Source organism: Mirounga leonina, unplaced genomic scaffold (genome assembly GCF_011800145.1).
Source record: "Mirounga leonina isolate KUSES-001 unplaced genomic scaffold, KU_Mleo_1.0 Mir_488, whole genome shotgun sequence".
Taxonomy (NCBI): domain Eukaryota; kingdom Metazoa; phylum Chordata; class Mammalia; order Carnivora; family Phocidae; genus Mirounga; species Mirounga leonina.
In genome coordinates this window covers 8,572,795-8,644,237 of record NW_023270777.1, presented here as the reverse complement: position 1 = coordinate 8,644,237, position 71,443 = coordinate 8,572,795, and the positions used below count along the sequence as shown (strand labels likewise).

Here is a 71,443-nt window from a genome sequence, read left to right as displayed (position 1 = left end):
AGATCAGTACTGTCTAGATCAGCACTGCTTATTTCTATCAGTTCCAACTGATTATTAGAGCCCTCACCGACCCCAACTGGACTCTGAGTGAATGACAAACAATCTTTTGGGTCAAGCCACTAAGATTTGGGATTTTATTTGCTATTTCATGAGAGTCCGTTCTATCTTCCTTAATACACTATTTGAGCCACTACTCAGCTGTGGGTGGTTGCTGCCATGAGGTTATATGGGCTTGGTGTTGCCAAGTGTCACAGTTTTTCAAGGCCAGCCTGAAATAGAGATTTTTCACGTGACTCCAGGTTGGAAATGTTGGCAGTGAGTTCAATTTGAAAACATCATGGCCCTATGGTGCGTAAACCAAATGTCAGTGGGGTAACTTCAGCCTATTGGTTGCTCATTTTCCGATCTCCAAGGTCTCTTCTAGTCTATGTGAGTATTTGACATAGATTGTCATGTGGCACAGTGGCATGCACGTAGATGTCTCAGAAACTTCAAGCTAAAATGTACGAGACCATGGCCAGTGGAGGGTAATCCAAAATGAAAGTATTTCTCCTTCTTGGCCCGCCCCCCCCCCATCTTTCCTTCCCTTTCCTTCCCTGCCAACTTTCAGGAAATGTGCCTTAGATGGGGTTTCCCAGAAGCCAACACTGAGATAGGGATTTGTGAGCAAGTGATTTACTAAGCAGATCCCCCCCAATGGCGGACTGGTAAAGGATGGAGATGCAGGGCAGTTGAGAGAAGCCAAGCAAAGACACCACCGTCTTGGGAAACATCCCATGGAGGACAGTATTATCTTCACCCTATAGAATACTGGAGGATAAGGTACACCTCAGAGTCGCCCCAACCCAAAGCAAGGGATCTGTGCTTTCATTCTCCTTAACCTGGCAGTCTGGTTAATGGTCAAGGTGGGTGTGGGAGGCAGGTATGTGAGCTCCCAGGCATCTCCGGCTCTCCATGCCTGCCGGTAGAGAATTCCAGAAGCCCAAGGACAGCCCTTCAAAAAGAGCTTGCAGGGGCACCTGGGTGGCTCAGTTGGTTAAGTGACTGCCTTCGGCTCAGGTCATGATCCTGGAGTCCCTGGATCGAGTCCCGCATCAGGCTCCCTGCTCGGCAGGGAGTCTGCTTCTCCCTCTGACCCTCCTCCCTCTCATGCTCTCTGTCTCTCATTCTCTCTGTCTCAAAAAAAAAAAAAAAATCTTCAAAAAGAGCTTGCAGGTACTGGCCATTGGAAACACAGTGATGGAGGCAGGTTGAGGAGCAGGTGCACAGAAATGATAAGACAGGATTTGATGGTATTTTGGCAGAGCACCAATATTGTCCACTTTAGGCATAAAAAAGATTCAGGGGGAAAAATTTAAAATTACACCATCGAGATGGTAACTGCGTGACTCTGGGCATCTCATTTAATTTCTCCAGGCCTCAGTTAGCTTGGGGCTGTATGGATGCTGTGAAGAATACAGAAATCATATGTCAGCCACTTAAAGCCTGGTGCATTTTGGTGCTCACTAAGTGTCCTTAGCATCTTCCCTCTGCATGCTCCTGGTACCCCTATCCAACGCTGCAAGACCCTCCCCCAGGAAGATGCTCCAAGGGACACTCCTTAATGCACTCTAGATTTTTTTCTGGGATTTATTTATGCTCCTGCTGTCTGCAGATTAAGAAAGTGGGGGTTGCTCTGAGGAAAATGACTGCTGAGAGTCAGGGTACATCATCTCCCTGGCCAGGGGTGCCTTTCCTGCAGCCCCTGGGGCAGACTCTGCCCAGCAGCTCCCACACTGGCATTCAGTGCAGGGCTGGTAATGCAGATTGGCATTGCTGTCAAGACCATGACTCACCGATGGTCACAGAACAATGTCCTTAGGATAACCGCATCTTCTGGCCAATGAGGTGCGAAAGGTTGAGAGTTATTATTTCATTATTCAGCGCCTCTCCCAAGTAAGAGTTATGTTCTTTACAAAAGTGGTCCAGTTATTTGACTTTCCATAGGCCTTGCATCGGGGGTTGAAGAACCGCCATCTGGCTTCATGTCCAAAGAAAAACTTTAATAGTTAAGCTCGTGTCACAAATGAGAGTTCATCGTTCTGGGCCAGGGGCTGTGCATATTGTAGGGCCAGCCTTGGCCCTCTTTGCAGAAATTCGACGAAAGCGTGGTCCACACGTGGGACCAGTGCCAGCTCACAAACTGTTACAGGGTGGTGGTGAGGTCAATACAGAATTGAGAGTAAGAATTTAGAAATTTTCATAGCAATTTTGTGTTGCATGGCATCCAAGTACACAATCAGTCGGCGTGTCCATCTTGCACGTCGGGTGGGGTCGTGCAGCTGACTGCAATGGATCAGAAATAAAGGAAAAACGAGCATGGTGCTTTGCCACAGTTAGTTTGAGCAGTCTTGCTCGACTCTGCATCTCAGAGCACCCCACAAATCCACAGGGCTCTTTACAGACCCGTGGCAGCCCCACAGAACAAGAAGACCCTCAGAAAATGCCAGCGAGTTTCCAGAGAGGCCAAGCGATCCCCACAGAGCCCCAGGAATCTGTTCAATCTCCCTGACCTTACCACTTTCCTCCCTCAGAGAATCAGATGAGCCCAGTATAAAGGTCAGTTTTCTAAGCCCCAGAGCACCATGATGGAGTGCAAGTCAATTGCTGGCATAGAGTCCTGCTCCTAAAGAATGTATTTGGCACCTAGCCCCAATTCTAGGATTGTTCGTGTATCAGCTAGCTTTTTATGTGTAACAAAGCACTCCAAAACTTAGTGGCTTGAAACAACAAATCATTGGTTTTCAGCAATGAGTGCTGGCTGGGTTTTGGGTGGCATCCCTTATGGTCTGAGCCAGGCTCAACTGCTGTCACTCCCACTTCCCACCCCAGGGTGGCTCACATTTCTGGGGCCTTAGCTGGGATGGCTGGGATGGCTGATCTCTCAGTATCCAGCAAGATTCCTTGGGCTTGTTCCGACGATGGGGGAATCGTCCTCGGCAGGAAGAGGGCAAGCCCCAAGGTGCAAGAACTCTTGAAGCTTCTGTGTCTGCTGAGAATGTCCCATTGGCCCCAACAGGTCACACGGCCAGGTCCAGATGCAAATAGTGGAGGAACAGGCTGCACCTTTTGATGGAGGAAATAGAAAAGCTACATTGTAAAGAGGCACGTCTAGGAGGATGGGAATCTTTTGAATTCTAATGGAGACAGAAGAGGCCAAGTGACGTTGCTTGCTTCTGGTCTATGGTAGTTGCTCAGTAAATCCCTGTTGAATGAATGTAGTTGCAAGGAGCTTTAGTTTCCCTCCACCTCATGTAATTGAGGTGAAGATGTTCAAAATATACTTCTCCCAGAGTCTGGTTCTGCCTGTGGATGGCCTTGGATGCCAAGAACACTGAGTCATCCTCTGTTTACTCTCTCATCATGGAAGAAGCCAGCAAAATCCAGTGACCTTAGTGAGAGGAACTATATGGCTTTTGTTTCCTTTATAGAAGGAACTGCTGGTGTAGACTGGGAGCTGGTGCTTCAGTTGTGCAGTTAAGACCACACTAGCTGGTTTCAGCTCTACCAGGTATTCACACATAGCCTTGTGGATAAGGATCGGTTGCCGAAATTGCTGGATAAACAGTGGGTCCGTCAGTCACCCAAGCGGGAATCCACCTAATGGTGTGCTGTGTGGGTGCAGGGCTCTCGTGGGCTGCCACCAGATGACATATAGAGCTCTGTACTAGGTTGTTCTTTTTCCATAGCTACATAGTGGAGCACTTCATGCCTTCAGCCTTGCGACAGGTGTTCTCTCCCAGCTTGAGAGTGAGAAGGGTCTTCCCATTGGTGGCCCACCACTGCAATCCACATCAACTCCTTGCACCCTAGCCTCTGTGGAAAACAAACACGAACCAACACACCCATAAAGCTGGTTATTTGAGGAAGCTGGAATGGCTTGTGTGATGATACCCCTGGGATGCTTCTGCTTCTCTGGAGGATTTTCTGCCCTTCTCTGCATGCGTGAATCCTAGGGCCATCGCTGGGTTTTGTGTGCGGGCTCTGGGATTCTTCTGTGTCTTATATTTCTCCATATGTATGTGGGGGTTCATTTGAGGGACTCTGGGACAGATCTAGGGGGAAATGATATGACCAGTAGAGGGGGTGACAGGTAACACACTTTATTAGGTGGTGCTTGGGTAGGGTTACATGAGAGGGGAGGTCCCTCTCAGCATGAGACTACCCAGTGGCTATGGTGGGTGGGCACAGAGGCTACCATCCAAAAGGAAGAGGGAGAAGGAAATCCTGGAAGACAGGAGAATCTAAAAGGGGGCTTACATGTGTAGGAGATATTGCTCATCAACACGGTGGGGAGCCTCTGGGTTGGATCTCTGAAGGGCCCTAGCAGCTTGGGGTCTTATAACCACAGGCCTCTATGGCCTCAATGGCTTGTAGATGCTCAGAGAGGTTTCATGGGGTATACAAAGCAGACAGGTTCGAAATGGATAAGAATCTGCTTATTGGGGCAATTTTTAAGATAATTTGATGTGTAAAAATTTGACTTAGACACCAGCAGGCTTTTGAGCTATACAGAGAAATTTGAGAAATACACAACCTAGGGACCAATACACAGAGGCCACCTTTGGGTCACTCATATAACACCGTAACGGTTTTCTGCGGTATTCTTCCAAAGACCACCCCCTGAATTGAAATACTGTGGTCTCTGCAGAAGGACAAAAAAACACATGACAAGGGAGGGGCTGAGTGGCCATTGGGAGTGACATGGCATGGCATGACCTCAGAGGACATCCACCCAATTCTTACTCAGGATCACAGCGATAAAGTTCTCAGTTGGCCTCCATGGATGTTTTCTCTTACATGCTTGGGGAAAGTTAGCTGGCCTGGAGTCCTTAGCTGAAGCCTCCTGTCATCAAATCTATCTCTTCATTTCCTGAAATGCCTATAGTCAATTTGAAGTAATGCCATTTCTTCTATTTGGGAAAGACTAGAACCATCAGAGCTGGAGACGTCATGTAGCCCAGTGTTTCAATAAAAGTGTTTCCAAGAGTGAGTTCCATGGAGCCTACGTCTTGGAGAGAATCTGGGAACAAAAATTCAACGGTCCAATAAATTTAAAAAATGCTTCATAATCTAGTCCCTGCCTAAGGGTTCTCAAGACTGAGTTGTGTATTCAATGAATCCAAGACTGTATAGGAGCGAGGCACAAGACTGTGTCAAGTAGACCACCCTCTGGGAAGCCTCTTGAAAATACCTTCCTTGGAAGGTGTCCTAATGGTTGAGGTCTCCCAATGGTTGAGGAGGTCACAAGCTAGTGAAATTCAGATGGTAATAGTATTTTGTTTGTATTATGGTTGCATACCATAATGGATGGATGATGCATGAGAGGGAGGGAGAGAGAGAGAAGACAGTGTGGTTGGAGATAGAGCATTGACAACCATGTAGGGCTTTCCCCTTGGTCAATGGACCATAAGCGGTGAGTGCACTTTTACTCCTCTGAACTACATCTGACCATGTTTTTGCTGTGAGTCATGGGGATCCTCAGATTCAAAGTCACATACCTAGACCAGTGGACTGCTGGCTCATTCATTGTCCCTCAAGATCAATGAGGGTCCAGGACACTTCTTCCTTTTTTGTGAGTCTCCTGATGTATTTAAATAAGTACAAAATAAAGTTATGAAACTCATGGTCCATGTAAGTGTTTACATTATACTATCAACATTGTAAGATGCACAACCTGCTCCCTTGTAAGATGCACAACTGAATTCAATACTGTCGTACTACCTCTGGGTCTGGATGTATGACTCCATTTGGAGACAGCACAAGAGATGAAGCAAGGCCTGGCCCGTGGCTCTCCTGACCCCTCCCTGGGGTAGGCCTAGAGCCCATTTCCTCCACTTAAGCCAGAAAGTCACAGATTCAGCTGATGAAGGCACAAGACTAAGACGATGGATTATTAGTCACGATTGGCTCTGTGATAAGTTCTGTTCTATGCAAATGTATTTTTCCCACTTGATGTTGAACTCGAAAGCACAGTGTTGCATTGCATTCTCAAACTTTGCAGGCTTTCAGATTTTGCTTTCATTTTTTTGTCACCATGGAACTTGAAATGTGTCTGAAAGTATGTATTTGTTGGAGTCTGGTGGTTGAGAACGCAGCGTCTTGCTTTCGGATTGTCAACATTTATATTTTGGCTCTACCATTCCAGCTGTGTGCCCATGACACTATTTAACCTCTTGGTGCTGTAGGGGTCAGAAATGTCCAGCCCTCCTGAGATTGTTGTAGGTATTAAATGAGAGGGCTAGCACAGTGCCTGGTAAGCACCCAATAAATTATAGATATATTATTTCCTAACTTTTCCCCCACTAAGCATGCATCGTTTACTTTTCCTCATTTCATTAAATAACCTTCTGCAATGTTATTTTTAATATCTATGTAATATCTCATCTTAGGACTGCACCAAAATTTCTCCAGTCATTTCCCTGTGGTTTGAGATTTAGGATGCTCACATTTTCCTTCATGGTATAAAGGGTTCTAATGGCCAAATTATTGCATATCCATCACTCCTGTGAGATACACTTCTAGAATTTTAATTTCTGGATCAGATTTCAAAGGTAATTGCCACAGGAGGCCCAGGCTTACCACTGAAGTCCCCTGGATAGATATTCCCTGGTCTTTAACAGGGAAGAGTAAACATGTTTGAAGCTTTGCCCACTTCTGCCTTGGACCTCTCAAAGGGATCTGACATTTGTCCGTGAGCTTCCCTGGCTTCAGCTGAGGTTTCACACTTGATAAGTGGTTCAGGGAGTCAGAGATGAAGAAAACATCTGTGTTCAAGTTCATTTTTAGTGCAACTGCTGTTCCTTTAGCTCAGAGGCACTCATAGGATGATGCATTGTGAGGACAAGGATGCATCCTGGGGCTTGTTCACTCGGATTGTCTTCTGGGATGGTTGGTGCTCATCTTGTTTCTCTTGCAGGAGATTAATGCCCGCATGGCTCGGTGTGGCTTCGTCTACCTGACTCAAGCATTCCCTTGGCTTATAGTGGACTCTCCTCTCCACCTCCCTCAAAAAGGACAACCTCCAACATGGCGCCCAGGCTGCCTTCCTCGGCACTATCGTACCTGGTCTGAGGGGTCTAGAAAATCCATCCATTCCCGCTTATCCCAGCCCCAGCCGTGTGGCAAGATTGATGATGGCCTTCCCCACCTCCATGGGCCTCTCCCTGGCCTGGAGCAGAAAAATGTCCCTGAGTTGTTCAGAGTCTCAGAAAAGTTTCAGAGTTTTCCATCTCAAGCACACGTCAGTTTCGGACCCTCTCCTGCTTAAATTGCTCCCAGATCCCTTGTCCGCTAGCTCACGAGATATCAGAAAAGCCCGCTCTCTTGCCCTCTGCTTGCATCTATGGAATCTGGCTTTCCTAAGCAACAAGCGTTCAGGAACAAAGAATTCTTTGTACTCTGTATGGTTCCAAGGGCACAGCATAATCGTTCTGTGCTTTCTCGCTCCCATAGGTGAAGGAGCTTAAAGCGCCATTTGTCCCAAGATAGATTTGTGATTTTTAAAGACAGTAATTGAGGGGACAGGCCCTGTGCCAACTTGACTGTGTGTGTGTCTTCAGCTGCTTTCTACCTGCTTCTGTTGGTCACGGAGAACATCTTCTCGGGGCTTGGATTTGCCATCATTCCAAATATGGCTATTTATAGGGATCTGCTCAGGGAAGTCAAACTGGCTCCTTCCATTCCTTCTCTTCTCCCTTCTCCTCCTCTTTCCTCTCTTTCTCTTTGGCCTCCCTCCCTTTCCCTCTGCCTTCTTTCCCCCCGTGCTTGAGCTCTTAATACTAAGCTGCTCAGAAGAGTCAGAGGACTGTAGATGAGGCAGTAACCTCCCTTTTGAGGACCTTTCCAGACCAGATGTGTGCAGGCCTCGCCAAGAACGCCCACACAGGCTGCTGGCTGCCCTGAGACAGGAAAGGCTTCATTTATGGTGTAAACACTTCCCCAGATATTGACCCAGTGCCTGGCGACACCGAGGCTCTGATGACTGCTTCATCAACAGGACAAATGTCCAATTAAGACTCACCTCTGTTTGCTTTTTTTTTTTCTCCCCTTGGGGAGTCCACATGATGGAAAAAAAAAAATCACAGGACTGGAAATCAGAGGAACTGGTTTCGGGGCCCAGCCCTGGCACGTACTCGCCGGTGGCTGGAGGAAACAGGGCGAATTCTCCAAGCTCCGCCTTCTGCATATAGAAGATGCTCAAAAACCATCCCCCCCCCCCCCCCCCCCGTCGAGTAAGCTACCACGGGTGGGCGGAAGCATTTCCGAAACTCGAAATGTAGATGGAAAAGGGGCTGCGTTCCACTTCCAGCACCTGCTTAGATCCCGTCCCCGTGGATGAAATCAAACTGTCATCTGCAGGATACAGAGCTTTACGGGCGTGCGACACAGAGACCTTGCGGGCAGAAGCAGACAGGACCCCCGCGAGGGGAGCTCACGGACCTGGTGGGAGCAGTGGAGGTCTTAGGATATTTTCCTGCTTTTTTAATGGAAAAAAGAAATGCAGATGTAGAAATAGATAGACTGTATCTTTGGCAGAAAAACGAAATTGGATTATGTGATGTGTATGGCAGCATCGTGACAAAGTATAGATGTTCTCTGACGGCCAAGGTTAGGGTACAAGATAACATGGGGTACAGAGCATGGCCTCTGTGGCCGGGATGTCTGCTTCGCAGCTGGCCTTTGCCATTTTCTCGTGGGGTGGGGTGTCCCTGAGAAAGCCACTCAGTGTCTTGCTGTGCCTGTTTCCCCTCATATGGAGAAAGGACGATCAGGGTGCCTATTCAGAAGGTTGTTGTAAAGAGGGGCATCTGGGTGGCTCAGTTGGTTAAGGGTCTGCCTTTGGTTCAGGTTATGATCCCAGGGTCCTAGGATTGAGCCCCGCATCAGGCTCGCAGTCTGCCTGACTGTCATGGTCCCTATTTATAAAATGGGCAGAAATAATAATAGAAGTAAAATATGACTTGGTCAATATGTTATTCATTATCATGGCAAGTGACCCTGGGGGATACTCTCCATGGCCCTGAGGATGCACTGCTCAACATAGATGGACTCGGGTTTCTTTTGGCCAAGGAAGGCCTCCAGAACAGGGGAGAGAGAGGCCCAAGAGGAGGCAGAGAGCCTGGCTCAGGTGGGTAGAGACAAGTGCGTTGGTGCCCGATGGATGGGTCAATGGGGAGCACAGCCGGGACCAGCTCTGCTGCATTGAAGCCTCAAGGAGCTCCTCAAACAGGTCTCAGCCAAAGCCAGCAAGTTTTCAGGGCTTGGCTGCAGGAGATGGAGGGATCGAAGGAGACAGAGGGCCAAGAGAGCTGGTCCTGGAACATGCAGCTCTTGGAAGGATGGAGGGCTGATTAGATGGGCACTATCCAGCCGGAAGAAAAATCTATGCCTCCCACCTGCACCCTGCCCTAGGCTTCTTGCTCTGGAGAAGGAGCAGAAATGATGTTAGATGTCTTCAGGCTTAATCTGGCCTGAGGGGCAGCAACCTCATCCTGCAGCCTTCAGGTAGGATCATGGGGGCCATCTAGGAAGGGGGTTATCTGGAGAAGCCCAAAGTCATGCTCACTGGGCCTTCACTCACCCCCTATGTTGGGGAGGATTGAGGGAGCTTCTCTCTCTCTCTCTCTCTCACACACACACACACAGACACACAACACACACCCCCCAGATACACACACACGCCCCTGTGTTACCTGGTAAGACTGAACCAAAACCCTGTCTAACCCTGCAGCCCACACTGGGCCTTACTTCCATTTGGGCCCCATGACAGAAGGCAGCTAGAAGGAAACCAGGGACCATCTGACGCCTTGTGACAATCTGGCTGGACACTGGAACATCTCGAGGAATGTGAAAAATTACCCACACCTGAGCTGCATCCCAGACCACTGAGTCAGCCGCTCGGCACCCAGGCCCAGGCCAGGAGGTATGCAAAGCTCTCCATCATTTTAACGAGCAGTCAGATCTCATGAGACCCAAGGCCGTGTTACACTGTTTCACCAGGACCGGAAAGATCCTGGGTGGGAGCAGAACGGTGAGCGGGCCCTTGGGACCCCTTCTGCCTGCAGAGCCTAACAAAACATTAAAGTGTTTGTGGCAGAGAGAGACTTCCCCAAACTCTACAGAACACTACAGATTACCCCCCTTTACCTCCCCCACCGCCGACATAAGAGGTGGGGGAAATTGCCAGAATTCCAAACGACTCCTTCAATAAAACCAAGTGCCCTGTCTCGGCGTTTTCACCCAGGAGAACTTGCTAGAGATGGAGTACCCTCTCAGAGAGCTTGAAGGAGCATCCGGCGCAAAGAGCCTGAAGAAGACAGTACCGTCGTTTGTCTGCCTCTCTGTAACTTTTGCAATTGCTCTCCTAGCCTGTCCTGCCCGACGGGGTGGAATGTCTTCAACAGAGACTTGTTTACTTGGATTGGATTATCTCGTGAAGGTCGACATTATCTGTGCAATGTCGGAGCTCCTTAAAACGATGATGTCGATTAAAAATGAGACTGAGTCTGCAGGTAACACATAAGACACGATGCACACAGACTCTTCACACAGTGTATTTCATCCTTGTGGAATCCCCTGGAGGGGTGAGAGGTGGGGTGCTGGGAGCTGGGGGTGCTCTGTTATCACTCAGGCTGGCACAGTGGGAATCGGCTTGGCTTCCCACGTTGCGGGCATACCCCAAGTCCTTTCTCTGTTGATCCCCGGTTCTCTGTGTTCGGGAGGGCCCCTTGGGATCACTGTGCTCTGGCAAGTACACAAAACAGGGTGCTGTCTCTTTAAGTAGTAGAGACTGAGAAGCTCTCAGGCCACCATGACATATCCCTGCATTGGACCAGCCCCTGAATAAACTGGAAAGACGCCTGGTCTGGCTTCAGTTACAGGGAGCACCACCAGGGAACATCTCAGGGAGCCTGGTTGCAAGCAGTGGGGCTTAGAGTCTGCCTGCTGGTCTCTCCGCCACCCTGTGGGGAGAGCCTTGCCTTGCCATCCCTTGTGTTTGACTGCAAAGAAACCCGCGTGGAGGAAGGGGTTACCCCATTTGGCCCGGTGAGTCTTCTTGGCAAACTGTCTCTCTGGATAGTGCGTGCTTATGCTTCTGGGAGAACTGCCTGATCCCTCATCCCCTGCAAACCAGGACTGGTAGGGATTGCAGTGGAAATGGTGTGCTGTGTTGCAATTGACGGAGAGTCAGAGGATGTTTTAAATCCTTGATGAAGAGCTGGCTGTATACTCTTGCTGGGGAGGGGAGAAGGACTATCTGAGAGCATCTAGGAAGCCCAGCGCATCCAGATTTGAAGGCAGAAAGGGGACCTGATGCTATTTCCCTGATGGGAAACAGCTCTGCACACATGGCTGTCAGGGAACCTCAGGCTGGGAAGCAGGTCAGGGAGAAGTTTCCACCTGTAGCAAAGCACTGGCCGGGCCCTGGGTATGGCCAAGCCTGGTCGACATTGCCCTGGGCAGTGTCTCCTTTCCTACCCTGGGAACTGGGCAGGCGAGAGGCAGTAAGGGCTGAACCAAAGGGTTCAGGTTCACGTGTTCTGAAACCCACGGCGCGGTATCACCTGCTCATGGACTAAAATATTGGGTTCACGGGAGAGGAAGAAACAAGCTGTGCTTTACAGTGTGTGTGCTTTTCTAGATGTATATACTTCATTAAAAAGTTTACTCGGAACAAAAAGAAAAGAAGAGAAAGAAAATCCCTAGTTCAATATGCTAATATTTGTGAAGTGCTTAGAATAGTCCTGGGGACATAGTGACCACATAGATGTTGGTTAAATAAACAAAATAAAAGTCTCAAATGGCATAAAGTGAGGCCATGATTCCTGGGGCACTGCTGACCTATAAAATGATCCAGGAGGAGAGAACACAGCGCTATTCCTCTGGTTGGTTTTTCTACTTGCATATGAACTTCAGACCTGTGGAATTTCTAAGCCATTTTAGCTGGGGCGGGGGGAGGGGGGGTGTCTGCCTTGCCTTGAGGGCTAAAGATGATATAATAATAACCAATGACAAATTACTGAGTCCTGGTCCCTATGTTCTAGGCATTATGCTAACTGCTTCACACACTTCATCCCCTTTACTCACCCCCATAAAATAGGCATTACCAGTCCTGCTTGCGGATAAGAAAATGGAAGCTCACTGAACTTCAGCCTTTCCCCCAAGTTCACAACCCTGAGTAACCAGGTTTGTCTCAGCCCAGAGCCGGAGCGCCTAAGCATTGCCCTCTTCCCCGTCTCCCAGATCATGCGTAAAGTCCTGCTAAAGTGCCAGCCACATAATGGGCATTGAGTGAAATTTTTACATGTCACCTTTTTAATCTCATAAGAATTTTTCAAAGACCATTGCTCAAGGAATATTTCAGATAATGTGCTTTTACTTAAAGATAAGAATATGCAATCGGCTCTCCTAAGCAGCTACGTCCAAAGAGTAAAATCCTATGGAACTGTTTGACTCATTTAGAGGGATAAGCTTTTATGACACAGGACACCAGCAGGAGACGTCTGTGTGCCCGGGTGTGCAAAAAGTGCTGCATTAGTAAGCAAAGACATTCAGAATCCACATTAAGGCTCCTTGTTGGCGCCTCAGGGCTCTCCCATCCGAGAGCCTTCCTTGGGCCCACCTGTGCCACGCCCAGCAGGGCTAGCCTCTCTCCGGGTGACGCTGGGCGGACCACGTTCAGGCGACTATGAATCAGCGGATTTCCCTAGCTGTTCTTCCCCCCACGTCCAGCGGCCGACTCCCCACCCTACGGCCCGGCACGCCGGCGGAGGCTGGGAGCCAGGCCAGGCGAACTTCGCCTGGAGCTTACCCGGTTGTGGTCTGGTTTTGCCCAGGCTAGGAGGAGCCAGACCGCCCCCCTCCCCGGGCACGCTGTTCTGTAGTCGGCGGGACTCTCCCTCCTCCCGCTAATTCTCACCCAAGCAGGGCCCGCCAGTGGGTCCCCTCGAGTCCCGGGAACCCGGCACACGGCCTAGGTGCAGACACCGACACGGCGGGCGGGCGCGGGGCAGGTGTGCCCGGCTGAAATGCCACGGCAGGCCAGGCGCGCCCGGACCCTAGAGGACAGGGACGCCTTCCAGCGCTCCAGTGTCAGCTTCCCCCCTTCCCGGAGGAGAGGACTCCAGCCTTGGCCCCCGCGTGGGCGCAGTCCGCGTGCGTGCGCCCCAAAGCCCAGCGCTGGGCACCGGCGGGGGCGACCTCGGGAGGGCTTTTCCCACGTGGCCTAGGGGGGCGGAGGGACCAGTTTATTGGCCAGCACTTGGGCTCCAGGACCTCGGGGAGCCAGAGGAAGCGGAGGTGAGAAAGCTCAGCTGCCGCCTAGTTTCGAGTAGAAGTCGCAGCGGTTTTGCGGGGATCGACTTTCTCCGGAGGCGCAGTGGAGGCCGAGTAACCGTCTCCTGCCCTCCCTCCCTCCTGCCCTCTCCCCTCCCCGAGGCCCGCCCCCCTGCACACGCTGACCCAGGGACACACCCTATTGCAGCGACGCAGACAGGGCGTAGTTCCCGTTAAAGGGGAACGCCGGGAGCCTCCCTCTGGCCCCTCGCTTCGCGCGCGCAGCCCGGCAGCGCAGCTCTCTTCGGGGACGCTATAGGCCGAGCGAACGCACGGAGTTGTTTGTGCCGGAGGCCCCTCTGAGGATCGGGGACAACCATCCCTTTGGGCTGTAAGTGCTTTGCTAGGGAAAGTGGGGATGGAGGAGAAACGTGGGCATCTTCCGTCGATGGTGCCAGAAAGCGCGGAGCAGGCGCGGGCTTTGGGCTGGTCAGGTCTCCGAGCTGTCTTTCCGAGCTCAGACAGACAGACCGCAGTCTGTCTTGTATAGTTCTTACGGGCTTTGTGGGAGATACGGCGTGGCTTGCCTTATGGTGCATAAGTCGTAAGGGGCGCGGGTGGTGGTGTCGGGATGTGGGGCAGGGGCTGAGCAGTTTTCGTCTCGCTGGAGAAGCGCCTACTTGGGGACTCATTGGCAAATTGGTTCCTGCGGTGGACACCTGGGGGGAGGGCTACTGGACCCCCGTGGTCCCCCAATTTCTAGCCACGTACCCTATATCCGATTATCCTTCTGTGTCCCTCCCCGGCTCTCGGAGCCACTGGATTTAATTTAAACCTTCTGGGAGACATCGGAAAACCGGGCTTATTTCTTCCCGTGCATTCCAGGGTTCTTTCGAATGTGTTGCTTATGGAGAGCAACGGAGGGGCCTGGTTACTGGGTACTTTTCTGAGTTACTGAAACGTCGTCTCCCTGGTCCAAGGCCCTGTACTGAAACGGTCCGCCCAAGTGCAGCAGGGTTTTCACAGCCATACGTATCCTCTAACGGTTCACCCGGGTCTTCAGTTCCCCAAGGTCTGTAAAATGAGGGGCTAGGACCGCACAACTGCGGAGGGAAGATGTCCTGCGGGCTCTGGCGGGCTGCATCTCTCCTGGGACTCAGCCCTTCATCCTCCGCCTCTCCTGCCCACCGGACGTCTGGCCCCCTCCATGGACGCTCCTGGGCGCGCGTCCCGGAGCGCCGCGGCTGGACGGGGTTGCGTCTCGGCTGTGCGTGCCGGCGGCGCGGCCGGGACCCCGGCGATCGGGCGAGGGGCCAGCCCGGGGGCGCAGGGCCCGGCGCGCCGGGGCCGCCTGGGGAAGCGCGCGGTGGGCGGGAAGCGCAGGGTCGGGCCGCTCTCCCCGCCACTCTTTCCTGCCCACGCTCCCCCGGCTCTGCGCCTCCTCTCCGGAGCCGCCCGTGCCGATGCCAGGCTGAGCTGGGGCCAGGACGGCTCCCCAGCGCTGGCAGAAGCCGGTGGAAACTCGGAGACTAACGGAATGCGGAGAGCACCGGGTCTGGGAAACCAGCTCGCAGCCGCGCGCGTCCCCAGGCCTCCGGCAGAAATGTGGGCGCCCACCCCCGGGCCCCCCACCTCCCCCTCCGTGAAGGGGAAAGGGGCACATTCTCCTCCTTCTGCCCCCTTCCCCACGTGGGGCTGGGCTCGGAGGCAACCCCGGGTGGGTGGAGGTGTGCCTCGTCCTTCGGGAAAACCCTGCCCTCCTGGGGTGACTTAGACGTGCGTACCCCTTGCTTTGTTCCCAAAGCCGCAGGCGGGCCCGGCGGCTGCCGGGCGGGGATGCTGCGGCCGGCTGCTGCCCTCTCTCGGCCGGCCGCCGGGAGGCGTGCGGGCGCCCGGGGCCGGGCCAGGCGGGCGGGCGGGCGCGGTGCCAGCCCCCTGCGTTCCGCCGGCGCCGGGACCCTCCCTCCGCGCGCTCCTCCTCCCTCGCTCGCTCGCGCCAGTCGGTTCGGCCTCACGTCCAGCTTCGGCTCTCTTTCCTGGCAGGCAGGAACTCCGCTGAGCGCAACTTGCCGCCAGAATGCTCCTCCTGTTGCTGGGCATCATCGTCCTCCACGTCGCAGTGCTGGTGCTGCTCTTCGTCTCCACGATTGTCAGCGTGAGTGGCGGGGGGCGGGCGGGGCACCCCGAGCTCCCCCCTCCCCCCCCCAGTGCTGCGGCCTCCCCCCGGCGATTCCGGCTGTACTCCCCCTAGTTCAGCGCCGCCGTGTTATTTGCAGACAACGTGAGGTCTCAGACGTCCCCGCGGGCGTTTTGCAGTTTCTGGCAATCTGCCCCCTTTCAGTTGTTTTGAGAAAACCGGAGCAGATTCAGGGGTAGGAAGGAAGCAATCGCTGGACTAGGTTAGCTGCGCAGGCCTCCATTTAAGCCAAATTTCGGTGCGGAGCCAGGGCTCCCCGACCTTCATTTGATGGGATTGCTTAGCATTTTTTTTTCTCGCTGTAGATTCGTTGAGGAAGGAAGCGGAGTATTTACGGAGTTTTGTTTTTCTCCACATGTCATAGGGTCAGATGGACGGCTGAGTTCATACAACACCCCTGGAGGGCTGGATATTGGAAGGTTAACATGGGCTCTTCCAGAAAAGAGTTCACAGTCCTGGGTCTGCTTTGTGATGTGGACCCAGCGCCTTCCACTATTAAGCCTCCACTCTAGGAACAGGTTATCAGGGTATAACTTGGGTCACAGAACCACCCAACGTCAAGCACATTCGATCTGAAACTATGACTGTGGCTTTAACTTCTTAGTGTAAGGCAAATTCCAGGCACGCTATTCCCCTCTGTTTCAAAGGTTGAGAGATAATTACGTCGGAATGAGAAATATTGATGTTGGGGGCTTGTGGGTTGTTCTATCATTTGTAAGCGTCTTTACAGCATCTTAATTAATCTTGTCGGATTAATAGGAATTATGGGTAAGGAGAGAGGCTCAGAGGGGTGGTACTTTGGGGGAGCGACACTCAGGAGATCAGGGAGGGGAGCGGGCTTGAATGCAGGTGTCCTGGGCTCAGTCCGAGGCTCCTTCTACCATAGTACATACTTCTGCATCTACTGGCTTATACGCCTGTGTGATGCTTTCACTTGCAAACACTGGGCCTCCCTGAGCCAGACCCCCACCTCTCTGCCTTTCCTTCGCACCCCCCCAGCTTGTCTGATTTAAGATGTCTGGTTCTTTCTAGCAATGGATCGTGGGCAATGGACACGCAACCGACCTCTGGCAGAACTGCAGCACGTCTTCCCCGGGCAACGTCCACCACTGTTACTCATCATCCGCGAACGGTGAGACTGGGTTTTTGCTCCACACGCTTGTCTTGGTCTGTGGGTGCCGTGTTTCTCAGTCCAGACCCGGAAACACTCGTTCTTGGAAGACACAGCTCTAGCGTTGTTGCTGGGGCGGGGCGGAATGTAGCGGGGGACCAGGAATCCAAGACTAAAGGAGAGGAGCAGAAGTTTCCCCGGCTAAGCCAAGACCCTGGGTGTCATTGTACATTATCTCTTCCCGGAAAGATGCCCTAGAGCTCCCCCTTATCACTTGATGTAAAGCTCCTTGTGAGCAAAGAAATGCAGACACAGATAGGCAACGGAGGCCGCTGCATGGCAAGACTTTAGGCTAACCCCATTGGGACTTTGGATCCAACTGGCATCTTTGCTCTGCTGGCTGTCTCTATCCAGAAATGTCCTGCCTCTGCCTGTTTCGGTGACGGTCCCAAGGGTAGTCTTTGGTCCAGCTGTTGGCCCCCCATTTACAAGACTGCTTTTCTAGGTCGTGGGCCTCCCTGCTGCCATTTAGCATCGGAACCTTTGAGTGTTTCCTTGTGGCAAGATGGGGCCTCGAAGCTATTTGCAGAACGCTAAACCGAGCCTGGGAGGGCCCTCCATCCGGAGGACTGTGTTTCTCCTCTGTCCTCCGCGTCATTGCTTGTGAGATACTTGAAACCAGGCTTACTTGGATTCAAGTGAAGGGGATAATTGACAGTGAAGTACCCACTAGACACCTCAATACTCAGAGGGAGCAGTACTCAGCAGGGAGTCTTGTGTCTTTGGACGTGGAGAGGCCAAGGTAAAGAGGGTGCATTCTTTTGGGTGGCTGGGTGCTGTTCAGTGGCATCGTGGCCCCTGGGAGGGGCCGCAGTGCTTGGTGTTGAGGACAAAGTGGGCTTGGCTTGGTACAGTCTCATGTTTCAAAGGGTATGTCCTCAGCCTGGAGGGGGCAGTCATTGTAGGATGGGCAGAGAGAGCTTTCTTGACATGCTGAGTTTTAAAAGGCCAATAGAGTACGGCTTTCATTGTTGCTGAAGGTGCTCATGATCCAGTATCTCTGTTGAAGATGCTCCAACCGATGAGAGAGACCGATTTAGACCCAGCGCAATAAAGCGGGCAGTGAAGGGACCCTTCGTTCTAGCTTTGCACAATGCAGTTTCCTTGCTGGGCTTTGCCTCCTGTGGGCTTGGCACCCAATAATACCCAAGCTGTCACCGAAACATTACAAAGCAAACATCTCGAGCCTCAGTATAAGGAGAAAGTGCTAGACTAGTTATTTGGTAGTTTCTGTGGGGAGGATAGGCAAGGAATAGAAAACCCTGCTTTATGTTCTCATTTTCCTTGGGGAGAAGAAAAGAAAGGACTCTCTCTGTCATTTTTTTTCTCGGGAGTGCATGAAAGATACTGAATTAAAAACATCCCAGAGGGTGCACAGTGAGTTTGCATGGTGCGTTGGCAACCAGACAAATGGAATGAAATACTCATATGCGTGCCTGAGAATGTGGCCATAGCCCTGCTTGTCCCCAAAGCCGCAGGATCCGGTGTCTCCCCCTTTCAGGGTCTGGCTCAAGTTCCCTGAAGCCTCGGGGAGGGAGGCGCCCCGCTCGCTACTGACACCTGGTGGTCACAAGTGGTGATGCGGCCCAAAAGGGTGGCTTTCGCCGAGGAGGGGCGTGTCCACAGGCGCCCCTCCCAAGTGGCATTGGCCATGTGGGGTTGGCACGGACGGGGGCAGAGGAGCAGCCCTCTAAACTGTGCTCCCACCGTGTTTGGGAAGAAGGGCGCTCTTACCTCGGGGCCTGTTCATCTCAAAGAGGGACCAGTGTTACTTTCATCAGGAAACCTCTCGTCTCTTAACTGGCTCTTTATGTGCCAAGCTCATTCTTTGGGTTCATTGACAATGACTTTGGGGTCTTTCTTGTGGGCTCCCAAATCCACGTGGTTGCTTTGCGGGGGGAGCATGGGTTCTCTTCCACATCTGCTTTCTCAGATGTTTTGAGGGAATCTGGGCACGCCCTTAAGTAAGCTGGGTTTGTTTGGATTTGAGCTTCTTCTACGTTAGAAGTTTCCATGGAAGCTTCCCCAGCAGCTGTTAACTCTGCTGACGTCCCCCTGGTGGGTCAGCTCCGATGGGGGGCAGAATCCTCTGGGCCTCCTTTGCCTTGCTGATCCAGCTGAAGAATCTCCGTGGCAAACAGTGGGCGCAAAAATATATAATTACAAAACTTAGATGCCCTTTATGAATGAAACTATATTAAGTTGTGAGCCACCGACTTTGGTCCTCGATGGCCCTCAGGATGTTCCAAACATACTTTTTATGGATGTGATCAAAAGCAACTCGCTATTGATACCCATTTGCAAAGAGCATGTTGCAAGTGTGTTATGTGAACCGATGTTGGTTGATCTGGCTTGCTAATTTTTCCCGAAGGGGCTCGTGTTTGTAAGTATGGGGCCAGAGCGTGGCCCCTCTCGGAGCCAGGAGTGGGGGGGGTGGTTACCGTGCACTTCGTCTTCTGCATGGACGGTGCCCCTCGCTCACCACGTTAACCTCATGGTGGTCAAACCGCTGTGTTATGTAGTTGGAAGGCGATGTCTCAGATCTTTCCCCCTAACTACCCCTTGCTATTAGAAGTGGTTTCAGATTTCTTATGAGCTGCCCTCAACCCTGCCTGTCTTCGTATTTTCTGAACATATTTACACACCTTCTGGCTCCATCCTGAACCTGGCTGCAGGTCGAGATGAAAGAGCTTTCATGGGTCCTATGCATCATCACCTAGCTTTGAATGCCACTTGGACCCAGGGAATACAGGGCCTTGGAAACTGGGGACCTTGCCCTTGAGGGTCCTGAGCCTCTTTGAGGAGCCAAGGGATAAGTGTGGAAGGATGAGTCACTGTGAAGGCAGTAGAGGCCAGATGCCCAAGGAGTGGGGGCAGGCAGGCAGGACCAGAGTTCAGGGGGGGAAGTGGAAGAGAAGTCTTGTGTGGGAGGTGGGATTTGATCCATCCTCCAGAGGATGGGCAGGATTTAAATAAATACAGGCAAGGAGGAGGATATTCCCTGTCCAGGCAATGACGTGACCACCAGCAAGGGGACAGCAATGCAGGGGGAACGTGTCGGACCCATCGGCTAGTATTCCGGTTAGGATTAAGATTGACTGCATGTAACAGAACATCTTCAAGGGGCAGGGGCTTAAATAAGATCGTTTATGGCACTTGTATGAAAGCGTCAGAGACCCAGGCACTTTCTAGCTCCTTTCTTCGCCATCTCTTAGATTTGGTCCTCATCCTCACAGACTAAGGGGCTGCTGGAGCTCCAGCCATCTCATCCACGCTTCAGGCAGCAGGGTGGAGAAAAGAGGAGGAGAAGAATGTGTGCCCTTCCCTTTTCATGAAATGTCTCCACATAGACCACACACTTCTTTTTCTAGCTTTTACAGGAACTTAGTCACGGCAGCCACACCTAGTTAACAAGGGAGGCCGAGAATGTAATCATTTGGCCTCGTGGGAAGCATGGCTTCTCAATTCCTAGAAATTTCATAGCAAGCACTTCTCCGTAAGCCTGGCTTGAAACACTTCTCTCCAGGACTTTGACCATCCCCCCACTCTGTACCCGTTCATACTGTTTTACCATAGCTCTGCTGGGTCCTATGCGGTTTCCGAGCAGAGCCCCATTATTTTAGGATTATTCAAATATTTCATCTCTCCTCTGTCCTGGGCTCCATCAGCCGCCCCACCATTCTGACAGAGCCCCATATCGGAAAGTGTATAACCCTTAGACTTCCCTCTGTTTCTCTCCGTCTCCCATCATTAAGTCTTATTTAAGTCTTGTTTCATGATGTCTTTGGGATCTTTGTTTTCTTCCAGCCTTGACTTCTCTTCTGAACTGCAGACCTGCATATCCAGCCATCTACTAGATATTTCCACAGGGATGTCTCAGAGGCGCGCCCGAACTAGTCAGTCTGCATCCTCTTCCACCGAACCTACCTCTTTGATAGTTTCTAGGATTTGAATGGCCCGCCCCAGCCATTGACCATTCCCTTGTGGGTCGCCATGCCTGCAGGACTTATCAGAGCCCTAACCCTTCACCTTGCTTGTTTCTTTGTAACTCATGTTTCACATCGAATCCGGGGTGATATTTTTAAAAATACAAAGCCAGGCCTATGGCTCTGGATTTGAAGACTTTCAGAGGCCTCTCCTTGGTCTTAATCTTCAGATGGAGATCTTTACCAAATCCCAAAGGATCTACCTGAATGATCTGTTCCCATGAAACCTCATCTTCCCTCGCTTCTCCCTCCCTCATCTTGGAGTGTTAGCCTCCTCTTACTTCCTTGATCATGAACTTCCCATCTCAAGGTCCCCCCTCTCTCCCTTTCTCCCTTCCTCTGTTCTTTGGTGCCCAGCAGCTTGCTGGATTGCTGGATGCTTACCCTGTACCAGGTACTATTGTAGACGCTGAGAATGCAAGAGTGAGCAAGAGTTTGCATTTTAACAGGTGAAATAAACAGCCAAGAAACATGGATAATTTGGGGAAGCCCTCGGAACTACAAAGAGAACGAAACAGGCTAATGTGTCATGAGGGATTGGGGTAGAGAAGGGAGCCTTTTGCAGGAGTGACCCCTTGAGGATGACCAGGAGTCAGCTGTATGAACATCTGGGGAAGGTTCCAGGCAGAGGGGCCATCCATTACGGGCTCTCTGGGCAAGGAAGGGGCCTGGCAGCGTTGAGGGGCTGAGGGCAGGCCAGACAGTGGGAAGACAGAGGGTGAGGGGTAGAAGAGCACGCCGGCCTGTAGATCCTTCTAGACCTTAGTAAGCAGTTTGGTCCATATGGGTGCTTTTCTACTTTTTACAGTCTCATTTAGCCTTGCTGTGTTTTATATGCATCTCTGTCCATTTTATTCCAAGTTGCAGGAGCAGTCCGGATCATTTATAAGACAGAACACATCAGAAATCTTGCACAGTAGAAATGCACTGATGTGCGTTTCGGGTCATTATCCCGAGACATGGGATTCTTACCACTTTCATCATTGCTTTTCTTTCCCTCTGCCACGTTGCCCATCTTCCTCATTGAGATCTTTTATTTTCACACAAAATCCCGTAGGGATTTACCTATTTCCCATTTAATTTTCAAAATAGCCATAAATGTTATTTCGTGGTAGGAAATTAGTATCTGGTAACAAATCGGTTCTTTCCGCTTTGAGTAAGAAAGCGGAGCCTCAGGGTATGGCAGGCAGGGCCCGTGGGGCGGCGTCCATATCAGCAGACATCCATCCAGAGACAGAGGAGGCCGGTTTCTAGAGCCCTGGTTTTCAAACTAATGAGATCTAAGCAGCTCCGGCTGGGATCTGGGGAGCAGGGGCGATGCACCAAGCCTTCTCCCCAAATCTGAAGGCGCCTGTCTCCTTAGAGCCCTTGTGCCATCGCCATGAGTGAGTTTAAAGTCTACTGACCCAGAAAGTTCGGCAAAACGTGCCTCGAATTGACCAAACTAATGCTTTTTGTTTTGAACTCTCCATATTCTGCACATTTTAGGGCCAAATACACACTGGCATTCTCCCCTTCTTTGTTTTATCTGTGTGTACCTGGTGGGTAGCCCAATGGGTCAGAGTTCTGGAGCTGGGCTGGAGCCGGGATCTCAAGCCAAGAAAGTGAGCAGTCAATGCTTTTCCTTTCCATTCTAAGCAACGATGGCAACAACGAACTCAAGGCAATCAGGTGGTGGCCAGCGTTAGACTGATGCTTTGGATTGAAAATCAGAAAAATATAAATGTTGCCAGTCTCAGAAGCCCCTAGCTTGAGCCTCGGTGGTCACTTGTCGTCTGTGTCTTCCTTGACTCCAGATTTCTCTCTCTCTTTTTTTTATCCGTTTGGTGGCCTCGTCATTTCAGCAAGGGCATCAGACCATTTCCTCGTCTGTGGCTCAGCTCTTGGTCAGATTTTAGAGAACACAGGAGGCCCTCTGCATTTATGGGTTCATGTTTTGCAATTTAAAATCTTTGTGGCTCTCTGGGCCAACCCACAATCTCTGCCCAAGTAACGGCTCTTGATTTTACAGGCCCTTGTGGGTTGCTGAGGCCCTGCCAGGCGAGGGAGGTACAAGGGATGGGATGTGGTGTCAGAATGCTAATGTTGCAACCTGCAAAGTTTCTCATTAGGTGCCAACATCCAGGAGTTAATTCTACATGCTTGTTCAAACCTGGGTCTGAACCACAGGGCCCTTGAAACTCAGTCTTTGCTTCTTCAGAAATTTAAATTGCATTCCCAGGATTCCAGCAGAGTCAAGAAAGCATTTCTTGTATTTCAGGAGCAGGGATGGGCTGTCATGGGGCCTGAGGTTGTGGGTGTTGGTTTTCAGTGCCCGAGAGAAGGATGTCTGGCACAAAACCTCCTCTGAATGTGTCGTCATGGACACACACATAGACTCCCAATGTTGGCAGGGACCTGGGAGGTCATCAAGTCCATCCCTCTCTCCCGCCACACCTTGCTTCAGACTCTCTCCACTAAGCCCATCCCATGTTCATCCTACCAGTGATGGGGAACTCACTACCTTTCAAGAGAGCCTCTTTCATTTTCGAAGAGCTAACAGCATGGTCCCTTCATTTACATTCCTCAAATATATTGAGCGCATCCACACGCCGACCACACAGAGCTGAACAAGAAAGACCAAGCTGTTGCTCTAGTGGGGCTCATGGTGACTTGGGGGGACACCCAGAATATACAATAAATACTCAAGTGTGGAGAGTGGAAAGGATTCTGAAGGAGACAGAGTGATGACATAGAAAGTCGCCAAGGTTGGGGGAGCTGGTTACAGAAGGCATCTTCCTTCCCTGTCTTGTGGATGGACACCAGGGGGACCGGTCACGGGAAGAATCACAGGAAGAATATTCCAGGAGGTAATGGAAAGAGTCCAGTGTGGCTGAGTGTGCTGGCTGGAGGAAGGGATGGGAGGGAGGGCAAGAAAGAAAGGCACAGGGTCCAGAGCTGAGTGTTGGGATACCCCAGTGAGTAAATGGGTTGCGGGAAGTTAGCAGAAGGGACAGGGAAAGAGTGGCCAGTGATATGGGAGAGGTGCCTTGAGGTATTGTCACGAAGCGGTGTCTCTGTTAGACCCAAGTCTGTCCCCTCTTAGGTCCGCTCATTTCTGACTGCTTCCTTCCTGCCTGATGTGCTAGATTGGGGTTTGACCAGGTTTAAACTTCTGAAGGGTCCCTAGGCTGACTTCAAATATTCCGAGACCCCAGTTTTGTCTTAGAGACTCTCCCCTTGTCTGGGTGATGCTTCCTTCCTTCAGTGGCTTTGGAAGTCCCAGCCACGTCATGTTCTCCCTCTAGAGAGAGCGGGCATGAGCCTCTTCTTGCCCCGCCAGAAGCTGGGGCGGTGGTTTGGCTTTGCCAGGTCGATGAGCAGAGAAGTGGGGGGACCCCATTACCTCGCCACACCATTCTCCCTCCTCCCTCCCTAGCTTCTGTGAATTCTAAACCTAAAGAAAGGCGGTAGGGTCATTTAATTCATTAGATTTCAAACACATTATTGAACCTCTCAGGATCCCCCGTGTGTTATGGTGGAAAACCCAATAGATTAGACCTCAGGAGTCCTTGCTTTTTTTTTTTTTTTTTTGCCCTGGGCCTGCCTCTAACAAACTGAGAACCTGGGGCAGGTGCTCTGGTTGTCTAGCAGAACGAGCATGGAGGTAAGGCCTGGATTTGGCACGTACCACATCATGTCCTGGGGCCTCTTCGTATTCAGGATATAATTGTGACATGGTGGGGGAGTGTCCTGAGTTGGGGTGGCCTCTGAGCTGGGCCTTGGGAATTAGGTAGAATTTCAGTAGCTGTGCAGGGGAGAGTAGGGCATTGTGCTAGGGGAAGGGAAGGTGGGTTAATGTGCCTGGTGGGGTAGGGGCTCCATTCTAGCTCTTAATCGCCGTGACGCTTGGCCTTTTCGGAAACACTTCCAGGATTAAAAGGAGAGGGGGCTTCTGATTATTGTATGGAGATGGAGATTATATGGTGATTATTATATGGAGAATGCCTTTCAAACCCAAAGATCCTGAGAATAACGCAGGCATCCCCCTCCTCTCCAGTACTCTCGTGGATAATACAGCTCTTAAGCAATGCCTTTCTGTCCTCGACTGCCATTTTTCCTGCCAAACCCAGTGGTTCCAAGAGGTCTGTTCTTAAAACAAAACAAAAAAGTTTTCTGATGAGTCAGTTTGAATAATACAAAAATTCGAAAGTTAAGAAGGCTTCTTCTTATATGGCAAGAATTCCCTTAGTCTTTAGTATTTCATTGCACATTGTAATTAACATCTAAGGAGGGACGATAATGGACTTGACCATGCAACCCAGTCCCTCTGTTTTCGTTTTTTTTAATCAGTTGAGCGGTCCCACAACAATTCTTTGAGAAACACAGCCTAGCCTAACCCGATCCTCTAGTTACTAGAGTTTTCTAACCGGAAAATAAAGGAAACCTCCAGCAGCTTCCTATTTTCAGGTACCTTCCATCCTGTATTATACATTATATTTCCTTTTCAAGCCCCAGGACTAGTTAGCAGAGTAAGACTGTAGGTTTCAAACCACACATGTAAGTTAGACTCTGAAAGACTCCTTCCTGTGTCTACCACTGAGCCTTTTAATTAGGAGTGCGGTTAATTGATTCTGTCAGGTTTAGCTGAAACACCTTGACGTGAAGTTTCTTTCTGTGGGTTTTGCTCTGGTTAATATGCCCTCTACGAATATGTAGAAGATCTTCCTCCCATGTGGCCTTCCTCGGCTCTGTGAGCTCCGGGCCACGGTCTGTGGGCTGAGCGCCCACACGCAGCTTTCCCCCTCTGGTTTGCATCCAGCCTGAGACCTGAACCCCCCTTCAGAGCTGTCAGCTTTGTCTGGAAGGGGATGAAACTGAAGCCCCCAGGGCGGGGGACCCACGCTGGGCCCTGCACGTGCTTCAGCTGGTGGGCGAAGCGTAAGTGCCTTTTAAAGGCCACATTGTTGAGGATGGAGGCCTCTTGGTAAGTCAGCTATTCCTGGAATGACATTCCTACTCAGAAGTAAGGAAAATGGCAGTGTGTGATGGCAGGTGGGTGGGGCAGTTTGAGGGTGGGGAGCCAGGCCCTGTTGGTCCCGTGCTTTTTTAATTTTAATTTTTTTAAATTATGATTTTTGTTTTTTCGGTCGTCCCCTCCAATGGTCTCTTTCTTCGAGGCTTTATCCTCTCCTGGCCTTCCCGTTGTGTGCCGACTTTCCCGCACCTGTCCTTCCTCTCCTTTCCAAGAAAACCCGTTCTCTTGATTGAGTCAGAAGGCTTTTAGGAGTCACTCGGAGTCCCCGCGGGGCCGGGGATGGGAGGGGCAGGTGGCTCTGCGCTGGTAATGAAGGATGCGGAAGGCCTCGGATGATCTGGCACATTTCGAAGTAGCTTCATCCTCTCTGAGCCCGTAGCTCACTGGACTGCAGGCCTGGGCTAAGAATACAACTGCGGGGGCAGATGTCCTTCCTTCACTACTTAGCTGCCACGGTAGCAGGAATCTGACCTTGAGGCGAGCTTTGATCATTGAGTAACTCAAGCTTGCCCTTATCTGCTGGGGGAGCGGGGTCTGCCTGCAGCTGCAGCCCATGTCAGAAAAGTGTCAGCAGCCCCTGGACCTGGCACTCTGATTAGAACCGAGCCTGCAGAGAGTTTTAGGGCGTTTAATTCCTATGCTCTGCACCAAGGTTGGAGATTAAAACGTTGCCACGGGGAATTCCACAAATATTTACCCAGGCATCCACCTGGGGCCAGCCACTGAGTGGGGCCTGGAGGATGACCGTGGGTGCTCATTAGTGGCTCAGCGAATGATCACAAACTTGCAAGTGGAGAGAAAGTGTCTCCCTGCCCTGGGGCTTGGATAGGAGCTCAGATTTGCCCCTTGGAATATTGGTGTCGTGTTAGGTTTGCTCCGTATAAAACAGGTTTGTCATTGAGAGCTCCGTCCCTTACATCAGATGTCTCTCTACTGATTTTGTAAGTCAGGCGTTATTGGATGAGTGGGCCCCACCCGTTCATTTACATACTGACTAAGACCGATTTTGTGCTAAGATGCCAAGACCAAGGAAAGGCCACGGAGACCCTACCTTGACCTGCAAAGCCGAACATGGTCACAATCTGCCTCTTTCCAGATAATTTGCAAATACTTGCAAATGCTTTCGGAGCTCTGGTTGGTGCCCTAATCATGTGGCTTGCGCGAACGCTGTGGTCCCCACGTATCATTACCTGAGTGACCCAGCCAAATCTACCCCGGAGAAACCGTACCCTGCAATAGTCCGTAAACACTTATTTGCCCCGGTCCTCAACATCAGCTTTTTAAATGGGGTGATTCGTATCATCCTCCGACAGAGCTTTCCTATCAGCTTGTTTGATCATTGCGATAGCCCTACGAGATAGTTGGTATGTCACTGTCAGAGAAGAGAAATTCAAAGGCTGAACACATGCCTAAGTGGCAAGTGAAGCCGGTGGTGAGCAGAAGTAGGTGGCAGAACCATCCCCTGGGCTGTGGTGAGTAGAGTGCCTGGCTGCCCAGCACTTAGGCTTGGCTCGAGTCCTCATATGGGATCAAACACCTGTCATGCCCCAAGCTCCTGGGGCATGAATAATTCAGCCAGCCTGTCGAAGCTGGGATGGAGTCTGCTCCCTCCAGGCTCCGTTCTTTATCTCCCCGCCCTTCCCATATGTAGCTTCTGATCTGATAGCGTTTGAGGGCAGGAGAAGTCCCTTGACTATCAGCGAGTGGAACACCAGTCCCATCCAGATTCCAACTGTTCTTTGAGCTTTGGAATCCTTCTTGTGGGCTGCCCTGTCTGCTTTGCCTTGTGATCTTTTAAGTTAGTTTTAATTATTCAGATGTTATAGGAACGTATTTTCCGTATTAAAAATAAATCTGATGATGCAGATATTGACCAAAGACCAAACTCTCCTCCATCTAGCTACAGCTCCTGAGGGGCAACCGTGGATATCAGTTGGCACGTCTTTGGCTCTTTTTCCAGTGAACACGCACACGCATATTCATGCGTGTATTTGCACATTTGCACGTATTTATAAAGTTTTTTTTGGTGTGTATTTACATAATGACATCATGTTGTGTGGACACCTTAGTCTTTTCGTTGTCTTGGAGATCTTTCAGAGGTTGTTCATTTTCTAACTCGTGACTTTTTAACTGTCGCAAAAATATTCAGTTGTAGGGATTTACCCTAATTTATTTCCACTCATGGGAGTGATGGTATAGTGAGCAATCCTTATTCATTTCTCTTTGAGGATATGTTTAAGTATTTATCCACCATGTAGTGATTAAATTGTGGAGTCAAGTTATTGGCATTTAACAATTTAAAGATATTCTGCCAAATTGCCAGTCACAGAAGGATGATTATATTAATCATCCCTCTGAACGGTGTTCAGAGGGATCTCTCATACATGTACTCTGTTGACATTATCAACCTTTTTGATTTTTGCAGATTTGATAGATAAACATTGACATCACATTCCTTCTGGATTTCACTTGCATTTTCCTGGATACTAATGAGATTGAGCACCATTAAAGATGTTTATTGGCTATTCCTATTTCTCGTTTGTGAATCATGTGTCTGTATGACTTTATAATTCTACACTGAGCTTTTTGATGCATCTGGAATTGAACTTTGTGGATGATGTGAGCCTAGAGATCTTTTATTTTTTCGACAAATGGATAGCCACCCGCACTTGGTATCTGTTGTATTTTTTCTCTACTGATTTATATGTTTTGTTATATACTGAATTCACAGATATACTCCCAAAGTCTTAGCTCTGTGCCATTGTTTTATTTTTCGTTCATGGCTAATACCACACTGTTTGAACTGCTAGAACTTTATAATATAAATACATGCTTTGCATATCTATATTTGGATATCTGGTAGGTGATGTTCTGACTCATTGTTTTCGTTTGTTTATTTTTGTCTTCTTGTGTTTGGTTCAAAAATTTTTCTGGCTATTATTGCTTATTGTCTTTCAGATAAGTTTTTATTTTTTTTATTTTACTTCTTTAAAGATTTTATTTATTTATTTGAGAGAGAGAGAGAGCACGAGCAGGGGGAGGAGCAGAGGGAGAGGGAGAAGCAGACTCCCCGCTGAGCGGGGAGCCCGATGCGGGGCTCGATCCCAGGACCCCGGGGTCATGACCTGAGCCGAAGGCAAATGCTTAAGCGACTGAGCCATCCAGTGGCCCTCAGATAAGTTTTTAAAGCATTTGTCAAGTTCCGGTTGGGGTATTATTTAGGATATCATCGAATTTGTACATTACTTTGGGGGAAAGCGGCATCTTTAAGACTTTGGGTATTTCTATCTGGAAACATAGTATGTTTTTATGTCTTTAGCACTTTTATGTGCTTTAATAAAATTTATCTGCCTTATTGAGCCCCCCCCACCAAAGAACATGATTCTTTAATTAATTGTATTTTCGTCCTTTTTAAATTTTATTAACAATTGCTCTCATCAGTAATGAGTCCATTCATTTTGGATTCATTTAATTATTCCTTTTCTAACTTCTTAAGTGGGAAGTTTAGTTCGTTCTTTGCCAATACTTGTATTTTTTAGTAAATGCTCTAAGGGCATACATTTTCCACTGAGAGTACGGCTTGGACCACCGCCCATAGATTTGACGTTGACTACTTTCTGAATCACAACCTCTGCTGAAGAAAGTTTTAGTTCTCATCTTGATTTCTTTGTCCAAATACTATTTTTAAATTTCCGATCTTATTTTGGCCAGTTTGTTTTTCATTCCTACTTTCTGTTCGCCTCGATTTATGCCTGTATCATTTTGCTTCCTTTGAAATTTATTGAGATTTACTTGTCCCCTAATACATAGTGTGTAAGACTGTTCCTTGTACGTTTGAAAATAATTCATGGTCTTTGTTATATGGACACAAATTTTCTGTATATCTACTAAATTGAAGTGGTTAATCCTGTTATCAATAATCTCTCTGCTACTGTATTTTTTTTTAGTTACTTGATTTGTTTATTCTGAGAGAGGTATGCTAAGACCTTTCACTATGATTGTGACTTTGTCAGTTTCTTCTCCCAATTATCTTTTACTTTATACTTTTTCTGGGCCATGTTATTTTATAGGCATAAAGGTTTATGACTACCATTTCTTCATGGTCAACTGGGTCTTTCCTCACTATGAAAATCCCTCTTTGGCTCCTTTCATCTTTTTCAATTTAAATTCTGTGTTGTCTGATGCTATTATTACTATACTTACTTTCTTTTTTGTTAATATTTGCCTGCCACCTCTTCTTAAATTCTTTCAATTTTCGACTGTTGTTTATTTTAGGTGTATCTCTTGTATCAGACTATCAGTGGGAATTATGTAATTCAAGGTGAAATTCTTCATCTTCTCACAAGTGACTTGAACCCATTTACATATATTGTGATCGATGATGTAGTTGGATTTACTATCTTCATGTATGTATTTTATTTATTGTACTTATGGTTGAAAACCTTCTTCAACGTTGTATTCCCAGAGCTTACCAGAGAGCCAGCCTCAGAACAGTTAAGTATTCAGCAAATAAATGCCCATTGAATAAAAACTTCCTTGACCCCCTAATTCTCATCTGATTTGACACCTTATGGCAAAATAACTCCATTGTAATGGGGTTGGGACTCAAGTTCAAATTATTGGTAAAGGAAGTTTCGAGAAGGCTTTAGTTGCGTTTCTGAGTCTTAAGGGATTTTTCTTATTCCTGTAGATTTAGCATCAAAGATTTTGAGTTTTCTCTAAATGTGAGGTCTGTTGTTAGTGGTAGGGGAGGTAAAGAGTAAGGTAAAGGTTTCAGAGTTGGAGGAGGAAATCCAGATTGTCATCTGCCCCAGCCACTCTGCCCGGGAGGGTGTACCCGGAAGAACGTTTCCCAGCCAAAAAACTCAATCACTGTTTTCGTTCTGGATCTGGGTCTCATGTATCTTTATGTTCCCAGCCTCACCTACCAAAGCGCCGGATAATTGGTTTACTTTTGAAAAAATAACATTACGGAAACATTAACTTTATTGCAGACTGCTCCCCTAGAGGAATTACTAGGGCTGGAGAAAGACAAACAGATTTAATTAGGAGGTATATAAAAAATGAAGTCAGGATGGCTCGATACCCGGGACATCATTTTCTTACCTTAATTGACAAAGACATTGAAAACATAAAAGGAGCAAATGTTCTGTCACAGTGGAAAGAATACTAGGCTGGAATCAAGGGCCTCCCAGAGTTGGCCGTGCCTGTTGGGCTCATCAGAACATCTCCGGAAGTCTCTTTCAGTACAAAGGAGCTGGATTAGCGGATCTCCGACATTTCTTCAGTTAACCCTGCCAGCGCCCTTAAAATTCTGCCGTGATCTCCTTGTGACTCAAATGACGTTCATCGTATTCAGTGATTGATTATGAGTCATGCAGATTTCATAGCTTGGAGGACCGTGTTAAGCATCGATGCGTTTCTCGAAGCTTTTGCACACTACCCAATTACTGGGCTGAGAGGATAAAGCCCTGTGGCTTCTCCAGTTGCTTTGCCTTGTTTAGAGCAGCACCCACCCCAATGATTCTTTGGCACTTGGAGGAAAGGACGCGGGTGACAGGTGGGCAAAGCCAAATGCAGCTCTCCTAGGGGGAACTCCGTAGGTTCCCTCTGTAGTGCTGAGCCCACGCTGTGTCCTCTTCTCCCTTTCCTCCTGAGACGACATTCTTTTGCAGTAGACGGTGAACTACAGAATTCCCTTTTCTGCCCGCATTTCAGTTGGCAGCTTGGGGATTTGATCCAAGCTGGGGGTTCAGCAAAGCTGCGGAAGTAGAATCCCAGCATCCCACCTGGCGATTTGCCTGAGCACAGAGCGCTCTGTGCTGAGGCTCATGACTGGGGTTGAGACTGACCAAGATACAGCTTGGCCGAGCAAATGGATTTTCATAGCTCGCTCTTCTCCATCAGCATTTTCTTCCAATTTACTACAAAATTGGTTTTGGCATCAATACTGTTTGTTCTTCCCAGCCATCCTCACGATCCCTATCTCTCCTTGGGGGATGCTGATATTTTGAACAGTGGTTTTAAATTATTCTTGGAATACAGGGGTTCCAATAAGCAAGCCCTTGAAAGCCCTTTGAGGGCAAGAAGAGAGAAGGCAGTGGGCAGGGCTCAGACCCTCTTTAACACGTGTACTTATGTGGGAGTAACACATTTGGCAAAAAGCCTGGGAAGGAGTTCAATATATTTTAACTTGAGTTTAACTCTTAGGCGTGGTGTTTTTACAGCCCTTTCTTTTTTTTTTTTTTTTTTTAATTCTTATGTTAATCCCCATACATTACATCATTAGTTTTAGATGAAGTGTTCCATGATTCATTGTTTGTGCACAACACCCAGTGCTCCATGCAGAATGTGCCCTCCTCAATACCCACCACCAGGCTAACCCATCCTCCCACCCCCCTCCCCTCTAGAACCCTGTTTGTTTTTCAGAGTCCATTGTCTCTCATGGTTCGTCTCCCCCTCCGATTTCCCCCCGCTTCATTCTTCCCCTCCCGCTACCTTCTTCTTCTTCTTCTTTTTTTTTTTTCTTAACATATATTTTACAGCCCTTTCTTAAAAGGACCACAATTAAGTCCTTTTAAGGAAAGGACTAATTTAAGTGAATTATACAAATGAGTTCTGCTTATAAAAGAGGGCTTCTGCTACCTGGAAGACTGTGGGTTTTAGGGGTCACGGTGCGCCGGGCGCCATGTTCCTCATGGCACAGGCCCTCCCCCAGCCCTGGCGGGCTTTTCCTAACCTGGTGTCTCTCCCCTCCAGAATGGCTGCAGTCTGTCCAGGCCACCATGATCCTGTCCATCATCTTCAGTGTTCTGTCCCTGTTCCTGTTCTTCTGCCAGCTCTTCACCCTCACCAAAGGGGGCCGGTTTTACATCACTGGAGTCTTCCAAATCCTTGCCGGTAAGTTGGAGATGATATCCAGTTCCTGTGGAGACTGTGCCTGTCCAAGGCTGGGGAATGATCAGTCAGTAGAGGGACATAGTCCTGGAAGGACTGATGTTTGTGAGTCTGTACCTTGGATGGTTTTGGAAAGTGTGTGTGTGTGAGTGTGTGTGTGTACCTACACCTTAGAATTTGGGAACTCTCCACTACGCCATGGAACGCGATCCATAGGAAATAAGACTTAGGGGCTCTGGAAGGAAGGTCCCTAACCCAGCCAGACCTGTCACCAGGAACGAAGCTACAATCTGGACACATAATCAGAGGTGAATGCCAAGAGTATCAGTAGGACCAAGGCCAGTCTTGAGGGCGTATCGCCATACATTATGTTATGCCCCGAGGAGCTATCCCTGCTTTGGCATGGAAAGGGTCCCTGATGTGCTGCTGACCTTGTGTCTCCTCCCTCTAAACAGGATGAAGCCATGGTGAATTCTTACTCTCCTTTACTCCCCCTCCAGGGTTCCGGTGGGCTTTGATTTACCATTATCATCCTCAGGTGTCTTCATTTTGGCACCCCTGTGTAATATGCCATCATTTCCAAACATGGGGCCATGACAACACATGAGAGGTCTCCTTCAACTCCTCCAGCGGGGTTATCCATATGTACAATATGCAGAGTCCGAGAAGCTTCTATTATAGAGGGTGACATCTTCCAACTTTGTCTCTAGATTCTGAGCAATGTCTTCCTTCACTGACACTTATCCTTCTTCTGTCTGTTGACTTCCAGTTGACTGAGTCAGCAAACACTAGAGAGAAGTAAGAGGCAGATGGGGTGGTGGCTCCTAGAGTCCATGTTAATAAGTCACAAACTCCATATATGCCATAGGTACTGTGAGATGTTTTAGTATCTGGCTGAGTAGGCAAAGGACTATGCTATCTCTTGGTTGGTTGTTGGAATGTCCATGGTGCTGAATCACCACCCTGTGCTCAGGAGCATCATTGGAGGGTTGAGAAGAGCCCACATGTCCTTGATGGATGGATGGATGGATGGATGTGGGGATATCATGGCTTACACGTGGCTGTATTATAAGGCACAGCCTGAGGTTGAATGTTGACGACCTTTTCTAGAAGCCAGAGAGTTACCCTTTCCCGGAAGAAGGAATTAGACTGGACACCTACTTCTCATTAAATCCTCAAACACAGCATTTCATTTCATTATGTACCATTTGAGGATTTCAAAACCAAATAGTGCTTTGCTACTTGCATAGTTTTTTTATACCAAGCCAGGTTTGGTATACTGAAGTGTTGCCAGTTTTGTTAAATCACGAATTATGGAGTAAGGTATCATCCCTAGGTATGTTAGAAGCAGAGTTATCATTAGTCCCTCCGCTTCTGGAAGTCATACGTAAAACTAGAATGTATTCTGGGATTTCTTTTTCGGCTCACCATTTACAGTTTGATTATCAAGTCAAATGATGATCATACCTGTTCCATCAATGGATGTGTCCTTGAGATAAAACAATCCAGACTTAGGAACCAGAACTTTCATCAAAGGTTTATATTTGACCTGCCCCAGCGTGTTACTTTACTGATAAATAAACTGAGACCAGGAGAGTGTCATGAGTACCCAAGATTGCCCAGCTCACGCAAGAACAACAGAATGCATTCTGCATGGACTCAATATTTAGTTAAGAACCTCCTGATCGTTAGAGATGCAGAATCCACCAAAATTGCCACAGAATCCAAAATCCAAGGCAGAAACTCTGCTTTTCCAACATGTATTTGCTAACCCGTCCTGTTTTGAATCTCCTCTGAACTCAGTGCAAGCCCGTTAGAATTCTGCTATAAAAAAACCCTGCTAAATCTAAAAGCACATGATTTGTTCTTCATCCTTCCTCTTTGCATGTAGCTTCTTATCTCTCATGGGATCCAGTTTTCAGTTTATCAGTTTGTCAGCCTGGCGGCCCCTATTTCAATAAGAAGTTGTCTTGAATTAGCCATGTCGAGCTACAGGAGTGGTCGTGATCTATAAGCCCAAAGAATGTTCTGTTCCTAACTTGAACTCCAGTTCACGTGAGCTGAAAGTGAGTCCTCTGGTAACCACAGGCTCTCCAGAATGTTGCATTTGAACTTGCTCTGTAGGGTTTTGCCACTCAAGTTGAGGACTAAAAGAGGAAGGGGCTTCCCTTAGAGATTCCCTTGCTTCTTCAAAGAACCAAAGCATTTTATTTTTTTAATTTTTATTATCTTTTTAAAAGATTTTATTTATTTATTTGAGAGAGAGACAGAGACAGCACAAGCAGGGAGGAGAAGGAGAAGCAGGCTCCCTGCCGAGCAGGGAGCCCAATGTGGGGCTCGATCCCAGGACCCCAGGATCATGACCTGAGGCGAAGGCAGACGCTTAACCGACTTAGCCACCCAGGTGCCCCACACTGAAGCATTTTAAGTGGAAGCCCCTGGAAAATCTTCAGAGTCTCCCAGGTGGCTGTTTTGGGCTGCACTGTCTTTGCCTCGCTCCCCTTTGGAGGGCCCAGCTGCGGTCTTCATAGACCACACACATGAGCGTGTGGGAAAGGCAGGTACAAGGTGTGGGGGGCTCTCGGGGCTGACTGTAGCTTTAGGAGCCGTCTCTGCTTGATCTAGATTACACCTCTGCGGGTGCTTATCAGTCCGCCTGCTTTGCTGCCTCATCCCCTTCTGCTTTTCATAATAAGCCACAGGTCTCACATTGAAGAGCTGTCTTCCCTTGATTACATACTTCTTAGGTTGGCTGCTTCCTGGAGATGTGTCAAGAGGCTCCATCCAGTTCATTGCTTTTCAATCTTAGCTGTACATCAGAATCACCTCTTTAGGGGCGCCTGGGTCGCTCAGTCGGTTGAGCGTCTGACTCTTGGTTTCGGCTCAGGTCCTGATCTCAGGGGCGTGGGATCGAGCCCCCGTGTCAGGCTCTGTGCTCAGCGGGGATTCTGCTTGGGATTCTCTCTCCTGCTCCTTCTGCCCCTCCCCCTCAAATAAATAATTAAATCTTTTTTTAATCACCTTTTTAAAAAGAGGGTGCTTTAAAAGAAATGCCAGCGCTCAGTCTTCATCCCTGGAAAGCTCTTGGGTGGGGCTGCTCCCTGGGTGACTCTGATGTTCATCCAGGGTTGGGAACTGTTGGTGTAACCATCACACTATCCCTAATCCCACCGTAAGGTCTTCTAGGAATTTCTCTGCCACAGACTCATCCCACTCGTGAGCCACAGATTCTTCTAAACGCCCTTCTTAGAGAAGAGCCATTCTGATCCTCTCCCTGGATTTTGGAGTCTTTTTTATTTTCAGAACCGGTACCGCTCTGTTCTCAGACAGTGGTTACCGTGATCCTACGTTGGCTGGGCTGGGTTGCACTTGATGAGAAAGCATCGAGAAATTCATAGAGAAACCGACCTGAAAGACAGAGCCCCGTGTTTGGATTTATATTTCACTACTTAACACCCAGCACTGAGCTCCGAGCACGCCACGTAGAAGTCCCTGAATAACCCACTTGTTGGATGACTGGGTAATTGTATTCCCTTGGCAGAATCAAACGCGGGTCACATGTGTAGTTACTATTTATTGTGATTACCGAGAACAGAGAAGACGGTAAAAGGAGACTCCTGAGTGTTTTTGTTTGTTCTGTTTCTTCTGTGAAACAGACTGATACAGACGTAGGGCTTTAGAACGAAAGACTTTGGGGGATGAATAAAAAAGCACAGTGCCCTCCCTCTTCCGGGTGGCTCAAAGGCCATTGGCAGCCAGATGTCACATTTAGAGACCCCCCCCTTGCAGCGAACCATTCCAGATGTTGCACTGGCTGAGCCCAGGTCGGAATCCAGGAGTGCAGTGAGTGGCTTTTGAGGCAGTGAGGGTCACTTGGATGCTGAAATCGGAAACTGGACCAGCAGCACAGAGAAGGTTCTGCGTAGGTCAGACAGAGAGCCCAATGCTTTCAGAGGAAGGGAACTTCCAGCCTCTTTCCGCCCCACCTCATGACGCTCAGGACCAGGTGGGGAATGAGTCAGAGTCGCTCACTCCTCCAACCAACGCCATGAGGCACCTTGTACCCACCGTTGACTTTCTGGCCAACTTCCCTCTGGCTTCCGCTTCAGGTTCTCGAATGAGCGGCTTCTGTGGAGGTCACTGATATAACTCCCTGATGTCACTGGCGGAGTCCCTCCACTCCTTTCAATTCTGTTGACTGCTCGCTCCTCCCGGCTCTCCGGACATCCCTGTTTTCCCAGTGAGCTATGTTAGCCCACCAGGGGGCCATGCCGGGGCGGGGGGGGCGGCGGTGTCCCCTCTCTCCCTCACCCCAGACCCAGTCCACCCCTGTGTGGACGTTGTGTCCACTTCTGTTCTCCTCCTGCCCTCATGAACACCACTACCCTCATGCAAAAGCCAACTCGGGCGCCTTCCCATCCCCTGCCTTGTCGCCACCCCGAAATCCATTTCCCACGCTGCTGCCAGAGAGATCTTTTTTTTTTAAAGATTTTATTTATTTATTTGAGAGAGAGAATGAGACAGAGAGAGAGAGCATGAGATGGAGGATCAGAGGGAGAAGCAGACTCCCCGCCGAGCAGGGAGCCCGATGCGGGACTCAATCCCGGGACTCCAGGATCATGACCTGAGCCAAAGGCAGTCGCTTAACCAACTGAGCCACCCAGGCGCCCCAGAGAGATCTTTCTAAAACACACCCCGGATCATGTTTCCCCTCTGCTGAAGGTGTGCTTCCCACCACAACTTCCTCAGCGTGCCTTTCAGGGCTCCCAGCCTCCCCACGCACTGCCCCTCCCCGTCAAGGGAGATCCTTGTCAGGACCCGCTTCTCTTGGCTACCTTGTCCACACCCTGTAGACTCGGGTCAAGCGCCGTCTGCCCCATCAGGCTTCCCTGGGCCCCCCAGTTTGGACTCCATGCCCGTCCATCCTGTCAGAGCATCTCCCTCTCTTGCAATCATGTCAGACCGTATCAGAAGCTTCTATGGACATGTCCGCTCCTGAATGACACTCCCCCCTGAAGCTAGGGGCCATGTCTTATCCATCTTGGTGCCCTCAGTAGCCCGAACAGTGCCTGCACACATTAGGCGCTCATTACATGTGTTTGGAGCCAAGCAGAACGGAGATAAGGAAGTTTCGAGACTTCCCTCCATGTCTTGCTTCGCCTTTGGCCCCTTGGTTGCTCCCTTCTAAAGGTTCTGGGCTCTGATCGCTCACCTGTGGTTGTTGTTGCTGTGAAGGGAGCTTGAGGCCTCCTCTTCGAGGGGGCTCTAAGGGGCTGGTTGCAGATCCAGCTGTCCTGACAGGGAGAAACTCTCGAATGTTGTCTGGACGGGGTCCGGGGCTGCCGCTGACTGCTGACTACCCTCCCAGACTCAGGCTCCCAACCAGGGCGTCCCCGTCACTCCCAGAGCACAGACTACTCGTCCGTGGGGAAGGAAGGTACAAGTGTGGCAGCAACCTCACTCACCTTCCCCATGGGGGGCCTTCATCCCTGCGCCCCCACCTACTGGTGGGCGAGGAAGCAAGTTCCCACCCACTTACGGGGACCTGTTTCGGGACTACCATGTGGCATCGACTACCCTGTATCCCAGGGTACCTATAATGCTCTACAGCCAGGCAGCCTTGTAATAACATACTCCCTAAAACATCAGTCTCCCGACGACAGTAATTACAAAGCGCGTATCCACTCTCGGGCTTTGTAAAGTATCTCCGCTCATTGCTGATCGCGGCAAAGCTCCGGTTCATTGGCTTCTGAGATGCTCCTCAGGCAAGTTTCCTATAAACTAGGCCATCTACGTAGTCACTATACTTGTGAATCCTGCCTCCTCTGTCCCTCTTGGTCACAGAATGTTTGCCCTTTGCCAGTGAAATCGGGGCACGGCTGGTCTACACAGCTCCCCGTGGCCTTTTTTCATGCGGTGGCCAGGTAGACGCATGGCCCATTTGGAAGCCTTCCCAGCGTGCCAAGCCTCGGCCTGGCCTTTTTTTGCACGCTGTTCCCTCGGTCACATTTCTCTTCTCGTAGCCCTGCCCTCATTAGGTAGGTCAGTATCGCCCCAGAGACAACCTCAGTCTTTCTTTTTTTCTTTTTTTTTAAGATTTTATTTATTTATTTGACAGAGACAGAGACAGCGAGAGCGGGAACACAAGCAGGGGGAGTGGGAGAGGGAGAAGCAGGCTTCCCCGGGCGCCTGGGTGGCTCAGTTGGTTAAGCGACTGCCTTTGGCTCAGGTCATGATCCTGAAGTCCTGGGATCGAGTCCCGCATCGGGCTCCCTGCTCGGCAGGGAGTCTGCTTCTCCCTCTGACCCTCCTCCCTCTCATGCTCTCTGTCTCTCATTCTCTCTCTCAAAATAAATAAATAAAAAAAAAAGAAGCAGGCTTCCTGCCGAGCAAGGAGCCTGATGCGGGGCTCGATCCCAGGACCTGGGATCACGACCCGAGCCAAAGGCAGACGCCCAACGACTGAGCCACCCAGGCGCCCCAACCTCAGTCTTTCTTAAAGACACGAATTTGCACTTCACCGAGATGAGCCATGGGGGCGTGGGGAGGGGGGAAGAGAATTGGGGATCACGGCCTCAGGGCAAATAAAGCGTGTTCTCAGCGGGGGCCAACCGCGTGGGAGTTTTCTTCTCTTGACTTGGAGAAGGACAGTCTTACCAGGGTGGTGAATGTAACGTATTCCCACTTAATGCACTTTGTTCAAACAAAGTTGCAGTGTCCCGCAGAATGGCAGCCCAAATAGCAGTGAGGTTAGGTGTAGGTGGTCTGGGGCATTGGGAGCTTTGGAACCATAGGAATCCCGCAGAGCATGCTGGATTTATAATAGAGTCACTCAGAGCCTCTCACAGACCCTGTTTTCAGGAGGGAACAGAGGGAACAGAGCGGGCTTTGTGCAGCTCTGGGCGGGGGGGTTGACATCACTGGACCTCTCCCTGTAGGGGGATGCCAACTGCCATTGTGGGCATTGGCCATCAGTCTTTAACTTGCCTGCTTCAAGAGCCCCTACGTGGAGGTTTTTCTTGTCTTCCCCACACCAAAGGGCTGCAGAGGTGGGCAGGGGATTTATCTGTGTATCCAGTAGCCTTTCTCTCCTCTTTGGGCTTCAGCCCCAGCCTTGGGAGCACCAGGAACTGTTGGAAGGGACCAAGTGCAATGATAGTTTCCTCCTCCCTCTGCTTCCCACTCATATCCTATCCTTCCTCCTCCTCTTCTTTTTCCTCTCTCTCCATTCCTTTGTATGCCTAAGCGATGCCCACACTTGACCTGTTACATGGCAGTCCTGCTAAGGGGCCCCGGGTTCTTCCTGGAGCCCAGTGCTCTGGTCCTTGCACGACTCAGGTAATGGCAAAGTGTCATTTCAATTTCCTGGTTCAGATGACGCCACCGCCCATTTGTAGAGCCGTTCACGGATTTCCAGGGGCTCCCACACCCAACCCTCCTTGGAAGGAGCTAGCCAGGTTTATCTTGCAGCCCAAATTCTTGCTGTCGACTAGGAATTGGTGACAGTTAAAGGAACAGAGATGGGGCAGAAAAGATGACAGGGGACTGTGGAAATGCTGGTCTGGGTCACATAGATCAGAACCAGAGAGCAGATCGCTTCCCGTGTTTCTAGATCTTTGAGACCCTTCCTCTCAATCTGGCAGCGGATTCCTTCCAGAATCAGATAATACTCTTCTTGCACAGTGTTGTCTGCCAAAGACTGGGTGACCTGGGGTGTGTGTGTGTGAGTGTGTGTGACTCAAGAGCAGGTACCCAGGGTCCTACGGGATCCGCACTGGGGGTGGTGGACAGGGGACCCCTCGCTGTCACCTCCCCCTCCCCCTACTTGTCCCTCTCTTTCCCTAGGTCTGTGCGTGATGAGCGCAGCATCCATCTACACGGTGAGGCACCCGGAATGGCATTTCAACTCTGAGTACTCCTATGGCTTCGCCTACATCCTGGCCTGGGTGGCCTTCCCCCTGGCCCTGCTCAGCGGCGTCATATACGTGATCTTGCGGAAACGCGAATGAGGCGCCCAGACAGCTGGTCTGAGGCACTGAGCGTACATAGGGGAAGGGAGGAAGGAAACCAGAAACCAGAAGAAAAAAAGAAGAAAAGACAAAAAAAAGAGCTAGTCAAAAAACCCAAACTCAAACCAAACCAAACAGAAAGCAGTTGAAGGGGGGGTTAGTGTTGACTGAAGATGTATATAATATCTATGGTTTATAAACCTATTTATAACACTTTTTACATATATGTACATAGTATTGTTTGCTTTTTATGTTGACCATCAGCCTTGTGTTGAATCCTAAAGAAGTAGCTAAGGAACTTTACATCCTAACCGTGTAATCGAGCTCAGTATTTTTGTTCTGTTTTTTGTTCTTTTTGTTTTGCCCAGACATGAAATAACTCCGTCTTGCCCCTTCCCTTTTATCTGAAAGAAGATACCTCCCTTCCACGCCACCTCATTAGAAAACCAAAGTATGGGTAGAAACTCCGAATGGCCAAAAGCCCTTAAATTGTGGGTGACCCAGTGCATCTCGCACAGAGACGGGCACTGCCCACACCTCCGTACGAAGCCTCACACTCACATGGACAAAACCCCCAAACTGGAGCCCTCGGCAAAAACATGGCTTGTGGCCTTGGAATACTTGCCCTTGACGGTGGGTGTCTCAGTCACACGTCGAGATGAGAAATCGGTGACAACAAACCTATGAAATGGTGCTATGTATTTACCATTCCTTATTATCACTAATCATCTAAACTACTCACTGGAAATTCAATTAACGATTTTACGACATAAAGTAGAATGGAGACCTGAATAATTCTCTGTACTATAAATGGTTTATAACTGCTTTTGTACCTAGCTAGGCTGCAGTTATTACAATAATAAAGAAATAATAAACACAGCCTTTATCGCTCCCACATTCTTCTTACGGTCGGAGCATCGGGACAAGCCTCTAGACGCCCCCCTGCCTGGGACTGTGCATTCCCAGGGCTCAGCTGGGTCTAGACTGTTCTCTGCTTCCAAGGACTGTCTGGCAATGACTCGTACTGGCCACCAACTGTAGATGTATATACGGTGCCCTTCTGATGCTAAGACTCCAGACCTTTTTTTTTTTTTTTTTTGGCTTTGCTTTTTCTGATTTTATACCAACTGTGTGGACTAAGATGCATTAAAATAAACATCAGAGTAACTCACTGATCTCTCTTGGGATTTTGTGGGGACCCCGACGTGGGTGGGGAGGTGCCTTTCAGAGAGGAGGGAATAAGTGCTTCGGCGGAGAGCAAGGTTGAACTTGTGGTCTAGGTTGCGTTTTGGCTTTCTTACAGGCGACGGGGAGCACATCATGCCTTCCATAAGCCTGTGCAAAATGTCTGCTCATTGGGGAGGACGCAGATGTCTGCTCACTGGAGAGGACCAGGAATTACAGTTGAAACAGAAACCGTAAATGGGGCCGGAGGGGACTTGAGTGTTTGTTTAGCTCAACCCTCTCTCGTGCTCTCTTCTCTGATGAACCACATGGGGGGGCCGTGGAAGCATGTCATGCGTTCACCTAACATATGGGGAATGTTGGCATGAGCGGAACAGACCCGTAACCTGTCAAAGAAGAGGAGGTGTGTTATGGCGGAAAGTCTCCATGATGATGATGGGAGGCCAGGCTTTCAGATAAAACATCAGTAGGCATCAACTAAGTTCCTGATGGGGTCCCGGGGGAGGGCACGGGCATGTGTCGTCTAGGGCCAGGGTTCTGGCCCTACATTAAAGATTTAATTTATTTATTTTGGAGAGAGATCGAGAGACAGCACGAGTGGAGAGAGGGGCAGAGGGAGAGAGAGAGAGAGCGAGAATCTCAAGCAGACTCCGCACTGAGCACAGAGCCCAACACCGGGCTCAATCTCATGACCTTGAGATCATGACCTGAGCCGAAATCAAGAGTCGGACGCTTAACCAACTGAGCCACCCAGGTGCCCCTAGGATCACATACTTCCTAATCACAAAGGGTAATATTTTATGAGAGCCACAAGCAAACAACTATATTGTAATGAACATACAGATCAGGCTCCTTGGGTTGAACCTGCCCTCTGCCCCTTACCAGCTGCAGGAGACTGGGCACAGACCAACTCTAAGATTCCATTTTCTCATCTGTAAGGTGAACATGCCAATGCCAGGTTTATGGGATTGTAGAGATAGAAAGAGGTGGAATGTATAAAGTGCTTAGTAGAGTGAGCAGTAGATAGAAAGCCCTCTGTAAATCAGTGGTTATCACAGATGCAATGTTTGAGGTGTATTGCAAGGAGATATTGATTGTTCTGGGGAATTCGAATTCCCAGGCTCAACATTAGACTCTCCCGTGCAAGGGCCACCCACAGATGTGGATTCCTTCTGTCTATGTTGGGACCCACCCTGTCTTGATGGATTTAAAGGACCCTGCAGGTGATTACAGTGCATAGCAGGGGATGTCAAATGCTTTTCAGACCACGTGCTAATAAATCACCTGGGAATCCTATAAAATGCAGATCTGGTTCAGCAGGTCTGGGATGGGGACTGAGGTTCGTCATTTCTAATTTGTGCTTAAGAGATACTGATGCTGCTGGTCCACGGACCACATTTTGAGGAGCAAGGGTCTGAATAAAGCCACCTTCAGGCACCTCATGCTCTTGTGTCTTTGAACAGCTCTGACAGGAGGGCTTTCCCCTTTCTAGGTTTTCAATAGTGGTTAACTCTGCTTGAGACTTGGATAGATGGAGTCAGGTGGCAAGATGGCCACCAGGTGAACGTGAGACATAGGTAATTGGGAAAACTAGGAGCCTCACTTCATGAGCTTGTACTTTGAAAAGTACACTTCCATTTCACAAACCTTACTCTATAATGTTGACCTAACAATTAAAAATTTATATACATAAGAATAAAGAAGAAAAGCAAAAGTGGCCCAAATCTCTCCACCAAGGAAATGCTTTTGGCATTAAAAAAAAAAAAAGTAATATATATCTAGGATCATAACATCCTAAACACATCTAGAGGGGAAAATAACATGGGAAAGCCTCTTTCCCACCTCCCCCAAAATAACCCATAAGACATAGCTTATGATGTCTTCCACCAAAAAAGACAATGCCCACATATATATACCCATTTAAGTATTTGACAAATGTACCCCAAAGGGATTAAACTACTACTACCATGGTGTTCTTTTCATTTAATGATATACATTGGAGATCTTTCTACATCAGCATATACCTCATTATTTTCAATGAGCTCGGTTTCATTCTTTCAAAATTCCACATCGTATTTTGCTGTGTAGCTACACCCACCTCACTGAGCCCTGGCTCAGAGATTTTTGCCTGGGTGGAGAAACATCCACAAAACAGATAGTTTCTACTTTCTTTCCCAGGAACAGACCACATCTGCTCCAGAGAGTGAAGAAGTTCAAGCCTCAAGTGCTCTCGAGAATAGTGGAGGTTCTCGGGGAAGACAATTGGGAGGAGATTTAAGACAGAAGCTGAACTGTAGGCTCGCTGTTTTGCAGGTGTCGACAAGGGAATAATACATGTAGGAGGAACCCTCCTGGGATCAGAACAAAAAATCAAACCCTGGCTTCAGAAACTATTCCTTCCAAGGAGTTAGAATTTGACTGGATTAATTGGTAGATCAATTTATGACCCAGGACATTGTTGAAAACAATAGAAAAACCAGCAGTATATCAATGGGGTCTAACAGTGGGATGTGGTCTGGGAAAGACAAAAAGAGAAGCCTACTGAATCCCTTGTCATCCCAGGGTGACAGTGAGCGTTCCAAAGCTGTGGCTCCCTGAGGAACAACATCGGAGGCTGAACACTGTCAGAAGGAAAGAGACCTCACTAAAATAATCTAGTCAGTTACTAAGTACAAGCATACCTCATTTTATTGGGCTTCTGCACTTTGCAGATCTTGGATTTTTTTTTTACAAATTGAAGGTTTGTGGCATTGAGCATTGACCAAGTCTATCAGCGCCGTTGAGCAAATCTATCAGCGCCATTTTCCCAACAGTATTTGCTCACTTTTGTCTTTGTGTCACATTTTGGTGATTTTAGCAATATTTCAAACTTTTTCATGATTATATTTGTTATGGTAATCTGTGACCAGTGATTATGACTTGCTGAAAGCTCAGATGATAGCATGTTTTAGCAACCAAGTATTTTATTTTTTTATTTTTATTTATTTATTTATTTTTTAAAGATTTTATTTATTTGACACAGAGAGATAGCGAGAGAGGGAACACAAACAGGGGGAGTGGGAGAGGGAGAAGCAGGCTTCCCGCGGAGCAGGGAGCCCGATGTGGGGCTCAATCCCAGGACCCTGGGATCATGACCTAAGCCAAAGGCAGACGCTTAATGACTGAGCCACCCAGGCACTCCAGCAACCAAGTATTTTAAATTAAAGTATATACATTAGATTTTTTATACATGATGTCATTGCACACTTAGTAGACTACAGTACAACGTAAACACAATTTTTATATGCACAGGGAAACAAAGAAAAAACATTTGACTTGCTTTATTGTGACATTTGTTTTATTGTGGTGGTCTGGAACTGAACCCATCATATCTCTGAGGTGTGCTTATAATTAAACAATCGAATAACAGTAATAAATTCCAGAGTATGAACAATATATTATCTAAAATATCTAGATGCTACAATATATGATCTAAAATATCTAGTTTCCAACAAAAAGATTGTGAGGCATGCAAAGAAACAGGAAGTATGACCCATACACTAGAAAAAGCAGAAAAACTCTATGAGGGAGACCAGATGTCAGATTTATCAGAAAAAGGCTTTAAAGCAATCATCATAAACATGTTCACACAACTAAAGGAAATCATGATTAAAGAACTAATTGAAGGTATGATAACAATGTTGCATCAGATAAAGAATATCAGTAAAAAGATGGAAATTATGAAAAAGGGACAAATGGAAATTAGGTTGTTGAAAAGTACAATAAGGCAAAAACCATGACATCCCAATCAATAGACTCAGAAAAAGCATTTGACAAAATCCAATGCTCTTTTATGATAATAAAAATCATCATATCCTACTAACTAGGAATAAGAGAATATCCACTACTTAATAAAGAATGTCTATAAAAAACCTAAATATTGGTAAAATACTGAATGCTTTCCCTCTAAAATCAGGAAAAAAACAAGGGTGTCTGTGCATACAACCTCTATTTAACATTAACTTGGAGGTTCTAACTAGAACAATTAGGCAAATTAGGCAAAAGAAAGGCATTGAGATTAAAATGGAAGACTAACTCTATTCACAGATAAATGATCTTATATATAGAAAATCCTAAGTAATCCAATAAAACTCTTAGAAATAATAAATGAATTCGCAAAAGGGTAGGACACAATTATCAATGTATAAAAATTGATTGTATCTCTATGTTTGCAATGAACAATCAAACAGGGGTGCCTGGGTGGCTCAGTTGGTTAAGCATCTGCCTTCGGCTTGGGTTATGATCCTAGAGTTCTGGGATTGAGCCCTGCATTGGTGTCCCTGCTCAGCGGGGAGTCTGCTTCTCCCTCTCCCACTCCCCTTGCTTGTGCTCTCTCTCTCTGTCAAATAAATAAATAAATAAAAATTTTTTAAAAAGAACAATTAAACAATGAAAATAAGAAAACAATTCCACTTAGAATAGCATCCAAAAAAAAAGATAAAATACTTAGGAATAAATTTAACAAAAAAAGTGCAAAACTTTATAGTTTGAGAATTATAGAACATCAATGAAGACATTAAAGAAGATCTAAATAATTGGAAAAATATCCCATGTTCATGGATCAGATAATTTAACATTCTTAAGATAGGAATGCTCCTAAATTATTCTAAATTTTCAGGGCAATTTACATCAGAATCTCAGCTGACTTCTTTATATAAGCTGTTTCTAAAATTTAAATGGAATGTTTGGAAATCCAAAGTAACCAAAACAATCTTGCAAAAGAAAACAGTAGGGGGAGTTCCCACTTCTTGATTTTAAAACTTAACTACACAAGCAATGGTAATCAAGATAGTGTGGTACTAGCCCAACAATAGACATATTGATCAGTGGAATCAGGTTGAAAGTCTAGAAGTAAACCCACATATTTATGATCATATATGATAAACCCACATATATTTGACCATGATCTATGATCAAATGAATTTTGACAAGGGTGCTAAGACCATCTACTGGGGAACAAGAATAGTCTTTTCGACAAACGATGCTTGAACAACTAAATATCCACATGCAAAAAAATTAAGTTGGACTTTCATTTAACAGCACATAAAAAATCAACTCAAAATGGATCAAAGACCTAAATTTAAGAGCTAAAACTATAAAACTCTTAGGAGAAAACTTAGGAGGAATCTTCATGACCTTGGGCTTGGCAAAGATTCTTAGATATGACACCAAAATCACCAGCAACAAAAGAAAAAAATCAATAAATTGGACATCATCAAAATGAAAAGCTATTGCGTTTCCAAGGACATCATCAAGAGAGTGAAAAGACAAACCACTGAATAGAAGAAAATGTTGCAAATCATTATATCTGATATGGAAACTGTATCCAGAATATATTTATAAAGAACACTTATACTCAATAATAAAAAAGACAACCCAATTAAAACATGGGCAAAGGACTTGAATAGACATTTGTCCAAGGAATAAATATAAATGGCAAGTAAACACTCCCCCCCTCCAAAATGCTCAGCATTGTAAGTTATTGAAAATGGAAATCAAAACCACAATGAGATACTAGTTCACACCTACTAGGTTAGCTAGAATCAAAAAGTGTGATAATTACACATGTTGGTGAAGATACAGAGAAATTGTAGCCCTCATACACTGATGGTGGCAATGTAAATGGCAACTGGTCTGGATAACATTCTGTCAGTTCTTCAGAGGACTGAGTTTCCATATGACCTAGTGATTTCTGTCCTCAGAATATACCTGAGAGATATGAACACACAAAAGGCAGAAATTCCTACGTGGGTGTTTATAGCAGTATTATTCATAACAGCCGAAAGGTGGAAACAACCCAAATGTCCACCAACTGATGAATGGATAAACAAAATGTCTTATATCCACCTGCCAAAATACTATTTGTCCACACAAAGATATGATGTTCTGCTATATGCTATAACACAGGCAGACCTCGGAGACCTTATGTGGAATGAAAGAAGTCAGTCACAAAAGACTGTATATTATATAAGTCGATTCCTTTGAAAGTCCAGAATGGGGAACGCTACAGAGACAGAAAGCAGATCAGTGGCTATTTAAGGCTGGGGAAGGGGGGATGTAATAGCTCACAAGTACCATACTTCCTTTTGAGGTGATGGAAGTGTTCTAAAATTGACTGTCATTGCACATCTTTTCACAGAAGTGAATATACTAAAAACCAAAGAATTGTACTCTTTAAGTGGGTCAATTGTGACTAATCTATGATAATTATATCTCAATAAAGCTGTTGATAAAGAAGAAAAGAGACCGCTGTCTGTTCCAGCTATTGGTAGTGCTCTCATTAAGTCTGTTCTGTTTGAAAAGTAATACACCTTTTATTTTCATGGTTTCGTTTATTTATTTATTTTTTAAAGGGACAAGATTCTTATTCCTTCTGAGCACTAAAAAGCAAGACAGGATGTTGAAGATGAACAGTTAACATATTTCTTCACTAACAGAATCTCGGGTTTTCCCAGGGGATTGTTTGGATGACATTTATTTTCCATCCTGGAGCTCTTCTGAGAAATAGTTCAATCTTAGGAATTTATACAAATGGAGTTTTGATTAGAAACCACCCTCTTAACAGCTACTTTCTGCCATGGGTTCAGGCTCAGGGAGGATGGCAAATGCGCGGAGTGGGGATAGCAGCTCCGGGCGCAGGCATCCTTCTTCCCATTTCTTTTCTCTCCAGGATCTTGTACCCTCATGTTTTGGAGACTCTGAACTCCACTTTTGTCTGTCAAAAGTGCTTCAAAGTGCTGAGAACGGCTTCGTCTTTTTGCCCTTAGCGTCTGCTTTTATTTTTTTTATTATTTTTTAAAGATTTTATTTATTTATTTGACAGAGACAGCGAGAGAGGGAACACAAACGGGGAGTGGGAGAGGGAGAAGCAGGCTTCCCACTGAGCAGGGAGCCCGATGTGGGGCTCGATCCCAGGACCCTGGGACCATGACCTGAGCCGAAGGCAGACGCTTAACGACTGAGCCACCCAGGCACCCTTAGCGTCTGCTTTTAGACAGCTTTTCAATCTTTTGTTCTGCTGCTTATTAATTGGCAAACCCCTTAAGGGGAAATTTGGAATTAGTGGTGGGCGCACCTCACTGGGTTTCCTTTTCTCTGATCCGCTGGCTCAAATCCTGGTGGCCTTGGTGTCACAATGATGCTTTCAAACAGATTTTGAAAAATTCTATTCAGATTTTTCAGTAGTTTGCCGCCAGGAGAATGGATCTGCTGGAAGCTGCTGTACGCGGAGGCCCTTTTATTTTACAAACAGAAAAACTTTATTTACTTTGAGTCTGTGTTAAATTTATAAATTTTAGTTGGGAGAAAATCGGTATCTTCCCAGGCAGGTTGTAGGGGACAAGGCCAGGCTTCCCCCAAATGCGCCACTTTGTCATATCGATTCTTTTGAAGATTTATTTATTTATTTGAGAGAGAAAGCGCGTGCACAAGCAGGAGGGTCAGAGGGAGAGGGAGAGAGAATCTCAAGCAGACTCCATGCTGAGCTCGGAGCCCAACATGGGGCTCGATCTCAGGACCCTGAGATCACGGCCTGAGCTGAAATCAAGAGTCAGACGCTTAATGGACTTTGCCACCTAGGTGCCCCTGGCATATTGATTATTTTAAATAGAAGTTACTTAGGAGATAGACCATAGAGGAAGGACACTCAGACCCTCCTTCATCCCCCTGAAAGCAGGAAATATGTCTCCCATGTGAAAAGCATCCTCCCTCTGTTAAGAAGGAAAAAGACATCCTTACCACCAGAGACAGGGACTTTAAAGCTGAGAAAGCTGTAAAAACAAACCTTTCTACTTTTTTGCTAATCTACTAACTCAGCCCAAATTCTGCTTTAGAATTCCTTACTAATTAAAACTCCCAAATACCTGTTTTCCTTATCCTATACACTTCTCACAAATTTACTTACTCTGTCCTAAAATGTATAAAAACTGCCTACCGTCGTCGTTTCTCTGGGTCTAAATTTCATCCTTGGACCTCCGGGCAATGTGTAATAAAACTTTGGGTTTTTCTTCTGTTGTTAACCCATGTCATATAAATTTAATTCTTAGTTTGGCTGGAAGACCTTGGTTAGAGGGAGAATTTTCTCTCCCGACAACATACAGAGTATGAATGAATGCTAATCATTCAGTTCTTAGTTTATACTTTAATAATGTATTTTGCTTTCTTTATACTGATCCTACACTTTTATATGAATTCTATTTTTACACATTTACATGTTTTCTGATTTTTGTGAATGATTTTAATTCCACTGTATTTTACTATTGCTTATTGTGGACATGTTGGAAAACTACTGACTTTTCTTAACCAGTTTTATACTTGGTTCCCTTGCAGAACTGTCTTATTATTTTCAATATTTCTCTGATTATCTTGACATTTCACATAGGTAATCAATGCATGGGCAAAAACAGAAAAATGAGATAATGTGCCTCTTTTTCCCTTCCCATACTTATAGTTCTTAAATTTTTGATCACCTTATTGATTATCTAAAACTTTCAGAACATGCCAGATAAGAGCTGTGATAGTAGATGTCATTTTATTTTGTTCTGAATTTAATGAGAATGCTAGTGCTTATCATTAATTTATTTAAAAATAATTTATTTCAATAAGAATTTATATTAAGTGTTACCAAATATTTTCAGTCTTTATCAAGAATCCTGGGTTTTTTCTACCTTTAATTACTATGGTAAATCCTATCAATAGTTTTCTTAATATTGAGTTGCCCATTTTGTTAATGAAATAAAAGCTACTTTTTCACATTCTTTTTTTTTTTTTAAGATTTTATTTATTTATTTGATAGAGAGACAAAGCGAGAGAGGGAACACAAGCAGGGGGAGTGGGAGAGGGAGAAGCAGGCTTCTCGCCGAGCAGGGAGCCCGATGCGGGGCTCGATCCCAGGACCCTGGGATCACGACTTGAGCCGAAGGCAGACGCTAAACGACTGAGCCACCCAGGCGCCCCACCTTTTCACTATTCTTTTGACAAATTGCTTTTACAGATTTTAATAGCATTTTATCGAGGCTTTTTTGGTATTCATATTTATAAATTAAATTGATTTTTAAATTTCTTATGTGCATTCTTTCATAAGTTTTAATCGATGTAAGGGTTGTCACAGGAATGAAGACTATGTTTATTATGTTTCCTTATGGGACTTCTGTAATATAGGTATTATTGTTTTTTTTTAAGACGGGATAGTACTCAACAGTGGAAATTCTCTGGCTCTTGTAGAGTGATCCTACCAGCTATGGAGTAGCACTCTGGTATCTTCCTCAAATTTCTGTTTCCCGATTTGTTTTCTATTTCAGTGTTTGAATTCTTCATTTATTTTGACGATTTATGTATTTTCTAGGAAATTATCTATTCAGATTTTCTAATTTACTTTTTTAAATGATACAGGCTTTTCTAATAATTTTAAACCCTCTGTATCAACTTTCTTGTTCTTAATTTTGCACATTTGTGTTTGCTTTTTCTTGATTAGTCGTGGTGGTGGTTTCCCTCTCTTATTTTCTTAGAAAATATTCTTTTTTATCAATTTCACATATTTTTTCTAATTCACGAGGACTCTTATTTTTCTTTTCCCTTCTTGCTTTCATTCATTCAGTTTTTTTCATTAATTTTTGCCAGTTCTTCCTCTGATCTCTGATAATTTCTTGCTTTATTAACATTGATACTATAACATTTGCTGTATAAAGAAATATTATGGTTATATCTCTGTCTGAATTATACCCTTTAGAATATAACACAACCCTATTTGTCCTAATCAATTATTTTTGCATTGGATTTTATCCTGTACTGATAGAGCATTGCCATCCCACTTCCTTTTTGTTTATAGTTCTTCAAATGCCTTTGCACCTGGCTTTACTTGACTTTTAACATATAGCATCTTTTTTAATAAAGATTTTATTTATTTATTTGAGAGAGAGTGCACGAGTGTGTGGGCGCATGCACGAGCAAGCAGGGTAGGGGGGTGTGGGGAGGGGCTGAGGGAGAGGGAGAGAATCTCAGGCAGACTCCAGGGTCAGTGGGGAGCCTCATGTGGGGTTCAATCCCACTACCCTGCGATCATGACCTGAGCCAATATCAAGAGTTGGTCACTTAACCGACTGAGCCACCTAGGCGCCCCACATTTAGCATCTTTTAATAGCCCCTCTTGGCCAAGACTATGTATTCTTTACTATGATCTCTTCCTAAGTGTTGGGATGCTTTATCTTGCTTATTATTTTTATCAGTTATTGCACTGGAGATTTTTTTTTTTTTGAAGTTCGTTTTTATAATTTTGTAACTGTATCAGCCATTATTTTACTGTGACTGTTCTCATGGCTTTTGGAGCTCATCCAGTATTTTTGTACCATGCCTTCCCCATTCTTGAATTCTTAAATGAGCTTCATTTTATAGTTTGTTGGAGGACATCTTCAACTAATTTTTCAAGAAAACACAGGCACAGTGTTTTCTGAATCTGTGAATAAATGAGAATGACCTTCTGTCACCTGAATCTGTAAGTTAGCTGGATATAAAATGCCTGGCTCACAGATTTCTCCCCATGACTAGATACAATATTGTCTGTTCGTGTTCATTGTGGCATATTAGGAACCTATGAGCAGGCATATTTTTCATCCTTTAAAGACTACCTGATTTTTTTTCTCTTTTTGCTTATGGGGTTTAGTATATATCTTTGCCCATGTAGGCACTTACTAAATATTTGTTGCATGAGTAAATCAATGGGAAAATGTTTCTAACACATATCAATGGGTTCTTATTTTCGATGCTGCATATAAAAATTTCTTGCCAATAAATAAGAAATAATAAGCATACCAGTCCTTTTATTATCTGCGTGATATAATGCAGGCTGTTATCCTTCTCATTCCCAATGTTGGTTCCTTGTGTTGCTTCTCTTCCAGGTCACTCTATCTAGAGCAGGTATTGGCAAATTACAGACTGTGGGCCAATCATGTGTTTTGCAAATAAATTTTTATTGGGACACAGTCTAATTTATTTGTTTATGTATTGTACATGGCTGCTTTCTTACTACAATGTTAAGGGTGAGTAATTCGTACAGAAACTATATGTCTATAAGCCTAAAATATTTACTATCTGGTCATTGAAGAAAAAGTTTGCTTTTGGGGGGATTAACCAAATATTTTTTAATGATTCCATTTGTATCATTCAGAGTTCAACCAAAGAAGCAGAACCAGTAGGAGAAACATGCATATGAATAGATGATTGATAGATGATAGATAGGTAGATAGATAGATAGATAGATAGATAGATAATAGAGGGATGATTGATACTTATTACAAGGAACTGGCTTAGATAATTATGGGGTCTGCTTAAGCAACTCTGAAGTCTATGAGTCCAGCGGTCAAGAAGAGAAGATCTTAAGTAACCTAGAACCCCAGGGACATGGGCCAAAGCTGTTGCCTTCAGGCAGTTAGGGAGGGAAAATCCAGCAAACGGAGAGCAGTTGTAGAGTCCACTGTTGTTCAGTAACTGGCTTAGGGACTGCCTAAGCCTTCTTTTAAGGGGTTTCCAACGATAAAGTCAGGCTCACCAGGATAATCTCTTTTACTTAAAGCCAACTGATTAAGGACTTCAATTATATCTGCAAAATTCTTTCACTGCAGCATCCCATCAGTGTTTGACTGAACGCTGGGAGAGGTATGTGCATGCCACAAAATGACTGCTATTCTTCCTCCTGTCCTTGGAGTTTAGTTCAGCCAAGTTGACCCGTCAAAAGCGATCACAGGATTTTATTTCCTTTGTGGGCTTATATGCTATAGCTCTTTGTTTCATATTTTAGTGCTTTAGGGTTTTCAGCTTAAAATATTCTAACTTAAATTAATATTATGCTCTTCATATACAGTATAAGAACCTTACAATTGTATATTCGAATTTCTCTCCTTCCAACTTTTGTGCTATTCTTGTTATCCATTATATTTTTACATATATTATCAACCTCACATATTATTATTGTACTTGTCTAAACAATAATCTTTCATAGTGTTTTCCCCCAATTTTTTATTGTGGTAAAATACACATAACATAAAATTTACCATCTTAACTGCTTTTAAGTATACAGTTCAGCAGTATTGCATCCATTCATAATGTTGGGCAGCCATTACTACCATCCATTTCCATAACTCTTTTCATCTTGTAAATCTAAAACTCCATATCTATTAAACAATAACTCTCCGTTCTCCCCTCTCCCCAACTTCTGGCAACCATCATTCTACTTTTTGTCTCTGTGAATTGAACTACTTTGAGTATCTCATATAAATGATATCATACAGTACTTACCTTCTTATGACTGGCTTATTTCACTTGTCATAATGTCCTCAAAGTTCATCCATGTTGTATCCTGTGTCTAAATTTCCTTCCTTTTGAAGGCTGAATAATATTCCATCAAATGCATGTACCACCTTTTGCTTATTCATGAGGGACACAGTTGCTTCCACATCTTAGCTATTGTGAATAATGCTGCAATGAACATGGTGTATAAATATCTCTTTGAGACTCTGATTTCAATTATTTTGGGTATCTTTTATAGTGTTTTTATATCTATGTATTTTTTTTTAGTGTATTCTCTGGGTATTGAAAGTTGCGTATATGACTTTTGACTGATATAAACTAATATCAACATTTCACCACTTGAATGACACGTGGAGTCTTTACTTTCATTTAGGTCCTTTTACCTTCCCCATTTAAAAATCTTGAATATCAGATGGTGTTGTAATTTTTGTTTCAGTCATCAAAAATGATTATAAAACTCATAATGAGAAGGATAATGTATTATATATACCCATGTTTCTCCTTTTTTTTTTTTTTAATATATCTTCTTTCCTGGTGCTTTAAAATATTTTCTTTTGTCACTTCTTTTCTGTTGGCAGAGTTTCCTTATCCACTCTTTAAGGGTAGGTCAGCCAGCAACACATTCTGCTAATTTTCCTTTGTTTGAGGACATCTTTATTGACCCTTCATTGCTGGGGGGTAGTTTTGCTGGTTATAGAATTTGCTGTTGGCAGTTCTTCTCGTTCAGTACCTAAAAAATGTCACTTCCTTCTGTTCTCTATGGTTTCAGGTAAGAAATCAGCTGACATTTGAGTTGATACTAAGGTAATGCATCATTTCTCTCTGGCTAATTTCAAGCTTTTTTTTTTGTCTTTCGTTTTCAGAAGTTTAATTATAATGTGTCTTGGCGTGACTTTGGATTTATCCTATTTGTGATTTGCTTTTCTTCTTGAATCTGAGGGCTATGACTTTTGCCAAATTTGAGAAATTTTCACTCATTTTTTTCTTCAAATAGTTTTTCAGTCCCCCCTCTTTCTAGTCTTCTTTTGGGACTCCAATGACACAAATGTTAGATCTTCTGTTATTGTTCCACAGGTCCCTGAGGCTCTTTTATTATTATTATTATTATTATTATTATTATTATTATTATTATTATTATTTTCTCTGCTGTTCAGATTGTGTAAATTCCTTTTTTTTTTTTTTTTAAAGTAGGCTCCCAAAATGGGGCTTGAACTCACAACCCTGAGATCAAAACCTAAGCTGAGATCAAGAGTTGGATGTTTAACTGACTGAGCCACCCTGGCACCCCCAGATTGTGTTAATTCTATTGTTCTGTCTTCAAGTTAAATGATTCTATCCTCTATCATTCCACTCTATTATTGATCACATCAGCAAGTTTTTTATTTCTGATGCTGTATGTTTCAGCTCCACAATTGCCATGTTTCTCTTTTAATATTTCTCTTTCTCTAATAATATTTTCTCTCTTTTTCTCTTATAAGAGAATTTGTGATTGCTTATTGAAACATTTTTATGATATCTGCTTAAAAATCCCTGTTTACGTAATTCCGACATCTGATTTATCTCTGTGTTGGTATCAGTTGTCTTTTCTCATTCAAGTTGTGGTTCTCCTGATTCTTGGTATGACAATAGATTTCTGTATTGTTATCCTGGACAGATGTTGACTATTACTTTAGGAGACTCTCTAAATTTTCAAATTTTGTCAAGAAGTCACACTGTTTAGCATTAGCTCATAGATCCTGACCTATTTTTGTGGGCTGAGGTTCCAGTCACAATTTAATTTTCATATGCTTTGTGGTGCCACTGGGTCTGTTATGTTTATCTGATGCTTCTATGGCTCCCATTGGTTCCTCCTGCCAGGCAGAGTGGAAGGGGCTTCCTCAGACCAGACCCTTCCCAGTGTCTTCAAGTAGAAGACCCTGATCCACAGGAACAGAGAGCTCTTCCTGACATGCGTGCTTATTTTGTTGGGATCCCTTTTGCCACTGCCTCTGGCCAAGCAATGAGTCTTGGTGGTAGAGATGTACCTCAGGACTGGCACAGAAGCAGAGTGCTCCTTGAGCTGGGAAATTTGTTGTGCAGGTTCCCCTTCATTGCTGATCTTGGTTATGCCATGTCTCTGGATGAAGGAAAAGAGTATCAGGCCCAACAGGGAAGAATGGTACCCATGCTGGCAGCTTATTATTAGGGGGCTGGGGGCTTCTGATCTGTTCCCCTGCCAGTTCTGCTAAGCTTCCTGGTGTTGTCACTGGGAATTTCTTTTCATCTGGGGAAGAAAGAACTTACCTGAGATATCTTCTGTTGTAGGTTGGGGATTGGGAAATGCTGGAAGGCCTTATTCTGTTGTGTGAAGGGCTTTGGGGAGGAGGGGTCATCTGACACACTGCCACAATCTTGTTCCTCCAGCTCTGGGATTCTGAACAGTCTGCCTTTCTCTTTCCACCTGTCAGAATTCTCCTTTGGCTGTCTCTTGTGTTATTTCCAGGATTTGTAGTTGTGCTTGGTGGGAAGGAACAGGGACAGATAAATCTACACCATTTTGCCCAGAATGGAAGTCATCAATGATCTTTTAAAAATATTTAAATAATAAGAAAATATCTTCTAAATTTATATTATTTACACAGTCACTATTTCTAGTGCTCTTCTTTTTTTATCCTTTTATAGATCTGTTTTCCATCTGGCACTGTTATTTTTTCTGATTGAAGGACTTCCTTTAACATTTCTGTAGCACTGGTTAGCTGGAAATGAATTCCTTCAGCTTTTCTATGTTTTCAAAAGTTTTCATTTCACTTTGTTTTTGAAAGATGATTATTCTGATATTTCCCAGTTAATAGTTTCTCTCATTACTTTAAAGATGTCACTCCATTGTCTTCCCACTTGCCTTCTATTATACAAAAATCCCATTGTCTGCCTTATCTTTGCCCCTCTTTAGATAATGTATCTCCACCCCCACCCCACCCCCAGCTACTTTTTAACATTTTCTCTTTGTCACTGGTTTTGAGCAATTTTATTATAATGTGCCTCATAGTTTTGTTCATGTTTCTTGGGCTTGGGCCTGTTGAGGTTCTTGGATTTGTGGCTTTATGGTTTTCATCAAAATTGAAAAATGTTTCACCCTGCTTCTTTCATTAGCAAGAAGAAACATCATCTTTTAATGTCTGTCCTCTTAAAGCCCAGAATTGGAGAGTTCTTTAGAAATTAGATAGTACAACACTTATCACTTTCTTCATAAATACTAATTTTTTTTTTAAAGATTTTATTTATTTATTTGAGAGAGAGAGAATGAGAGACAGAGAGCAGGAGAGGGAGGAGGGTCAGAGGGAGAAGCAGACTCCCCGCCGAGCAGGGAGCCCGATGCGGGACTCAATCCCAGGACTCCAGGATCATGACCTGAGCTGAAGGCAGTCGCTTAACCGATTGAGCCACCCAGGTGCCCCATAAATACTAATGTTTTATAAAGTATACACATTTATGTTTACTTTTTAGTAGATTTTCCAAAATGATTAGCTCTTTCTCAAGCTGAATGTGAAATCATCTGCCCTATGCATGGTTAAGAAAACGATTTGGTGTTTGTCCTGGAGTAAGATTTTTAATTCAGGACAAAAGTATTTTTACTTGCTCATACTTCACTGATTGCTGTGTGGATTGGTAGAGGCCCTGGTCAATTTGGCAATTGAATACTTATTAAAATGCAAAAATCCTCTTGATGCAGTAATTCTAAGCTAGGTAGATGACTTGGTATATGCTAGATATAGTTGCCTACATGAGAAATGATGTGAAATTAAATATGGCCGCAAGATTTGTAACGGTCGAGTTGTGAAAGTAATATACATGTCCATCAACAGAAGACCAGTTAAATAGTTGTGGTGCATCCACACGATGGCACACTATTTAGCTCTCACAAAGAATGAGAAAGCTCTTTGTATCGTAACAGGAAACAAGAACTAAGATACACTATTATAGAAAACACAATATATGAAACATTATGTGTTTTATAAAACCACAAGATGGAAATCAGTTTAGTAATCTATCACTGATATATCAATCTATCATTTGTAGATGCACAGAATACTTCCGGAAAAATAGGTAGGTAAGGGACCTTGATAACTTTGGAGTATGTAGGGATGCTTGCTTTTCACTTTAGCCCATTCATATCCTTTGAATATGGTACCATGGCTCAATTCTCCATTCACAGAAACAAATAAGCCCCAAACAGATTAACTGTGTGACCTGGATGATTCACAAAGCAGATAATAGGAAATCAATATTTTTCTCTCAAATTCTGCCCTCAGGGGGAAAAATGGATCCTCGCTTTTTTTTTTTTTTTTTTAAGATTTTTATTTATTTATTTGACAGAGAGAGAGACAGCGAGAGCAGGAACACAAGCAGGGGGAGTGGGAGAGGGAGAAGCAGGCTTCCTGCTGAGCAGGGAGCCCGATGTGGGACTCGATCCCAGGACCCCGGGATCATGACCTGAGCCGAAGGCAGACGCCTAACGACTGAGCCACCCAGGCGCCCGGATCCTCGCTTTTGACAGTCTGAAGACAGTGAATCACTTCTTTTGTCTTAGTGTGAGAGCACCGAGTTTGAAATTAGAAGCCCAGATGTAAGAGAACTTGATTAGACCTCAGTAGCCATGGCTTCCAATCCAGGCTCTGAACATGGCAGCTGGGTGTCATTGGGAATGTAAAATCTTCCTTTCTGAGCCTGAATGTTTTCCTCTGTTGGTGACCCATGAGATGGTGCAGGTGTAAATGCCTGGCATCTGGCATATACATTGTGTTTTATCCATCCTAGAAAAAGTGCTGTATTGAAAGCACAGGGGGATCTTAGTTTTACTCTTTAGACATGCTTCTTCTCCATTCTGAGCACAATCTTCTCATTCATGGAACCAAATGAATGATTTCTGTTCCAGATTCTCAAGGTATTCCCATGAGAAAAGCAGTTAGAAGGGGAGAAGAACTATACTCCCCAGGAAGTATTGAGCGTTGGTGGTATAGTGGTGAGCATAGCTGCCTTCCCAGGAAGTATTGAAGGAAGGATGACTGGGGTGTGGAGGTTCTGGGTCTCTTTGGCCATTGTAGACATCATACAGGTAGCAGGCAGGGGCAGGTACCTTCTGGGGGAAGGAGTGACACTTTCTTGTTGGGGTGTTTGTTTAGATGACAGAGCTCTTACCATACGATCCAGCAATTGCACTACTGGGTATTTACCCCAAAGATACAAATGTAGGGATCCGAAGGGGCATGTGCTCCCCGATGTTTATAGCAGCAATGTCCACAATAGCCAAACTGTGGAAAGAGCCAAGATGTCCATCGACAGATGAATGGATAAAGAAGAGGTGGTATATATATACAATGGAATATTATGCAGCCATCAAAAGGAATGAGATCTTGCCATTTGCAATGACGTGGATGGAACTGGAAGGTATTATGTTGAGCGAAATAAGTCAATCAGAGAAAGACATGTATCATATGACCTCACTGATATGAGGAATTCTTAATCTCAGGAAACAAACTGAGGGTTGCTGGAGTGGGGCGTGGGGTAGGAGGGATGGGGTGGCTGGGTGATAGACACTGGGGAGGGTATGTGCTATGGTGAGTACTGTGAATTGTGTAAGACTGTTGAATCACAGACCTGTACCTCTGAAACAAATAATACATTATATGTTAAAAAAAAAAAAAAAAGAAGAAGAAGGAGATAGCAGGAGGGGAAGAATGAAGGGGGGGAATCAGAGGGGGAGATGAACCATGAGAGACTATGGACTCTGAGAAACAAACTGAGGGTTCTAGAGGGGAGAGGGGTGGGGGGATGGGTTAGCCTGGTGATGGGTATTAAAGAGGGCATGTACTGCATGGAACATTGGGTGTTATAGGCAAACAATGAATCATGGAACACTACATCAAAAACTGATGATGTAATGTATGGTGATTAACATAACATAATAATAAAAATAAATAAATAAATAGATGAAGGAGCTCTTTGCTGAGACATAATAGTGTGTCTACCTAAATTCAGCGTGTTTGTGAGATCTGGGGGGAGAAAGCTGAAGCAACCAGGAAAGGAGAACCTATAATAAAGCAGTGGTGGGGTGTGAGTAAATGGTAGAAGAGAGAGGCTTTAAGCAGTCTCTCAGTATACATTTAATCTCCCTTACACTTCTTCAAGTAAATATTTTAATGACTTTTTAATTATTTTTGTTGCCAGACATTTCCTTGAGCCTGGATCATATAAAATACCAGAATTTATTCAGGTTACAACTGTCAAATGAGGATCCTAGGTCTTTAGGTTCTTCATTGACACCTTGGTAGTTTTAGAAGTTTTGGCGGCTTTTTAGAGGCTCTTAAATGCTGCTGTGGGTTTCATAATCATCCAACAGTATTCTTTTCCTCCAGAGAAGGAACTGAAAGGAATATAACAAGTCATCTCTTTCACAGTCCAGCGAGACACAGCATTCATCCTTTCCCTGGTACCCACAAGGTTTGACATGATCTGGCACCTACATACCTCTTACACCTTGCTTCCTTTACCCCATCATCTCCTTTACCCCTTCTGTCCCATCCAGTATTCTCATCTTGCTGTTCCCCAAGATACCAAATACACTTTGATCTCAGGGCCACTCCACTTGCTGTTTCTTCTATATGACATCCCTCTGGCACACTTCAGTATTCTCCTCGGCTCCTCAGAGAGGTGTTCTGTGACCAAACCTACTTAAAACACCTTCTCCATCTCTATCTTCTGCTTCATTCTTCTTCGTAGGTAATGTTTATTACGGGCATTTTATCGAGCAGTCTATTTATTTATATATTTAGTTCTCTCTCCTCCACTTGAATAAAGCTCTACAAAGGCATTACCTTGTCTTGCTTATGGCTATATTCCCAGTGCACAAAATGATGCTGAATAAGTATTTGTTGAATGAATGAATGATGTACAAGTGATGGGTCTTCTTTCTTACTTAATCACTTTGCAGCATCCACGACCAAGGTACAGAACTCGGTACAAGACAGCTAGAGGAAAAACAAAATAAAAGCAATGTAAGTGTCTGGCTCTTAGAGAGACCATAGACTAATGGGGCAGAGGTAGACAGATGTATACCCAGAATCTCTGTGGCATGCTTACAATTTGACTTAAGTTCAAGAAATATGGGTACACCCCAAAGTGAGACATAATAGTGTCACCTACCATTTATTTAGTGCTTTACTGTGTATGCACTGGAGGGTTTCCACACATTATTTCTGTGATGATGCATGTGAAATTAATATGAAAATCTGAACTTACAAAATAGATCAATTAAAGGGTGACTATTTGCATTATAAAAGAATTCTTCATGGTACAAAAGGATTTATGCAGCGTTCCCTTAAACAGCATCTCTCCTAGTGTATTAAAGTGTTTATTTATAGGTCATCAACTACTTGACCAAGATGCTGCAGAGCAGAGCAGCATAAAGGTCAGGAAGCTCTACCAGTGCAAGAGCAATTAAATCTGAAGATAAAGTATTTTTGAAGTAATACACAAAGTCAATGGGGAAAGGGGACTTATTTGCCTGGATTTGTTTTATCTCAGTAGGAAACACATACATTGGGTGAACTACACACCTATGTGTTCTCATTCATGCTGAACCGAGGCAGATGCATTCTCTACTCTGTATGGCTAACGTCTGATAAGTACGGGGTCATAGATATGCTTGGCCCCCTTATGGTTGTGCTTTAATTAAGAGGTAAAATTATTAAAGTGGCAGATGTTTCTAGCCCGAAGACCTGGACCCAGTTATATCAAGCAGATGGTCCCAAGCAAGAGACAATCCTTTAAGGAAGAAATATTTGCAATTCATGAGCATTCATGATGTTCATTTCTCTCACTCCCCAATGTTCTGCTTGTCAGAGGTCCCATTGTGTGGCCAGGGAGCATGATGAATTAGGCAAACCCCTTCTGGTTTGGGACATAGTCTTGCACTGATGAAAATTAAAAGTATTTTCTTCCAGAAAATCAAGAGATCCAGCTCTCCAGAGTAGAGACTTCTCCTGCCCTCCCTCTTTTCTGCCTGGTGATCTGGCTGAAAGTCATCATTTATGTCACAGGCCCCACCCAAGATATGACTTGGACCCAGAGCTGTGAAAGAATTTACTTGCTCCTTTGTGTGATTCCTGAAATTTTCACCTTGGGCCTGGCCCTGGTCAGATCTGTGGCTCACTTTGGTCCTTCACCAGGAGGACTGGCCAGTAGAGGCTCAGGAAAGACTATCATTTGCAGGCAAAATATCCTGGCTTGATACCAGAATATATGGATTCCACCTTTCATGCCAAGTGTGACCTGGGGCAAAGCACACACACAATCTCTGAATTGCAATTTCTTCATTTTATCTATTCAATAAACAGTGAAGATCTACTCTGGGCATGTTAGCTGAAAAAGGAGGGTAATCAAATTTTCCCTCTTATCTCACAACAGAACAGTGGAGATCAGATGAGATAAATGAAAAAACATTAATTTAAAGTAATATTGTATGGATATTTAAGAGTCAATAGTGATATAAGGCCAGGCCTTGTACCATGGAATATGCCTAATAAAGCATATGTCGGTCATAGACACATTATGGAACAAAACTAGAAAAATGGTGAGCTTTACATTCATTTATTGGATTTGATGTTTTATTCCTTTGTAATAGCCTGAATCTGTAAATGATATATAATATTTTATATAGAAGAAGTTTGAGGTGCTCTAAGTCCAAGTTTTTAATTTTTTTATAAGAATATCAAATAGAGAGCATAAAAGGAAATAGCACACATGGTTGCTCTTGAGTTATGCTGATCTAGTAGGTGCATTGTCTTCTTTCTCTTCCTTCTAGCACAGTTGCCCACTCTGCTTCATTCCTCTTCGAGTTCTCAGTATCCTGGCACTTCCAGGGAACCTTTGTACGATAATGGTGGACCGAAGACTTCTTTTGGCAATGCCCTGGCTAGGAGATGTATTATTCTTGTCAGGGAGGAAAAATGATATTCCCTCCACCATTATGAGTTCTTAGCTGAGACCACTGAATAAAAGACAAATTAACAAGAGAAAAGCAAACAAGTTTATTAAGATGTATACCTCATTTATATGTGGGAGATACCGGGGAGAAATAAGTAACTCCCCTAGGTGGCTTAAGAAACCAATATTGGTTAAATATTGTTGACTTAAATATTGTTGAAAAGAAAACCACATGTGTCACTTAGGTTAAGGCCCCAAGTCAGTAAACCAAGACTTAATACTTAACCAAACTGCAGTTTCAATCCCCCAGAAATCTAGTCTTAACCAGTCAGTCAGGAATTTGTCACATGGGCCCTCCCCATTGCCCCAAAGGGAGATGAGCTAATCCACCTGCTAAAATCCTTTTGTCCCCAAATGAAGGTGACCTCACCTGAAATAATCCTTTTCTGTTTATGACCTCCTTGTCCTGCCTTAAAAAACCTTTCCCTATCTGCAGCCATTTGGAGTTCCCCCTACTTGCTAGATGGGATGCTGCCCGATTCATGAATTGACTAGTAAGGCCAATGAATCTTTAAAATGTACTCAGTTGAATTTTTGTTACTCAACAATATCATCTTAAAAGAGAAAGGGGAGGAGGATGTCAGCCTCCCGGTGGAGAGCAAATGATTTTTTAGGAAAGGTGAATGGGCCCTATGGACAGTAGATACGAGGTGTGACAGTCTGTGACAAACTTTGTCTGGGTGTGGGGTCAACTTCTAGGCTCCTCTCCTGGGACAAGAATCGGTCTTCCCTGGGTGATGAAGCTCCTGGGGATCAGATTTATGACACTGAGTTCCTTTGGAGGATCTGTCTTTAAGCAGATCAGGGGAGTTCAGAGAAAGCTTCTTCTTGCTTCTTCTGTTTGCTCAAAATAATCAATATGACAAAAGAAGGATATTTTGGAGTGGCAAATTTCTATTCTTACTCTCTATTCTACCAAGTCTCCTGTGTCTAGCCTCAGTTGACTGCTGGTTGAGAAACCCATCAGGCGGACTAATGCACTCCAAGAGCTAAGTAAATGGCACAATCTGGCTTAAGTAGAAGGAGATTTATTGCCTTGTGTCTTTAATCCTCACATAATTCTAATGTATGATATACCCTTGATTTAATAAAAACTTCTCAAGAAAAAGAAAAGAAATCTGTTGAAATGTATGACCAATTGTAGGCATATCCCAACTTTTAAAGTTTTAAAATGCAAAAAATTTTTAACATGTCTATTTAAAACAAATGAAAGATGCTATGAAAATCAGGGATTTTCATGAAGCCTAAAGGTGGCATCATAATGTTCTATACCCTGTTGTATTAATCTAATTTCACTACATCCTCATTTCTGTGAGATAATTAAGTGGTGGGGGAGGGAGTGAGGAAGGGCACATGGTGGTGGTCAAAGGGCTTTAGAACTCAACGTAGAGACTCTGGGGTTCTTTATCTGTAAAGCAGTGAAAATGATATCCACAATCTTAAGAGGGATTGTAAGAATTAAATGTAGAAACAAAAGAGAATTGCAAAAATTAAGTCAAGTAACTGATATAAAGGGCCTAGCATGAGTCCTGACACATATGTGCTCAGTGAATATTTTATTCAGACTTCTACTTCTCATGATTTTGTTATCTTTTCATAGTAAATGATTGATAGGGTAGGAAATATGGAGTAGGCCATATAATTTGTATAAACCAGGTGGAATATGACAAGATTATTTTACTAAAATATTTAGTGATGATAAGAGAAGTAGGTAGGTCAGAGTATATAATTGTCAGAACTACTTTGGGTGTAAGTGACAGAAATCTAGCTCAAAGTAGCTTAAATAAGATGGGGAATTGATTAGCATTTGTAACTGGAAAATCCAAGAAAGCAAACCTGGCATCAGGCACTGTGAGATAATAGAAAATATAAATTGATCTCTGTCTCTGGTTTCTGGCACAGAGCTTCTAAATCCTTGTAGTTTCCTGCATGATAGGGGATCTTCTGTTTTATTGAGGTGACTCTGGGAAGGCTCCTGAATGGCCCCTGGGTAGGGGCTGGTCACAGGAAAAACCAAGCTGTGATTGGAAGCTTAGAATTTTCAGTCCCATCTCTTGTTCTCCAGAGAGGAGGGAGGGGCTGGAAATCGAATTAATAATTGGTCTTGCCTAGATGAGGAAGCCTCCATAAAAATCCCAAGAGTTTGGGGTTTGCAGAGCTTCCAGATTGGTGACCATATCCATATATGGGGAGGGTGAAGTACCCCAACTTCACGGGGACAGGAGCTCCTGCACTTGGTACCATCTCAGACTTCATCCTATGTATCTCTTCACCTGGCTGTTCATCTGTATCCTTTACCATGTCCTTTGATAAACTGGTGAACATAATTTAGTGTTTCCCTGTGTTCTGAGAGCCACTCTAGTGAATTAATCAAACCCAAGGATGGGGTCGTGGGAACCTCTGATTTGTAGCCAAGTTGGACAGAAGTTGTGGGTAACCTGGAGACCTACTACTTGTGATTAGCATCTGAAGTAGGGGGCAGTCTTGGGGGATTGAGCCCTTAACCTGTGGGATCTGATGCTCTCTCTAGGTAGATAGTGTCATATTAAATTAAATTTTAGGACACATCTCAGAGAATTTCTTGGTGGAGCAAAACCCCCACATATCTGGTATCAGAAGTATTGTAAGTGTATTAATTGTGTGAGAGTAGAGAAACACAGGAGAAAAGACTAAAGTTTTGCTAACACAGGCACATATGATAACAGAGGTTTAACAACATCATCAGGATTCTGTCTCTCCCCATCTGAAAATTCTTGCCTCTGCTTGGAAAATTTCTAATAGGTTCCCTCCACATGGCTGCAAGATGGCCTCTGCAGCTACCAGCCCATATAGTCCTTAGAGCCCCTGACTCCAGAGAGAGGAATACATCTTTTTCTGATAGCTTCTATAAAGCCAAGTTCTGAGGAGGACCCTAGCCAGGACTGGGTCATGTGTTCACCCTGGAAAAATGTGGGTTGGGACTAGAAAACTGATTGTCAGCCCTGGGTCTTGTGTTCACTTCTGTAGTAGTGGGAATGAGGTTAACCCACTAAACTGGATGGATAAAAAATGAAGGAGTTGTTTCCTTAAAAAAGGGTGCTGGTCAGACAAAATAATATGTGCACTGTAGATTATAATTGAGTAAAGATAGAGACTTGGGTCACATATCTTTAATTCTCTTTATGTGCATCCTTAAGTTTCATTTTTTGGATTATCAAATTTACTTTAAAATAAGGAAAAATTTGTGTCCATGTAGAATGCAACCACATACTAGAAACGTTGAAACACATTTGCTCAATATCCAATGAATTTAAGAGAATGTTCAACTAATATTTGTTTTACATGTGAAAAGCAATGGCTCATTTAAGAAATAAGTGAAAGCACCCTTTAATGCCTTCTAATTTAGCTCAGAGAGGTCAAGAGGGTGGACATTGGGGTCCGTGGTCATGGAAGGAGGGGTTAGAATGCAAACGTTACCTACACTTCCAGGAGATCACATAAATGGCAATGCTCTGGGGGGTTCACTTCTAGCATGTACTCGGTTAGCGGTCCTGGCCAACATAAAGCATGGGTACTATCACAAATGGGTCCTAACAAAGGGAGATGTATTAGTGAAAGTTGGGGATTGTTGGTCAGATAAGTTCCAGCTACCACAACAAATATGAAAGGGAAATTATATGACTAAGGGATAAAACTCCCTTATTTCTTCATGCTGCTGGGTCTCTGATCTGGCAAAGTGACACTGGAGTAAATTTAAATAGTTGTTTTCTCCCAGAAGGGCAATAATATTAAAAAAGCAATTCCTGAAAATAATCCATCTCTACTCCAAATACTAGATCAACACCCTTTGAAAAGTTGGAAAAAACACATATAAATCACAGTCATTTGAAAATATATAGCTGTTCAAGAAAAGAAGCAATATGGTATAAAGCAATTCTCTCCTTCAAAAGAGAATTGCCCTGTGGAATGAAGAGAATTTCAAAAACCAAATCTTCCAGTTGGTGTTTTAATAAGATTCATGATGGCATCACATCTATAAAACGTGAGTTATGGCAACAATGTGAGATTGCATAAGGATGAAACCACTGTCAGAGTTAAAAAATGAAGGCAGTAAACACTTTGATTTGTGCTGAAAATCATCAGAATTAGATGACATGAATTAGAAGATACAATAATGACGAGGTAATAGATAAATGCTACAGGTGACTGGCCTAGGAGAGTTTATATATGTATCTTCCCCATATTAAGTAATCATCCCTTTCAGGAGGTTTAGTGCAATATAAATTTTAAATGTAGGCCTCTTGAGCAAAGTGGGCCTGGCTGATGCTGGAGAATTAAAACCTCAGTTTCAGGTCTGGTAGGCAGGGGAAGATTGACGGATCCCATGGATGACCCTGAAGAAAGTTGGAAGCACTCTTGGGCCAGAAGTCCTTGGACTCTACTTCATTAGTTTTAATCAGCCCTGGTGGCCCAGCTGAATTCCAGGATGCAAGCTTGGAGTTTACATATTTCACAGACCAAGTCAGAACCCGTGTGTCATATTTCCTTAGGATGCTAGATTAGTGGGTACTAAATATTCCCCCATGGCTGACCCATATAGAAATTCTCACCAAGGCAATTAACTCCTTAGGCTTTGCATTGGTCTCCAGGGCTCTGAGTTACACTGGAGCACAAGTATAAAGCCAACTGACTGGGGAGTATCTTTAGCTCCATTCCTGCAGCCTGTATCATCTGAATCATTCCTGCTGTCCCTTGCTTTCTTCCCATCCCATAGGTAATGAGACCTAAGAAAGAGTTTTTCTTCTAGAAAATTCTGTTAACTTAGGATATTATAAATTAGGTGAAATGGTACTAAGGATTTTGTTTCATTAAGAAAAGACTATGTGAGGGGCGCCTGGGTGGCTCAGTTGGTTAAGCGACTGCCTTCGGCTCAGGTCATGATCCTGGAGTCCCTGGATCGAGTCCCGCATCGGGCTCCCTGCCGAGCAGGGAGCCTGCTTCTCCTGCTGACCCTCCCCCCTCTCATGTGCTCTCTCTCTCTCTCATTCTCTCTGTCTCAAATAAATAAATAAAATCTAAAATAAATAAAGAAAGAAAGAAAGAAAAAGAAAAAGAAAAGACTATGTGAAACTGGATTTTCACATTTTAACTGGATTAAAATAAAAATGAAGTATCAAAACACATGATAATGTAAAATGTAGATCTCAATTTTTTTTGTATGATTTTATTTAGAGAGAGAGAGTGTGCACAAGCAGGGGGAGTGGCAGGCGGAGGGAGAAGCAGTCTCCTTGATGAGCAAGGAGCCTGATGCAGGACTCACAGGACTCCATCCCAGGACCCTGGGATCATGAATTGGGCTGAAGGCAGATGCTTAACTGGCTGAACCACCCAGGGGTCCCTAGATCTCAAATTTCTATCAAGAAAACAATTACCGGGGCGCCTGGGTGGCTCAGTTGGTTAAGCGACTGCCTTCGGCTCAGGTCATGATCCTGGAGTCCCGGGATCGAGTCCCACGTCGGGCTCCCTGCTCAGCAGGGAGTCTGCCTCTCTCTCTGACACTCCCCCCTCTCATGCTCTCTATCTCATTCTCTCTCTCAAATAAATAAATAAAATCTTAAAAAAAAAAAAAACAAAAAACAATTACCTAAGATGCAATACCATTAAATAACATTTCAATTTGTAGTTTTATTGCATTAGTATTTTTCAAATAAATCCTCTTCTCTGTCCCTCCCCCTCTTTTGACATATCAGTGTAAGATTGCCAAATATAGCTTTATGGGGGAAGAACTGTCATATATTCTGAAATTATATTCTTTTTACTTCTAAGTTTCTCTTTTCAAATGAAACGATAGTAGTGATAGAAGTTCACTTAAAAAAAAAAGTTTTATCTTGTCAATATAAGGCAATTATTGCCAATGAATTCAGTAGACCTATCCCATTTTTTTCTCTTCACCCTCTCATGAAGTATCTGGCAGCCTTTGAAGGGTCATAGGCCAAGGTATTCTCTCCTAGGTTCTGGGTAACAATCTAGACTAAAAGAGAGCATTCTCCTTGTGGAAACTGCTGCTCACTTTCTTATTTTAGATTCCCATGTATGTCTCTATATTTTTATATATGTATTTATATAATTATTTCAAATATTATTCTTTTTAGTTCTATAATTTCCCTTTAGATATTTTATTACTGTTCTTCCTCTACTGAAAATTACTATCTCTCTATGCATTGTCAGTATATTTTCATTTACTTCCTAGAGCATAGTTATAATAATGGTTTAAAAATCCTAACTCAAACATCTGGGTCATCTTGGAGTAGTCCCTATTGATTGTTTTGTCTCTTGAGAATAGGTCACATTTGTTTGCTTCCATATGTAAAACTATTTTGAAATGTATCTTGGGTATTATAAATGTTGTATTATATAGACTCTGGATTTTTAAACTACTCCTCTGAGAGGATGGCTTTCTGTTTATTTTAACAGGCAATTAATTTGGTAGGACTAAAACTGCAAATTATGTCTCTTGGGCAGCAGCTCAAATTTCGGTTGTTATTTTATCCTTAGCTAAGCTGCTTGGAGCCTGTCCCACACATGTGTGGTTTGGGAATTATCCAGAAATGTGATCCAAGTATATACACAGAACGTGGTGGGAGGGGGGCTCCCTCCTCTGGCTCTGTCCTTTCTAAGTTTCCTTCCTCACTTTCCAGTGCTTGGGTTTTCCTCAAACACTTTCTTTCAATTTTTTGGGCCAAAACCCAGCAGATTTTCTATTGAAGTTTTAGCCATCTCCACATGGCAAAGACTAGGGCCTACTTTCAGGCTAGAAATTGTAAAAATGGGAAACATTCAGTGTTGTTCCCATCTGTCAAGTGCCAAGCTTCTTCCAGAATATGCCTACTTTTGGTTGCTTTCCAGTGTCTTTAGTTGAAGTTGTTGTTTTTAATTTTTAATTTTTGTTTGTTTAATTTATTTAGAGTTTATACTTGTAATCTGCAAGAGGATTGGTTCAGTAACAACTTACTTGGTCATGTCAGAAGTGGAAACCATTTTTATAATTAATATAAAATTATTTATATCAGACTCAGTGTCCTTAGTTTCAAACAACCAAGTCATTTTTAGTAAATTCAAGTAGGAAATAGTATATTGATCAATATCAATGTATTAGTTTGCTAAGGCTACCATAAGAAAATGTTACATACTGGGTGAATTAAACAACAGTTTAGTTTATTAAACAACAATTTATTTTCTCACATTTTTGGAGTCTGAAAGTCCAAGACCAAGGTGTTGGCAGGATTGGTTTCCTCTAGGAGAGACCTCTTTCCTTGACTTGCAAACAGTCATTTTCTTGCCATGTCTTCACATGGTCTTCTCTCTGTGTGTGTCTGTCCTAATCTCTTCTTCTTATAAGGAAACCAGTCAGAATGGATTAAGGGTCTCTTTGATGACCTCATTTTAACTTAGTCCCCTCTTTAAAGACCTTGTCTTTAAATGAAGTCACATCCTGGGGTACTGGGGGTTAGGGCTTCAACAATACAAAGTTTTGGAGACACACAATGCAGCTCATCACAATCAGCTACCCCACTCATTCTTCAAGACGGCCAGAGAACAAGAGTATTGAGTCAGTAATAACCACCAGTTTAAACCACATGAGAACAGTGTTCATGGAGATACTGTTACTATTCCTGCTGAGCACAGAGACCTCAATGTGTTACTTAAAACTAGACATTGGGTATAACCTCTAGAACAAATGTAGCCTCTGAAAGTTAGATGCTGCATCTACAACCTGCACCAATGATGCCTGCATTATGAAATCCCAAAGTCTCTTGTGAATCAGTATTTTTGGTGGTACTGTATTGGTGGATCAAATGTCCTAGGCTCAGGGAGTTTAAGTAAGTGAATTTCTGACTTCAAGGGAGAACACAAACTAAAAAGATGCAGATGTGCCCAAACACGAGGAAGTAAGCACACAATTTCTGGCTGGCCAAGTAGAACAAAAGTACTGTGCCTGATGGAATAATTGCATAAGAATGAAATGAGTTAGACAAGAGGACCATAACCCAGAGAACATGATAATAACAATGATGACCAGGGAGGGTTCAAGATGGCAGTGTAAGACGATCCTGAGCTCGCCTCCACCCATGGACACAACCATCCACAACTACATATGGGAAATTTCCCTCTGAAGGGGACCAAGAAACTTGATGAACAGAGCCTCCAAGGAACAGGACCAAGATAGGTAGAAGAGGCAGAGACATGGTCTCACTAAGGAAAAAAAACAACACCCAAGGCACTGTGTTCCACAGTCAGGAGGAATCCTGGTGCTAATGGGCACCA

The 71,443-nt window shown here is 45.1% G+C and overlaps 1 protein-coding gene across 3 annotated transcripts; it reads left to right on the top strand.

The window, feature by feature from the left end:
* The first annotated feature begins 10,925 nt into the window (after positions 1–10,925).
* On the top strand, positions 10,926–41,769 carry PMP22 (peripheral myelin protein 22). Of its 3 annotated transcripts, none has more exons than XM_034989638.1 (5): positions 10,926–11,088; positions 15,361–15,472; positions 16,547–16,646; positions 32,448–32,588; positions 40,431–41,769. In XM_034989638.1, the coding sequence occupies exons 2-5, from the start codon at positions 15,395–15,397 to the stop codon at positions 40,592–40,594; spliced, it is 483 nt and encodes a 160-aa protein (XP_034845529.1). In that variant the 5' UTR covers positions 10,926–11,088; positions 15,361–15,394; the 3' UTR covers positions 40,595–41,769. The 3 variants fall into 3 exon arrangements, with proteins under 3 accessions (XP_034845529.1, XP_034845530.1, XP_034845528.1); XM_034989639.1 differs by lacking the exon at positions 10,926–11,088 and adding an exon at positions 13,566–13,708 and having other exon boundaries at positions 15,365–15,472; XM_034989637.1 differs by lacking the exon at positions 10,926–11,088 and adding an exon at positions 13,567–13,708.
* Positions 41,770–71,443: the final 29,674 nt, after the last annotated feature.

What these genes read in the sequence shown, in the direction of transcription:
- PMP22 (XM_034989638.1), top strand. Translation starts at nt 15,395, where the DNA reads ATGCTCCTCCTGTTGCTGGGCATCATCGTCCTCCACGTCGCAGTGCTG. An exon ending in TCGTCTCCACGATTGTCAGC is followed by an intron (nt 15,473 to 16,546) that starts GTGAGTGGCGGG and finishes GGTTCTTTCTAG; the next exon opens with CAATGGATCGTGGGCAATGG. An exon ending in TTACTCATCATCCGCGAACG is followed by an intron (nt 16,647 to 32,447) that starts GTGAGACTGGGT and finishes TCTCCCCTCCAG; the next exon opens with AATGGCTGCAGTCTGTCCAG.